Raw genomic sequence first — 63,032 nt, 5'->3', positions numbered from 1 at the left:
TTCAAAATCTGTGTTCAATGTTTTCCTGATAAATCTGTGGAGGATTTTCTCATGTTTTTACTTCTTCCTTCCTCAGGAAAAAGTTTTTTTTAATATAAATTTTTTATTTTTTCCTCTTAGATTTGAGTTTTCTTCTCATAATTTTCTCTCAGGAATTTAAATTTTACTTGTTAAAAAAAAGAAGTCATAGACTAAAACATATTGGATGAGAGAAATAATGTCAAACATTCCACTAGAATGTTCATTCATATTAAAAACCAAACACTGGGTGTTTAAAGGTCTGAGACTTGTTTCTCTCTTTTTACTCATCATTTTTGTGAGAGTTTGGATTTCAGTGTGTTGAACATGAGGGTGAAACATTTTTCCTTTCCGTATCCTGTATATTTGTATCTCAGTATCATTTGCCACAGCTACAAATTAATGTGCAGTTTCATTTGGCCTGTGTTAGTGAAGGTCACCGTGTCCCTTAAAGCTATCCCAGCATGCACTGACTGAAAGTCGGTCAGGCTGACAAGGAGCCAACATGACCATATTTTTTATCTGAGGGCATTTCTAAAGCACCACTTGACCTGAGTTGCATGTCATTTTGCTGTAAAGAAAAAAAAGACTAAACATCGAGGTGAGAGTGGACCGGCTTCATTCACAAAGGCCACGATTCAAACCTGTAAGAGAAGCGATTTCAAACGAAAAGCTAAGAGTTTAAGAAGCATCAGCATCTCTCTGCCTTCCAGTTGTGCATGAAAGGCTGAAAAATTACAATTTTCTCCTCTTTTCTAAGCATCGATCCCAGCCAAGCAACACAGTCTGCATTTTAATTCCTACTAACAGCCAGTTTGCTAATTAACTATTTTGTGCATCACATTTTAAAAGTAAGAGTAAACAAATGTCCTTCACAGCTTCTCACACACCTTTTAGAACAGAAAGTTCACTCAACTGAACGATAATTAGCAGTAAAAGCTGAAACTAGAGAATTAGAGCTTTGTAATTATTATTTAGAAAGGTCAGTAAAGTCATTTACTTTCAACTGAAATCTAATGACTGCATTTTACAACCTTAGAAAACGGTGCATGTTCTGCTATCAGCTCCAGCACAGCACACAGTGCAGAAAGCTACAAAGTAAAAGTTCGTTGGTCAGATAAGTGACAATGAGATAAAGTCTTCTTGTGCAGGGTGAGAGTGGGTAAGGTGGGCAGGGAGACGAGCTCAAAGCAGGTACTCTGAGTAAACACATGTAAGCATAAAACAGTACAAACAGGTCGGTAAACTCGAGCTCCTTTTTAACCAAACTTTAACCAAAGTAGTTTCTTTTTAAAATATGGTTCCTGTTTCCCACGACGACAAAAGCATTTATGCTGCTGCAAAGAAAATGTGTGTTCATGCAACTTTTAATGCAACACAAAAATATTAGAAACATAGCAGACACAAGAAAATGACAACAGTTTGAAAAGAGACAAAGTATCAAAGTTAGTATCAGTTTTTCCCTTGTTGATTATTGTACACACAGACATATGATAGATGAATTCAGTGAATTTTATTTTATGCACACAAAAAGCAAACAAAAAAATTGCAGGACATCAGGAGCTTAATTTTATTTATTTGATCATTTATTTTTGGATTTGATTGATCATATATTCAGATGCACTTTTAATGGCAGACGTTTCTTTATCATTTCAAGCTGCTGATCCAAATTCAGTGATTTCCGCACCAGGAGTTATCAAACACAGGCCCATTGAATCACACACTTTGGCTGGATTCATTTTTAAATATCTGACTCTTGCACTGAGTGTTAAAACCTAAAGGCGTGCTCTCAGTTCCCCTCCTGAAAAGATTAGAAAATTATTTCTCCCGTCTCTTTTTCATGGATTGTTGAACTTGAGCTGAGGAGACTCATTTCTTTTTTCCACTCGGGCTCTCCAAAGAAATTAAATCAGTTATCATGTAGCCCTAATTGTGTCGCTCATTCACACGGCTCTTTTTGAAGCCTTCCTGACCTGTCTGCCTTCTGTCTCTTTTACCCTTTAATTTACCTGCCCATCTAGGCCAACAGAGAAAAGAATTTGTTGCCATAGCAACGCCTTGGCAGTAAGAGGAAGGGTTACCCGAGCACACTGGTATTTAAACACACACACACAGAGCGAGAGCGCAGGTCAGTGGAGAAATCAGCTCTTCAGCTTCTGCAGCAGCAGAGGATCTGTGCACAGTAACCTTAAGGCAGCCTTTCATGTTGCTCCACCAAAGGGCTTCCAGATTTGTCTTTTAATGTTCATCTAGTTTGGAGGCTGTTAAAAGCTTCACAGTAATCTATTTTAAGTCAGAGCGGGCCCTTCGCTCGGAGCGTCTTCAGGAAAATGTTTCGTGACTTTTCTGCACTAAAGTCACCGGAAGTCTTTCCAGAAATAAAATGCAAAAGAAAATATTGAAGCTGTCAGCAAAACCATGCCACATAAAAATATGAATAAAATAAATCAAAAACACTATTTTTCTTCAAAGAAGAAAAAGAATTGAATCGTCTTATCAACAGGGTTTCCCATCATGCAGCAGGAGAGTCCCCGCAGAGGGACACCACAGGCAGACCCTCCTTTACTATGTACGTTTTAAGTCTTTACTTCAGGAGGAATAAACTTGCTGCTCTCTCTGCTTCAGTGTCAGACAGCAGAGGTGAAGGTTCAGATCTTTACTGATCCTCGTAACTTCCACCAGGCAGCTTTTTTACATTTACATTGTTTTACCAACTTGCTAAAACACTGGTTTGCTGTGGGACAGTTATCTATGACTAGTTAATCTGTTGTATGCACTTATTTTCCCTTAGAAAAAAGTTGTTAAAAGCTTTTCTGCTATTGAGATCCTCAGTCTGATCCTACAGTATCTGGATGGCAAGAATTCACGAAGGGAAGACGTCACAGAGGGGAAAGAACAGAAACTGACCACGAACCAAAGACAAGAGTATGAAAAAGAACCAGGGAGCAGGTAGAGCGGCGTCAGTCATGCAGACAAATTGCATGCGTCACGTTGGATCCAGATGGGCTGTCAAAACTGTCTGATGGCACAGGCAAAGGAAGTGATGACGTGTCAGCTAACATAGAGGTTATTTTGTTCAGACATGAGTACCTGTGTCTCACAGCATGTGTTTAACATTCAGAAACTAGAAGATGCTACCTTATAAAGTGGAGTTATTCAGCTTTGCCTTATTTTCTGTCACTTATCTTGAATATTTACATCAAACATGGACAAAACATAATGTAAATATATCATAAACTAGAGGAAATACTTCTGAATCTGAGTTCCTGCCAATACAGATACTGTACACCATATCAATCAATGCATAAACAAAGCCACATTAGGGTTAGTCAGTGTGGGCCTCTTTAATGACACAGCAGATAGTTCTGAGGGGTCTGTGAGCCCTTCCCCCCCCCCATGTACCACCAAGTTTCTGTATCGTTATATAATCTTTAAGCTCCATACTGGCCAGATGTCATTAAAATGAAGTACTTTTTAGTTTGTTTTTTACTGAAGTCTTTAATTAATCTTAAGCTGACTTTGTGACATCACCTAAACCTCAGCAATGCCTTTACAGGTCCCTCTGTGATTGAGAGAGATTGAGAGAGATAGAGAGAGAGAGAGAGAGAGAGAGAGAGAGAGAGATAGAGATTTTTTTTTTTTTTAACAAATTGTAAAAGTGTCTTGTAACATTAATTGCGACTTTTTTGCCCCTTTGATATGAATTTCCATTCATTTGGCAAACAATGGATAGCTGTGAATGTTTTTACCATCGCAAGCTTTGATTTTATTGTAATTTTCCATTTCGAATGACTACATTGTGATGTTTGCACTGAATCGTGGATAACAGACCCAGATTAATAGGATTTACTGCTGCAGAAGCCTCAAGGCAGACACTTAATACCTAGCATGAACGCACGAGATGATTCAGGTTAACCCCTTTTTGCATGAAATTGATTAAAAACTATAGTTGATGTTTTTCAATGTGTCATAAATATGGGAAACAGAACAAGAAACAAATGGAGCCTAAAAAAACAAACAAAAAAAACAAGGATACACCTCCCCGGACCGTCACTTACCCACTGCCAAACGGGTCATGCTGGATGATGGTCTCATCTACGGTCTCTGCAGACTCTTTCACATCTGTCACACATGCTCAGTGTGAATTTGCTGTCTGCGATGAGATCAGGGTGCCAATAACAGAGCTGCCAGTTCTGTGTGTTCTCAGGCTGACGCCAACTGAACAGCGGTGTGCTAGCACAGGTCTGACTGAAGGACATCAGGTCTGCGTGTCACCTCATGGTGTCTAACAGTTTGGCCAAAACATGCTGAAGGAGCCCACTGGAGGTCAGGTACCAGTCATGCTGCTGGGTTAAGGTCCTTCATCAGCTCTTTTCTCGTGTAACAGCCCATAAATGTGCCACCCTGGAGGAGCTGGACTATGTGCAACCTAAATGGACTGTAGGCATGATGCAAACCCACCAGCCACAAGGACAAAAAACAAAAGAGCTAGAGTCAGGAGGGACGAGGAGCGATCATCAAGCTGTGGTCACCTGTTAAACCATGACCTCCATGGAGGTAGTCTCATTTCCTCTCCAGCGCACCTGTAGTCACGTCCATTTGCACTAAAGGAGCTGAAACAGGCTCGCAGTGGTTTCTGCTCCAAACTGGACAGGCTGGCATCCCTTTGTTATGCTTTAACCGACTTTACTTAATCTGATCAAAGTTTGAGTAGTAAAAATAATCATTTTAAATTCAGAATCTTTAATATGAAAGTTTATTCAACATATAAAACATCTGAAAACATTTCATGTCAATAAAAGTCACAAATGCTGTTCAACATAATAAAATGAGTGGAAACTAAATTTGTCTTTGAATGAATAATGCCCATGTGGGTATACATGCAAACATTTCAGCAACAAATCTTCATGATAAAATCCAAAAATGAAGTGTAGTCAATCGCCCCCCCTCCCCCCTGCTGGATTTTTAATTTAAAAAAAAGCAAAAAAAAAAAAGCTGGTGCATATTTTCCAAATAAATTCTAAGCAGAAAAACATTTTGTAATTATTGCATTCTCTCTCCACCTCAACACCAGCTCTGCTTTTTGGTGTAAACTACACTTTCCCCAATTACACAGAAAACGGTCAGAAATCATCGACCTATAAAATAAAGGGTTACGACAGAGTTGATGTATAGCTTTGACCGCATCTCCTCTGCAGTTAGCTTTTTACTCTCGTAAAACCAAAACAAGACAGATTCCCCTTCACCATCATTGTGCAAATACAGCAGTGAAATAGCTTTTACTGTTACACGAATTAAAGCTGGTTCTGTTTAAGGCACAAATACAAGTACAAAAAAAAAAAACTGCAGTCAGGAGAGTGAGAATTTACATGCTACATGATTGCAACCAGGTGCATTGTATGGTTAAATGTTCTCAGTAATCCACACATGCTCTCTTCCTACGCTGAGCTGAGAAATCCATGAATTCCTCCTCTGAGCTTTGAGTCAGAGCGCCCTCTGCTGGCCACACTTCTACTGTGCAGGTGAGAATCACACACACACACACACCACCTCCTCCTCTCGCTGGTGCTGCTCGTCACAGTGAAAGTCTGACTGCTCATGGCAGCCGCAGCATGGATCCGAATCAAAGTGCACGTCATCAACATGGTCCCCAAAGCGCTAAAAAGTCTGTCTAACGCGGCTAATTAAACCGTCTCCGGTGGGGCCGCTGCTCGTTAATTAAAATTTAAAAAAAAACAAAAAAAAAAAACGCTACAGTCTGGAGCCGCACGATGTGGAGAATGTGTTTAAAACCAAAGGGAGGAGGAGCAGAGAGTATGCTTTTCGCCCGTCTTCCCTCGAGTCCTCGTCCCACAGCCTGATAAATTCATCACACTGCAGTGAGAGATTTTCTTTGACAACCTGAGTGGGGAGTTTGGGTGGTGGTGATGCAGCTGGGCAGAGGTGAGGTGAAGGAGCTGTGGGTTTATAGTGCTACGCAGACGCAGGGGTGTTTGAGGCACACTGGCAGGATGCCCTTGTTGATTTGATGAAACTCGACCAACTGCAGGAGGTCAATAAAGAGCGTGTCGCCGTCGTCCATGGTGTAGTACTTCCTGCCGCCGTTCTCAAACTGCAAACACGAAGATGATCAAAATTAGGGCGCGTCATACGCACAGAAGGCTTCTCCTTTTAAGCAGAGACTGAATGAAGGGAACTCACTGGGATCACCAGGTAGTGTTTGGTCTTCAGCTGATAGCACAGCGACAGGACGAAGCACTGAGCGTGCTGTTGGCTGTCACGAATCAGGAACATCCTGCAAAAAGCAGCTCGAGTTAAAACTGCGAGAGAAATGCACGACAGACAATCCTTCAGCCTGTGGGATCACTGGTAGAGCTACACAGAGGACATGCTTTATGTCAACTTGGCCAGTAAACCCAAATATATGATCTTCAGTACATCACTGAAACCTTCCTCTATTAAATCTGACAGGGTGGATGCTGTATGGAGTATTTTAGTACACTGCACAAAAGCACCATGAGAGGCGACCTCTACAGGTTAAAGATTGCAACTGCAAGAAGTAAACTTTGTTCATGTTTAAAAAAAAAAAAAAAAAAACCACCCACAAAGCTGTATTGAGCAAGTAAATCAGGTCGCCCAGCAAATATGGTGAAACATTCATGGGAGCTGAGCTGTAACAAAACATGGTAGCAGCATGCAAGCCTTCCAGTGAGCCATCGAGCACCAATGAGGCTTTGTGGACTACTTAGGAATTGTAAGTAAAGATGGTAACGCTTCGCACAGGAACCCTTTCAGCTCAGTGATGAGCAGAAAGTGTCAGTGGTTCCCTCTGAGAATAACAAAAGGGAGAAATAAGGGCATCACCATGTTCCCTCTGAGGTTGGGTTGTGGTGGCAGCAGGCTAAGTAGAGCAGTGGGCCTTTCCAGTTCCTTCTAGGTGACCTAACCCAGTCCGGATGAGACAGATAATCTGTCCCCATCTGTGTGTTTGGCTAACATTAATAGCAGTAGCACAACCTCAGTTTTACATTCGCATGCTAAATACTCTCCATACACAACTACTTGAATACAAACGATCAGTCCACAAGACACTCTTACAGATGTGATGCCTTTATCACTCACCCGTCCACCAGCCCCTGCTTCTCTATCAGTCTCTGTGCTTCTTTTCTGGAAACACCACCATGAAACCACAGCTGGGTCTTGTGGATGGCTAATAAGAAAATAAAAATAAATAAAATTAAAAAAAACCAAAAAAAAAAAACACAACCACCCCCGGACAACGACCCACATCTCCACTCATGTGAACTTACAGGAAGGGCTCACAGCAGAGTTCAGGTTAGGCAGACTGCACCTCAGGGCCTCTCGCCTCTGTGGCAGAGAAGGAAAAACAAGCAAGAGAAACCAGTTGAAACATCAGTCACCTCGCCTCCCAAAACAAAACACAGTAATCTCAGGCTGGGTGGTGAGTTAGCTGTAGTCTAGGTTTATCACATCAAGCTAAGAGCAAACGCCGATCAAACACAGGGAATCTAAATTTCTGTGGAAGAGAAAATCATGAAGAATTGAAGGTCTACATCTGTACCAGATATTTGTTGTGAAAAGAATTTATTCCCTTTTAGAGATCTGTATAAATATGCATGTTTTTATTAAATGTGGAAATAAAGCCTGCACCATCTCTGCTTGGATGCCTGACATCTCTCTCTCTCCGACAGCAGTGGCTGTCAGGCTTCAGTTGCTGATTTAGTGACTTTTTCCCCTCCAAAGAGCGCCTAGTGAAAAATCTATGGACGGTGCAGAGAAGGATTTGCTCTCCTGCCGCAGGCACACCTCACTCTGACTGCTGTTTACGGCGAGCAGCACCCACTCACTGTGGAACGGGGGAAAAAAAAAAAAAAAAAAAAAAAAAAAAAAAAAAAAAAAACAACGACATCTTGTGGTGTCTAAATTCCTCCGTCAGCAACCAATTTAGATTTTTCCATTAATTTTCCCATTGGTCCCATCTCACATGTACCAATTTGCATCGATGTACACAAAGTGAATATTTTTCACTTTTAAAAAAAATAAATATCGTGAAAAAGTCCACATTTGGATGCCGGAGGTTTGACGCTGCCATGGATCATTTCACCACTCATGTTTATTTATTAGCCCATTAGTTATTTTAATGGTGTTGTCATCTGTTAGGATTAGACAATAAAATCTACTGTTAGGTTTAAATAGTAAAACTTCTCAGCAAGGCAATAAAAACTTTTTATGATTCTAGTTTGAATATAACGGTCTGACATTTTTTTCCCTTGGTTGCCACAGCGACGGGTGAACGGTTAAGAGTGTCCACAACATGTAGTTTGTGCTGCAGACATTTCAAGCATTCTGGGCTGAATGTAAACAAAACAACAAGACAATTATTGATGTTATTTTGTGACCATTCACTGTTCGCCATGAGGTCGAGCTGAAACCACATTACATAAGCATCCTCACCAGGTTTCCTTTTAAAGCCTTTACAGCAAGTTTGATGGATGCTCAGATTAAAGACGTTTCACAAGTTTCACACAGGGATTATCTGGACATACTGAGTGAAACCCGAGCTGTGATTCAGAGGCCGCTCGAAGCACATCTCTGTAGGATGTCAGAGAGTAGATATTCCAAATATGTTCATTCCTCCCGGCTGCTGCTCAAACCTTGTGTTTGTAAAGGGGAAGTTTACAATTAAGAAAAATAAAGTATGCCAAGTTAATCAGCAGTCAGTTTGCTGTGCAGCAGTGGAAATGCTGACAACCATCACTGGAATATTTTAAAGCAAGCTCTGAAGCCTCAGAGGGGGAGGTGGGGGGGTTACTTTCATCTGAGAGCGCTAAAATAATTTTGTTTCTATATATAAAACCGTACAAGTGTCCTTTTAAAGTTTCTGCTTCAGTGATGTTATTAAAAGCTGTGCTTTACACGGGGTCATAACGTTGCATATAAAGCTAACAGGGATTTTATGACTCTTCCCATCAGCTCTGGAGTCTCGGCCAACTCGCCGTCAGTGTCACAGGCCGGAGCTGTTCTGGATCAGCCTCACTGCTCTCAGGTAGCACACGTCAGCTGCAAACCCGTGAGTACAATCACTGGACACTATCCAACCAGGACCAAACTGTACTAACGTGCTGGAAAGGTGCTCCATTAATAGTTTCTTTAAATTAAAAATGGGGGTCTGGTCCTGCATCAGCATCTCCCTCCATCCTTACCCTCCATGCAAGCCCCTCCTCCCGCTCAGCACTCTGGGCTTCCATCGGGTTCTGGATGACCCTCCCGCCAGCCTTCCCAGAGAAGTCCATGGCCACCAGGCTAGCCTCCGACTTTGACTGCCCACACAGATAAAAGAAGAGCATGAACATGAGAGGACGATCCAAAGAGGCTCAAACTCTGTGCATCGTGTGTGAGGAGCTCACTTTGCCATCTGCTAATTTGGATCCTTCCACTTTTTGTGGAGCTGCTTTGGACATCTCATAGTTACGCTGAAGCTGCTTCCCGTACTGACAGCACACAAGATGGTTGTAAGTACACATGGAAAATAAAATGATAAACAAGGCGTTTCTTGCATAAATATGGACAATACCTTGAACAATCTGAAGGCGGACGTCCAACAAGTTCGTGTCTGCTCGTTCTCAGCACACAGGATCTTCAGGTCCTGAACACGGATGGGATTTTTGGAAGGCTGTGCAAACACAAGTGAAAAGGTATATTTAATGGAGGTGCACAGAAACATGAAAGAAACTGCCAAAACTTAGAATAAAACAGAAATAAATGTCTCAATATGAGAGACTGGGCCACACACACACACACACACCTCCCCAATCTTTTATTTTCCATGGCAAACAAAAAGATCGCCATTCGATTCAGTGTAAATCTAACAAATCAAAACATGCAGTGCTACCAGCAGCCATAAGAAGCTGCTATTGGCTGACTGATGAGTTGAGCTGCTGTGAGACTCATTGCATGGTCGTCCACTGTGAGATGGAGGACTCCTCCAACCAGAACCTGCAGCAGGAGGAGAGCCAGTGCTCCATTTTCGCAAACCCTAGTCCAAGATGGTGGCGCCCGCGTACATCCAGCTCAATGACAAGAAAGCCAATATTTGCACCACAACTCCGTGTCAAACTATATTTAGTATCATTAATAAATTTAGACAATGTAGCTGCTCCACATGCACACCATGCTGCAGCTTGTAGCGATTTTTGGGTGTCATTTAATTTTCCTTTCAGGATATCAGGAACTGGACTCCTGACCATCTCAATCCAGCCTCCAGGCCAAATTTTCCCCATGTGTGTTTTCAATTCAGCGGCTAATCTGCAGTAAAGAAAACAGGAATGATGCCACATCTCAGCAAAGGAGTTCTGATTTTGTGCGTGCAGGTTCACCGTCATGGCTTCAGAGCCATCATTAATCCACCCGTTTCCTTCTTCGTGTGACAAGTGAAAGTGATCTTTATTGACTCAATGAGCCACAAAGACTACACAGGCAAGAGGAATGCTAAATTGAAGAGGTGACTGAACAAACATGAAAAGAAAAAAAAAAAAAGAAAAAAAGCTCACCTTAATGCAGAAGGTGAAGTCTGTCGGCGCTCCGTATAGTTTACGGCTGTTCACCACAGTGTAGACGTTCAGATCGCCCAGATCAGCCACATACTGCAGGTGACGAGGCTCCTGCTCGAAGACACACACAGAACCTCGATTTACTCAAACTAGAGGTCATGTAGTTACTGTGACTAAAGTCTGTGACTGTGCTGGACCTGCTGACCTTGGACGAGCCCTTGCTGGAGCTGTAGAGTCCCGAGCGGCGCAGGAAGAAATAGACCTTCTTCCAGGCCTTTCGACTTGGTTCTTTAACATGCAGGAAACCCTGGATCTCCGGACAGGTCCCAGACTTGAGCAGGTTCTGATGAGTAAACACGACTCATTACTACAGCATTACTGCAGGAACCTCAAATCACATACTTCCATACTTTGAAAGCACTTCAGCACTCAGAGACTCCAAGTACTCAGATGATTTAGGCACGAGTAAATGTGCATTTTGAAAGTATCTCTCTCATATTTTGTTTTAAATAGTTTTAAGAGCAGAGTCAAGGACAATGCTTTTCAGATTAAAAAATATATATATATATATATAAAATTCTAGTGTTTTCCTCACAGTGAGGATTACGGCTTTTTAATCCAGCACAGGTATCAAATCAGAACTTGGCTTTGACTCTCCGCCAGCACTACGGTACTGATACTTCATCATAACTGGAGAAAGCCAGATCAGTGCCGAGTGTAGAGCACAGCCAGCCAAGACTGGCAGAATTTTCAAAGCGTTGCAGGTCAGACGACACATTGCAATTTTTTCTAAAGTTCAAATGCAGAGCCCCAAATCTTTAAACTTTATACAGATTTTCTGTGAGTTAAATCTCTTAGAAACCCAGAGAGTCTGATTTGTTGGTTCTTTTGAGTTAATGAAAAAAGAAAAAAAAAAAAAAGTCTTGAAATGTGAATTTCAATGTGATTAAAACAATTTAACCAGTCATTTGGTTTTTCCATGCATCAGTAAGAGTTTTTTTTTTATTAAAACTTAATTAAAAACAAATACTGGCTTTTTACTTTTTAGTAATATTCATGCTGGACCCATTTCTTTTTTTGCTGTACCCTATCATTCTGATTGAACCTTTGTAAATACACGTTTCATTTTACATTGTCAATTATAATCTTAAGACGTTTTGGTTTCGCAGTGTAAACCACTGAGCAGCAACATTAAACATCATTAAGCTCTGAGCTGACAGATCTAGCAGTGCTTTCAGCGAGCCGTTGTGATTGAGCTTCTGATTTCAGGACGGTTTACCTTAATGAGCTCTGATGACGTCATACCCTTGTTGACATCAGCGCTGTCGGAGATCATGGACTCTGGGAAGAAGAGCTGTGAGAAGAAGCAGAGGACTGTCATTATACCCCTGAAACGATCAGACACTCATTTACATGACAAAGAAGCTTCTTCTCCTCCTGTGACTTCATCATCCAACCAATCAGTGAGCGGGGAACACGACAAACTACACAAAGATAAATATACACCACACCTTCCACCAATCATGATCCTTTGGTTCAAGACGTGGAGAGAAAAAAAAATTTAATAAAATGAGAGGTGATCAGAAAAAGCCCGAGGTAAATTTCCAGTCGTGTGCACAAAGAAATCAAACTGGTGCCAAACTGGCACTTTCAAAGTGCCCAGAGGGAGACGGCTGCTGTGGTTTTGTTAGCTTAAAACATGCAGGTTTCTGCACGTTCATCAACTTAAATTTAACACTAACGCAGACGGTTAATACCCAGTGTGCCCGGAGCGTGAAGATTTGATGGAAAACCAACGAGGAAACATTAAACTCTTATTATTGGCATTAAAATCTCGTTCATATAAAGGAATAACTGCACTCGCAGGACTTGCATAACTGCTATAAAAGATAATTATGCATAAACAAAATTAAAACCCACAAAAGAAATTTCATCATCAGATTTAAAAAAAAAAAAAAAAAAAAAAAACTGTTGAAACCATCCAACAGTCTGCAAAGTGAAGCATTTATGTTGTAATGTGACCGAGCAAAGATTAAATAAAGAACATTTACTCTGCAGCTTTTGTTTTCAGTGCTGTAGCCACAAATGTGGCTGGATGGGTAATTCCAGCACCAGAGGAAAGAAAATAACACCCATTGTCTGACAGGTGCTAACGTGCAGAAACGTTTTACACAATCCCAGAAAGGCAAAGTGTCTGCTGGAGTCACTGGACTGTGTTACCGACTGATTTCAGTGCAGCATTGAGCAAATGCAGCATTTACAACGTGGGAAAATCCCCACAAACAGTGTTCAGCTCAACACTTCACAGATCCAGAAAGATGGGCCAGATGTGCTGCAGAGGTGGACCAACATCTGACTTGGTCAACACCCGGTGTGCACCCTCTGCTCAAAAGCTCTTGCGATCAGACTCAAGACACCAACAGAGAGCTGCAGGAGCAAAACGCCAACCTACGTCAACTGATGGAAAATAACACGAGGCTAAGAGGACAAAGAGAAAAGCTAATAAAGTTTACATAAATTATTTTAAAATCTGATCTTAAAATATCCCCGAGTATATCCAGGGTTTGAACTTAAAATGCACTTCTGGATCTGTAAAATCTACCATGATGAGATGCAGATGTGACAGGACAGCAAAAAGAAAACTACCAAAACAAAGACAAAAGCAGAGATTGCAGATATTAAAATCTATGGCAAGAAGAGGAAAATGCATAACCTGCAATTACACTCACAACTACATGCTACGCATTTAAGGAGGAACTCCAGCCAACTGTACTATGAAATATGAATTTCAAGCCCTGTATATGTATAATAGGAGCAGTTACACCAATTATTTGACATGTACTGAAGAGGAGAGGACAGTTTCCCCAGTCTGCATCCCTGACAGCTCCCCCCTCTCTGTGAGAGGACAGTGTGGTCCAGCAGTGCTTTGGCTTTAAGAAATGTGCAGCTGCAAGTTAATCAGAGGAAACTGGCATTCATATTTAACCACATTCAGCTTGAGCGCATGGATGCTAGCGTTAGCCACACCATGCAAACTAATGTGACATAATTTAGCAACACTTCAGAGAACGCAGTATTTTCTTACTTTCACTAACATCATCTTTAACTGTGCTTCACAATTTCTGTTGCTTTATGCAACTGTGCAAGTTTAAGTCAGTGTGTCTGCACCAGCACGCAACCTGACAATCAAGCCACCATGACTTCAGGCCTTATTAACATCCACTGCACCGACTTGTTTAATAAAGACGCTGAAAATACCTCTGCTCAGAGTCTGCTGTTATGCAAGAAGGAAAAAGGGTTATTCATCTTAGAGTTCTCTCTTTAGATTTGCATTGTCACATGGTTTTAAACAAACGGCTAGCTGCATACCATTGGCTTCCTGAAGAACTCGTACTTGGCGTAGTTCTTGCAGAACATAAACCTCGTGTCACCCTTCAGAGACCAGGTCGCCTGAACCTCCAACACAACCTCGTGGTCCTCCAGACACCTCTCTGTGGAGACAGGATGAGGTATGAGAAATTTCGACATACCGCAGTTAAAAGGTTCGTTCACCGCGTCGTCTTACCCAGACCGAGGGTGGGATGGACTTCGAGGAGGGCCCAGTTTTCCTGGTCGCTGCAGTGAGCCGTCTGCACCAACATGTGGCACACCTCCCTGGCTGTGGCTCCTGGAGAAACCCACACCGACCTGCTGTGGCTGTCCTCTCCATACACCTTAATCGCCTGAACACACACACACACACACACACAATATTACCAAAAACATCATGTTTTATCCAATACTTCACACATAATGAAGTCAGCTGATGCTAATATTAATCTTTGTTAAAACAAAATTAGAAACAAAATCTAACTTCATATGATAATATGAAGTCAGATTTAGTTTATAATTTCCCAGCCTTGCATAACAGTATGTGGCACAAGGACGTAACAGTTTACGTCCTTGTGCCACATACAGACACTGCTATCATTTCCCCTGCACTTTAAAAAGAAAGAAAAAAAAAGACCTCATTGATAAGCACGTTCTTATTTAACAGCAGAACAGATGTGATTAAAGCCCATCAGCTCAGATTCCTGAGCATCCATCCTCGGATGTGTCTTGTAGTGGGATCCGTCTTCGCTCCCACCCTCTACATTCACGTTAAGCCACCTGAACTTAACCGCGATAGGTCACCGAGTTAAGGGAGGAGCAGAAGAACGCTCCGTTTTAAGAATTCAGTGTGAGACTCAGCTTTGAGGTTCATATTACCTCCAATTACACACTTGCCGTACCACCTAGTGACAATTATCACAACCACATCAGGCAATAAATAAACTATAATAACCAGATGAGGAAAATAGATCAGTGTTGGATTTGGAATGAGCCAATGAAAACTGCTTTTTAAAAGCAGCATTTAGGATCCTGGAGAGAGTCTGCAGATGCTCTGCTCGTATCACCACTGAGGTGCTAGACGCTACGTGCACAGTATGATATCAAGCTCACTGCTGGCACCACTGGCTATACCTGTGGAACAACTGTAGTGCGAGGTAAAAACAGCACTGAGACGCAAACAAGTGCGCTACACGGGTCTTGCAGCTGGTTTTGGCACCGTTTCAACATCAGCGCATTCGAGACAAGCAGCCAAGATCCTGCCAACTGTTGTGCAACGTCAGACAGCCACAATGTATTTAATAAGCCTTGACACTTAAATTGAAGGACTTTTAAATTCTTCCTAATTTTAGTGTGATATGAGCGAGGCTTGTTTTATTCTTCATCTTGTTTGCATCTTAACTTTGAGCATCTACACCGCAGGCTTCAGACCCAATCCTCTCCCATCTTCATCTTCTTCTGCACACGCTGAAGTAAACAGACCGATGAAGCAGTCGTGTCCATGCACTCCCGATGCTGCTGAGGTGAACTGAGTGCAGGTTATTCACCGGTCAGGATGAGACAGAGCGCTGCTGTCTGACACTGTCTGGATCTCGCAGCACGCTTTCAAGCAAAAGACAACGAACCTGCCCGACCAGAAACCCCTGAAACCTGCGCCTGTCAATCAATTAAGTCCAGACTGGTTGGGCGAGTGACTGCGTCAGACATAATAAATAATAGGTACCCATTGACCAAGTGGGATTATGGGGGAGGAAAATTCTTTTAGCTGAAATCCCCACAGGTCAGCATCCAGTCAGTCCACGGACTATTCACTCGGCTCATTTGAAAAAGATAAATACATACGTTTCCGTATTTAAGACACAAAGCTCATGATTTTATCTTTTAATCCAAAAGGAACTGGTTTCACTGGTTTACTACAGACACCTTTACACTCATGCACATGTGCGCTAATGGAAAGCAAAGAGTGAAGACTATCCTCTATGCTAGTCATTCATAACCTCCAGATCGCCACAGCCCATTTGGAAAGCTGAAAATCTTCTGCAGCCCACACGCAGCTGACTCACGACTCTGTTCACAAGCTTTTGTGTTTCCAGATTCATTTCAATCTCATCCCTCGTTTGTTTCTTTTCAGGTTAATGCTCCATTAACGACTTTGCATCCTGCGCTGGTTTAGTTTTTCCTGCTACTGATGGGATCAAAAACAGGTCAGGATGCATTATTTTTAATCAAGATTACTAAATTAAAACTTTTTAAATTAATTGTTTGATGGCTCAATGTTACCTGTGCATTTGAGTTGATCATTTCATTTTCAGAATTTTTGGAAACCAAAATGGTAAATTAAATTAAAACCCAATTAATCAGCTTGTGCAAAGATCCTCTGCTTTTTGTGCCAGCACCAGATGTTTAACCAGCTGCAGGGAGTCAGAAATTTACCAAGGTCCAACATGGATACATCCCGGCTCAGAGACGGTGTGTTGGAGGAACAGAGTTCAGGTTTCTTTGCAGGACAGTCAAGTTCTTCCACAGCAAAGTGGAAAAAGGATTTATTATTTATGGAAGTGCTTTTGGCCATTCCTTGTGTCTGCATGACTAAACTCCTGTGCACAAATTGTGGCCTCAAAGCTGGACTCACACTCTCTCGCTCAGCTTCTTGATCTGGATGAACCCACCATTCTGTGATTTTACAGATGGCAGCAAAGATCAGCTTTAGTTTCAGTATTTTATCGCTGTGTGTGGAGCTGCTGGTGATGGATGGGAGCAGCTGAAAAGATTGTTTTCTTCCCCTTTAAGCTTGCTGAGCAGGTGGTGTGACAAAAAGACTTTCACTGGGTTTTTGATTGTGATACGCTAATGAAGCGCGTCTGCTGTCGAACCTGAAAATAAATTTTTCACTCCACCTGGGTTCACCGTCCCAGTCATGGCGCCTCTGTGCTGCTGGCCATGTGTAAAAGAAGGCAGGCTGCAGCTTCATCTTAAAGCCCACGCAGAGTCACACTCAGTTTCACTAACCTCAAACGATTCATTTAAAGAGAAGGAAGTCTACTGACTATTGGGACACTGATTTTGTTGAACCCTGGAAAGACCTGAAGACTGCCTCAGGGGAACAAAAAGTTAAGTCACGCCGAGTGCATTTCAGCTCACGCAGACGTCACTCAAATCGAGGGTGACAAAAGGTAAGAGCATCGATATTTTCTGGTGGAATATTCAGAAAAAAAGTGAAGTAATAAATCCAGTCCACAGCTGGCTCGCGCATCACGCTGACATGCTGATGTAACTGCAGACATGTTTACTCTGGCAGTGTTTGTGATTCAAAATAAGTCCATGCAGGCATGGCAACATAGCTCTGCTGTCAGTCACAATCAGACAGGTAAAGGCTCCGTGTTCTGATAGCACCTGTCAGCCAAGCAGGTGTGATGGAATTCACTCAGTAGAAGCTCTGATTAGCCCAAACAAACACTTTCTAAAAGTACAATAAATCCCATGAAAATAAAAGACCTAAACCAACAGAGTGTTTCTCCATGTCGTACTTTCTAACTCCTCTAGCCTGACTCTGGCACTCAGCCGCAAGTGAAACTGAAATTACAACCTAATGTAGAAAAAACAAACAAAAAAACAGGAGGATCCACTGGGGACAGCTTTCAAAGGTGGATTAATGATAATTTGCCTGCAGAATTGTAAAACGTATTCTTTTAAAAGGCATGACTGAAAGTCTGAAATGAGGTTTGAATTCAGGGAAACTGAAAATGGGGAATGAAAGGATTAAACATGCAGTGGTCACTTTAACAAAATAGTCAAAATAAAGAGACTTTAGAGCTATTAAAAACACAAAAAGAATACTTACTACTGGAAACATTTAAAGGGTTACCTTGGATCTCTGAATTAGCTGATTAGGAAGGACACTTACATGTTTGTCACTCGACTGTGGTGGAAATGAACTGATGAGCACCGGAGATTTGGAAAGCTCAGGGAACGGGTTTGGTATGGACGGGACAGAGGAAGAGAACGACTCCACGCCCTTCGCCCTGAAACATTCAGACAGAAAGAACACAACGACATCAAAATGAGGCAAACTCAGAAAAACTGACAAATAAGCTCATTGTGCAGTTAAATGATAAGCCTAGTAATGTTCTATATTTATCTTGATGATAAAAAAATAATCTACTGTAACAAGCATGATGCAGACACAATGAAGCCGATTATATTCATATCTATTGGTGCTGAGAATTGAGACAAATGAATCCCAACAACAAGTCTCACGTGTTTGAGACAGAAGTTGACGTAGCTAACTGCAGCGTGCACATAAACTCAACAACATGACAGGTCGCCCCTGCAGGCCTGCACTCATATTGCACGTTGATCAGACATTGAGAGGTCAGGTAAGGTACCAAGACAACATTCATTAGCAGCCAGTCATCGGTATCTGGTGATGAGGGGGGGGACTGCAGCAGTGGGAGAGCCTATATTCTTTCTCCCACTGCTGGAAAGAGGAACCGGTCTCCTCTTCCTGATCTTGCCTAACGTGGAACACCTATTCATTTTACTGCGCTGACACCGAGGTGATGACATCTCTGCATCATGAGAACGTCGCTCTCTTTGTCTTAGCTCATCCATCAAGCCGTGATAAAGAACCCCAGCAAAGAAAAGAAGTCAAACAGCACCTGTGTGACATCTACCCACTGACAGCTCGCAGTATTTATTACATCTTTAAGCCTGGGAGGAACAGAAACTCACTTCTTTAAACATCAGATGACTCTTGAGTCACTGACTTGAGTCAACATCCACCTCCTTCTTCATGAGTTTAATGATTCATGTCCATGGTGTGTGTATTGAGCAGTCACCGTGACTAATGTGTGTGCTGGTCGTACCTGTTTGAGGTAATCAGGATGGGTTGGGAGCGGCGGATGGATGGCGAGTCTGATACCAGAGGAGCCAGAGTGAGAGTAGAGCTGCCCAACAGCGTCTCGGACGATTCCTCCTTCGTCTCTGAGCCCTCAAACACTTCTGACCATGAACCTGCCACCTCCATCATGTTACCTGAGGGCAAAGGTGAAGGTCAGCCCTTAGTCACAGGCTGCTCGAGAGCTCAGGTTTATTATTATAGCCGATGTCGTCCTTGTTGCAATGACCTTGCTGGTGAAATCCACATGCAAAATACTGCTGACCTTTACTCAGACAGAGGGAGTGTTCCAAGTGCTAAATGTATACTTAAAGCTTAATCAGCCAGCTGTACGTCACAAATGTGAGATTAAGCATAACAACATTTGTGCTGCATTATTGGAGCGATATTAATAGAAACAGTAAACACTTCCTGCTGATTCCAGATTTTCCATCCATTTATTTTTGACTACCCAAATCAGGGTCATGGTTGGGCTGGAGCCAGCTGTCATACGGCATTCGCACCTACAGCCAGTTTAGGATTAAACCATCATGGATGTTTTTGGACAAACTTTACATTATTTTGTATATATCCAGTATTTTTCATTAGCTATTGTTTCAGGATTATGTTCTATATTGATGGTTTAGTCAAAACATATTGACTAGATACAATTTCAAGCCCATTTTCTGTGTTACTTATGTTGGCCTTTTCTAAAAGTTTAAGCCTGTAGGGTAACAATCTCTTGTATCTGCCTCATTTTCATTCATTTCACCAAAACTACTTTCATAAGTTTTTCAAAATAGACAGATATTATGCCACTGCCATTCAGAGGTACTACCTACCTACTTTATTAGGAACACCTGTTCATCGCCTCACTAACACAGACAACAGCGGAAGTTCAAACCGAGCATCAGAATGGGGAAGGAATGGGGGGAGAGGAGGGAGAGACGCAATTTAAGGGAAGTGAGTTTGAATGTCGGAGATGATCTGAGATTTTTCCCCACATAGCCTTTATAATTTACAGATTATGATCTGAAAGGGAGAAAATGTTCAATAAGCAACGGTTCTCTTGGTTACATGATCAGTGCTCAGGTAGGCTGTGGGCTTTAGACAGCGACAGGACTACGAAGTGTTCAGAGCACCGCGAGTCACCACATGTCAGTGAACACGTCACAGACGAGCAGCTGGTCCAAAAATTATCTCCACACTTCAGTTAAATATAATTTCTTTGTTTTGAATTAAAATCTTCAATATAACATGAAGATAATAAGTGCAGAAAAATACTGCTTCACTTCCTAATAACAAGTACTGAAATGTGTATGCCTGCACTGAGATATCACCAAATAAATTTTTTTTTTTTTTAAAAACCACACAACCTCACACGTTATCATTTATAATCTCAGGGAATACTTAAGCTTCTCTCTTCTCTTTAATTCATGACAGTAATATTAGAAAGGAGGTTTAGTTTTTAACCATATGTTGACAAACTACTGCACATAGAGGTTTGTTTTTCAGATCTGCTGCTGATCTCCGGAAGCTCTTTTTGTCACCATGTTTGTGCAAATTGGCGATAAACAAAATACCTCTCATAACATGACAACAATTACACGCATTAGCATACAATACTACTAGAACAACAGCTCGGTTGAGTCATGTTTGTCTTTCTGAAAATAAACCTGTGTGGCAGACAGCCCGAGATAAATGTGAACCTGATTTTCCACAAACACCTACTGCTGCGGCGCACCGTCTGAATATGAAAACAGATTTCCTTATAGGTCGCTGAACATTTCCGTAAACACCCACACCGTGCTGCAACAGAGAGCACTGATTTGGTTTGTATCAAATAAAAGAAAGCATGAAGTTTTAGTGTCGTTTTGTTTGTTTTTTTAAATCATTTGCATTTTCAGGACGGGGTCTGTCTGTGTGGAGTTCACATGTTCTCCCTGTGTCTGCGTGAATTCTCTCCGGCTTCCTCACACAGTCCAGAGACATGCAGTTACTGGGGATAGGTTAATTGGTAACTAAATTGCCCATAGATGTGAATGGTTGTCTGTGTGCGTGTGTTAGCCCTGCAACAGCCTGGCGACCTGTCCAGGGTGTACCCTGCCTGTCGCTCTAAGACAGCTGGGATAGGCTCCAGGCTCCAGCCCCCCCGCACCCATGAAAAGGATCAGCAGAAGAGGATTGATGGCATTTGCATTTTTTCCTGGAGCTGAACCATTTTAAACAAAAACAGTTTAACATTCTCTCAAAGATCTCTTCTCAAACTAGTACTGATTGCCACTAATAATTGAAGTACCCGCTCGGATACTTTAGGATTTTATCAAATACAAACCTCTTAAAAATCATTTTTAATCATTTATAAGCAAATTCTAGAAAAAAAATACAAGTCAAGCTTATATAAAAACAGAGTTACAGGTTCATAAAAGCTGGAAAAGCAGGGTTAATACAGTTTTACTATCATTGTATTTACTTTGAGTTCACCGCTAACAAGGGTTTCTTTCTTTTTTTTAAGTTTCATATTTAGCTGGTGGAGAGGCGCTAGCCATGTGATAGACATCTTACACAGACATGTCTATCTTCTAAGACATTTGTTTATTCTGAAACGCTAAAAACATTTCCTCCATACTTCTTCCAAGATTTATGTTGAACCATCAGATACAACTTTCTGTTGCTCCGTCTAATCTAGTTTATTTTTATTTTAGTGAACCGATCTTTTCTCCTTAAATGATAATCTGCCAGAGCACATTCAGTCACATCAGGAAACATCTCACTTTAATAATTCTGCATCAGTTTGCCAACGGGTCCAAAAAGTGTTGTGCAAAAAGCCGTCTGCAGCAAACCGACCAGACAAATATACCTGTGACGCTTCTCCTAAACACTTTTCCTTGATCATGATGAAAAAAAAGTCATGAGATCAAGGAAAGGTGAGAAGGATAACTCCTAAAGACGTGAGGAAACAAAAACAAAAAAGAAAAGAATCTTTCTGCGCTTGCATGTTGCTGACGTCAAACTAAAATCCAGGAGGTGAATCTTCGATACTTTACCCACTGAGTTTTTACTGGCTTTCCTGAGCCACTGGTGAAAAATACCACTTCACTGCCAGAGCTGTAATTTCAAATAAATAGAAATGATGATCGAGAGCAGCTCCTGCCTTCATTTAAGCTTTCTGTGCCTGAAGTTCAATTAATTCATGCAACACTTAAATTCAGGTTAAAACTAATACTAATTTTTAAGGTTGAAACCATATCAGTGGGTCACAGCATGAAAGGGAAGCGAAACCAAACAAAACTGCAAATTAACATTTGCATGATCTGTGTCACTGATCACTGTAAGAAAGCAAACATATGTACTATTGGATGGCATCAGCTCTTTTCCTTGCATTAAGGAGGATCCAGTATATCCTCTGCTAAAGGACGCAACAAAGGAAGCATTGCAGTACCTTACAATTTTATCCCAAAATAAGATTTCACTATTACTTCCACCATCACAGCTCTCATACACACCGTCTCTAGTTTGAAGCAGCCTAGAAGTCTCCCCTGCTCTCACTGCGAGGTTCACTGTGGTTCAGAGTTTTGCTTCATGACATTTCAAGCAAACCACCATCAATTGTACCATCGGCAGTAAACCTGCTCCACCACCTCGCTGCTGTCAGTTTTACACCTCAGATTTGATCTGAATTTTATCACGCTCCTGTCATTTATCAGATTTCTCATTTTAAAATTATGCCAAGCTGCCAATTAAAGGCCTTCGAAACAAGGTTTGTTTCCAATTTGAAAACTTGACTCGTCACTTTTGACACGCATTTTTTATGATTCATATTCGAACAATTAGACATTGTCCTCTCTCAGAAAAGCCCTGAATGTCTACGCTGTACAGACACAATGAACCCAGAGCACACTGACTGGGTTTATTGTCTCCTTGTTATTGCCATGCAGATCGCGTAGCAGGTGACGAGCTGTGCTGCCAGTCTGCAGGTTTTTTAAAAAACACCATCCTTACATCAGAGCCGGGGTATCCGAACATTGCCTTTATTCTCAAAACAGCAGATCAATAACACTGCCCTGTTCAAACACAGACACCCAGTGTGCAGCGGTTAGTGGTGCAAAATCTCCCCAGTTTGAAAGAGCCATGTGTGAACAGGTGTACACGCGTTTAAAGAAGAAAAGCACCGGTGGACCTCAAAGCAGCTGAATGAAATCTGCAACTTCAAGTCAAGGGCTGCCAACACTATTCATCTGCTTGAAATGGCGTGTGTGCACGCGAAAAATCCCCATCACTACAAATAAAGTACCACAAACCCGAGTTACACATTAAAATATCAAAGTATTCATTTCAGACTGCAAAAGAAACAAACCCTCACCGAGTCACGTCTGATTGACTTCACTGTTAAGAAAGGGCCTTCTCACAATACAGCAGAGCAGTTTAACTGTATCAGCTGCAGACTGATTACTACTAAAATAACAGTTTAAATCTGGCTAATTTTCATAATTCATTCGGCAACAATTTTCTGGGGTCTTTAAAATATCTAACAGATAAAAGTCTCAAACCTCTGAAGCTCATTAGTTTAATATATCTGATTTTGTATCATTCCTTATTAATAAGGGGCAAATCATCCCATTTTATTAGCGAAGTAGTGACCCTGTTTCTCCATAATCAAATTTCCCTCGAATAAATGCTTCACCAGTGGCAAAATTATTCATTTCACAGTTTAAGACTTGACTTTTAAGGGTTTTTTTTTTTGCCACATTTAGGTCTACCTCAGATGTGATTGATCATTTATCATTGACACACATTGCAATATACTCGTTCTATGAAATCTCTCACTTGTAATGATTTAACTTGTGAAAATGACATTTTATTGATTGATTTATTAGGATAAATAAGTCCAACTTCCTTTACAACTACTAAAAGTCGGAATGAATTATAATCCAACAGTACAGTTTACAGTAGGCCAATGATAAGGCTCCTCTTGTAGATGCAGTACCTGAAACATGCCGACACATGGAGGGAAAACACTTATCACTGATTGGCAGTGTAGGCGTTTATCCGCCAACTAAGAAACACTGTTTCATAATTTCCCATTAAAGCTTCGACCTTATGTTAAGAAATGTGACACATTTATCTGTAGGCGTCAGTGAAACTGCCAGCAAACGTAACACCTGTGAGGTACAGATGTAGCGCTAGAACTTAATACTAAAATTAAGAAAAGTGTCTTAAACGTGTTTATTTTGTCCAATTCATTCAGTTATTTAGTTGAAACCAGGCCAATGATAAAGTCGGCCACGTTCGGCTAAACCCATCCCTAGATGTAATCTTTTATTGGCGAAATCACAGTGCGCTCAAGGGAAGGAATTCATTTCACAAGTCACACTCAAACCCTTAAAGCTTATCCCGGGGAATGTTTGGGTCAGCTCACAGCCTCTTATCACATCTGTAAATGAAAAGAGAGCCAGCTGTACAAACTGACAGCAGCAATTAAGTCCCAAATCACAGCTAACACAGGTGAGGCGTAAGCGCCGTCACAGAACTCCATAGTCAAACTGTGGGATAATCGCCCACGTGCTTTCCTATAACATCAGTCCAATTGAACACAGCTGTATTTCATTAAGACAAAAACAGTGATCAATTCGGTCAAGTTCGGTTGACTATACGAGTCATTTTAACATTATTTGGGAAATATTTGTTTGTTAGGTAAATAAACTGATTTCTCAAGTCCACCTTAAAGCCTTCAAGCATGGACTCAGGAATCTTTGAGTTCTCTCGACACATCGCGCTTCTTACCGCATCTGCAAACAATAAATAACGAGCTGTGCACCCTGGAAGCCCCAATAAGGCCCGAACTCAAGCCGACACAGGTGAGTTCTAGGCACGGCGCCAGAACTCTTTAATGAAACCACGAAAAAAAAAAATGGTACAAGTGTCTTTACAAAGTGTCCGTCTAATTAAACACATACGTAATTAGTTTAAATTGAGCCAATTCGGCCGAGTTCGGCTGACACCTTGACTTAAGATAAAGCTTCATACGTGCTACAAAACCAGCCTGCACCTGTTCTGACAACCAGCTACCATCTTTGAAGACTTACCTGTAAACTCCGTCTGTTAGGTTGGCGGGTTTCAGCTGTCAACCATACTGTTAATATCCTACTCTGATGCTGAGCTTCGCGTTTTTCTAACCCACGGCAGCCAAACAGAAAGCCGATAACTGCGTATGTGTGCTAAAGAGGTGAGAGGGGGAGGAGCCAGTGCGTCAGGTGTGCACGGTGGCCCCTCCCCCTCCCTCGCCGAGGCCCTTGCTGCCGTTTACGGATTAAAAAAAAACAGTTTAAACATGTCTGTACCTTCCGGGTTCATGAACTCTTGTGCCATTTTTATTTCTCCTGGAAAATACCAAGACACTTACATAAAGCAGAGAGTACAGAATCAAACCTGAACACAGAATATTCTGAGCCAGTAAAGCAGGGTGGACTCAGGTAAAAGGAAAGAATTTGAGGAGAAATCTCTTTTGATGGGTAGTTTTACCCATGATTCATAGATCAAATGGTCATTTTGCATCCAGAGCCTCTTGTTTTACTATAGTTTTACTTATTTCACACGTCCCTTGGGAGTGTCTCTGCAGTTTTTCCACGTCTAGTTTTACTTCCTTTATGCATCTTTCCCGTACCCTGTCACTTTGTGGTTATTTGTGCCTCTGTGCATCCCAGTTGTGAGGTCTCATTTTTTTATTTTAAGTATTTTGTATCTGTTTTGAGAATTTTCCATCTCTATGGAGATGTTTTGTATCATCTCTGCATTTTTATATCGTTTTAAATCACTTTGCATCAGTTTTGTTATTATTTTCTCTCTTTCTGTCTCATTGTGATATTTTTATCCTCGTGTCACTTTGTGATCATTTGGGCCTTTTTGTCTGCTCTGCCTTACTTTGTGTCTGCTTTTTGCATCTCTCTGCTCATTTTGCATGCAGTTGTGTAACCCAGGTTTTGTTGCTTTGCATTACTTTAGTTATTCTGCACCTTTTTTGGCTCGTTTATAGCTCTATGCAGTTTTTTGTGTCTCTAAGTAGCTCTTTGTAGCACTATAGTTAGCTTGGATAATTTTGTGGTCACTTTTGAGTGTCGTTGTGTTTGCATTGCATCTGTTTATCTGTAGCTATTTTGCATCTTTTTGCATTAATTGTATGCCAGAAAAGTCTCTTTAATCTTCTTAGAGCAGAGGCCCAACTAGAAGAGCAAGAAAACGTGGCCTTCTTTGTCCACGCGGGAACCAGAAATCTTTGCTGGTTTAATATTAAAAGTCACTGATTGGCTGCCTTTACTGTTTAAAGCAGGGGTCCCCAATCCCAGTCCACGAGGGCCAGTGTCCCTGCAGGTTTTAGATCTCACACCTGAATCACATGATTAGTTCATTACCAGGCCTCTGGAGAACTTCAAGACATGTTGAGAAGGCAATTTATCAATTTAAATCAGCTGTGATGGATCAAGGACACATCTAAAATCTGCAGGGACACCGGCCCTCATGGACTGGGATTGGGGACCCCTGGTTTAAAGGTTCCATCCAACTTCATCCAGCAGTTTCAGGATTGATTTATTTTCATTTACTGCATATACAAGGCTTTTATATTTTAAAGTAGTATTTTTGCTTCATTTATCAAAGTTGAACTTTTTAAAAAAATATATATGAATAAATTATCTCACAATTTAGTCAAGAAAATAACTGGCTAGAAAAAAAAACAGATTTGGGCACTTTAGTTTTTATTATTTTGATATTTTAACATCTGAAATTTAATAGCGAATAAAAATGAACAATCTGGGCCTTTTTTGTGTTTCATATAAACTAATAAAAACTTTGTTTTTTGCTTGTTTGTTTTTACCAGACACCAAAATGCTTTTTCTGCCTTACTTATGACCAATAGCTTCTATTTTATAGTTTCATTCTCACTCAGACTGGAACTCTAGTCTGCAGTAGGCCTGCATGTACGTGACTGTGTATGTTTGTCTCCACCTAGAGGTTAAATCTGGAGGCTGGAGTTTTCTGTTCAAAGTTTAACCAGCAGTTTAGTCCTGGTTACATTTTTACAGACTGCTGTCAGAGCAAGAAACAGTTTAAAGAAGACATTCAACAATCAAAGTTAAAATTTCATAAACAAATTCATGTTTAAACTTAAAGGAAACACTTCTGCCTCTGCAAGGTAATTATGCAAACCTGTGCCTTCACAGTAATTTCACATCATGAATGCAGCAACTTCATTTATTAAATCTTTTTCTCTTCTCTTTTAGAAAGGTTTGCTGTTATTTCCTGATAGATTAAGAATTCCCACAGTTCAGTCAAACGCAGACTTTGTGCTGGCGAAAGAAAATTTTAAGAAGTGCGTCTGAGTAAACCCAACAGGAACAGAAACGCTGTCCTGAAGAGAAAACAACCTAGTATATCTTTCTTTTCCTGGTTAGTGTTTCTGCAGCCAGCAGCCACTTCAGCAGACAGACGTTTTTACTATATGGAGAGCCAGGAGAGCCAAACTGAATGAATTAATATTAAGACGCGTTTCCTTTATTTTGCATCAATGACAGGAACCCTCCTCTGTACAGTCATCAACACATTTTGACAGCATAACATCACCTTCAGTTTGCAGAGTCATATGTTTTAGATAAAATATATCAATCACTCCTACTTTACATAAATATTTAAATTAGGTGAAATTTAACTTTGGAGAATAGATTGCCTGCATTGCAACTCATCCTTACCTCCATAGACCCCATATTAAAACGTTTAATTTGACAGCAAAAACAAACTCGTTTGCAAAAAGGTTTTGGCCTCTATGGATATTTCCTCGCTTTATGACAACTGAAAAGGTTAGCCATCGAGCATAGTGTGGTTTATCCTCCTAACTGTAATAATCAGCATAACTCAAAAAATGAGCTTTGTTTTTACTTAGTATGACTTGAAATGAATAATTGTGCCCATAAAACCACCAGAAAAATGTTGAGCAAGTCATCTGAGTAGCTCCACATTTAAAAAACAAAACAAAAAACCCACCAAACACCCTTCCTGGAGAAAAAAATTCCAAGGGATTTGCATCCCTTCTCTGGATCTCCTGCTTGTTAAACACTAGTAGTGTGCACCACCACACTGTGAACCATGTGGACAAAAAAAACAAAGCTGACCAGATTTGGGCGCCATCTAAGGCCTGAACTTTCACAGGGATTGCATCATTATTACAACCTTGTTTAATGCAAAGATCCACTACTGTAACACATGAGAAAATAAAAAGCCTCTCCAACAGCTGTTGGATCAAATCATGTTTATTAATGTGTTCAGGAAATCCCCACAGAAACAGTTTATAGGGGAACTTACAGATTTACAATCATTCTTGACAGAAGTGCCAGCTCTAACCCCCATGGTTCAACACTGAGGACGACCAGCTAACTGCACACCCATTCCCCTCAACAGGTCTACCACCAAGTCCTTCCAGCTCGCCGACGAGCCTCCGACAGAGTACTTACTGTGTTGGTCTTTCTGCCTGTAAACACCCAGACGTCTGGACCGTTCACAGTTATAGAGAGCCTTCATTATTTTATTTTTTATCATGGTTTGTTTTTTTTTTGGTGCCAATCCTTCATCCCGACCAGGAAGGAGAGAAAAAAAAAAAAAAAAAAAAAAAAAAAAATCACACACAGCTGGATGCTTTCAGACTTTCAAAATAAATGTGCCAACCGTTGGTGAGAAGAAAAAAACTCGTCTGAGGCCCTCGAGGATGCACTTTCTACTTCCATATACAGGATTTGTCATACTGCTCAAATGCATTTGGTTCAGCAGTCAAAGTACAAATAGAAATGCTAAAACTAGTTACAGAAAAAAAAATGTAACATCTCTTTAAAGGAATAACATGTGACGCCTGTGAATGTATTAGGACACCTGCCTCAGTCTGAAGTGTGCGAAATGTCCAACACCTTGTATCTGGCATGGAAACACTGAAGGTCATCTCCAAAAAAAAAAAAAAAAAGAAAAAGGAAAAAGGAAAATCCTAATTTAATCCCAGGATTTAAACGCCAGCAACCCAAAGTCAAGAATTGCATATTCTCGTAGAGTTTAATTTTTTAATTTTCTCTTCTTTTGTGCTTCACGCTCTCACTTAGTGGTGGGAGGGGAGAAAGGTAGTGTTCACTGGAGAACCATTGCTAAGAATAATCTTTTATATTCCAATATAATAATAATATTAATAAAACAAACAGCATGATTTTCAGATGACACCAGAATGATCAAGGATGGGATTTTCTCTTTTCTTACTTTTTTTTTTTTTAAATTTTCCATTTTTTGTTTTTTTTTTTCCATTTGCTTCGACCTGATACAGGTTAAGATGCAATTTACTGAATCTCTTGGTGGGTTTGAGGTCTCAAAAATCAGATTAAAATGAACACCTAAGCACTGAAGGTGGGAGGGAGGGGGGCATTTCTAGTCAACATAGATATATTCTACAGGGAGGAGTGGGGGGTTGCACCCTTGCTCTTTCTTTGCCGTATGAAAACCGTGCTTCCTCTGAAGAGTAAGGGCGGGGCAGAACAGGGTCATGGTGGATGGAGACAGATTAGGTGAGGAGGGGGGTAGGCCGAGCAGGGCAGAGACTGAGTTTGGTGGATGGAGAGAGAGAGAGAGAGAGAGAGAGAGAGAGAGAGAGAGAGAGAGAGAGAGAGGGGGGGGGGGGGGGGCTTGAAAACCAGACTGCTGATTCCACAGGAGGTGTGTAAAAGGCACGCCAGGGTTACTCCCGATCCCAGCCAGCATACACAGAGATGCCTTCACACCCACACAGGCATACACACCCACAGCCACACGCACACACACAAGCAGCACAGGCTAGAGCCCCAAGAGTACGGACGAGGAGGAAGAGAAAGCAGGAGGAAGGCGTTGAAAGAAAGAGCCAGGGCAGAGGAGTTAGAGGGGCGCAGAGGGGGGCCTGAATCCGGTGCTGCCGCTGTGTCGAAACAGAAAAAAAATAAACAACAAACAAACAAACGAAAAAATAATAATTCAAAACTGCTGGAATGGATCATTTCTGGTTCTTCAGCTGGTTGGAGAGCCAGTCGAGGCCCTCATACAAGCCGTCTCCGCTGGTGGCACAGGTGGCCTGGATGTACCAGCTGCGCTGGCGGAGGGCATGCAGGCCCAGCTTGTCTGTGATCTCTGCAGCGTTCATGGCGTTGGGGAGATCCTAGAGGGAGAGGAAAGAGCCAGTTATGATGCAGTTCTAACCATTTTTAACCATCTGAACCAAAAATCCCACAAGCTTCCATCAACAGTAGAAAAGCTTCTGAACAATTCAGCCAATGTGAAAGTGCCTTAATCATGCACTCTCTTTAATGGCCACTAGGGGGCTACAGCAGTGGCTGAGGGGAGGACAAAAAAAAACTTCCAGTCCAATACAAGTGTTTGGGGATCGGCTCTCAGTAAAACTTTCCTGCTGAGTTTGAGTATAAGTCATTTGTTTCAGGTGATATTAAATAATCTTATTTTTATCATTCTCAGAGTCAGAGAGGAGGGTTATCCAGAATAGATGATAAACATCTAGTGATGTCATAATGCGGTGACAGATCATGGGAGTTGTTTTCACAACAGCCTGAACACTGAATGTGCTAAGGCTCATTTATTATTCATTTACTGAATGATCCTTAGTAGTAGTCGTAATACTGATTTAAGTTTCATATTTCTATTAATATTTACATTTGGATTTTATTATTTTACTATAGGGATCTATTAATACACTACTTTATATTAATACAAGTTTTATTATGCTGCCGTTATTAATAGTATTATTATAGTAGTATAATTAATAGTAATGAATTCCATTTTTGAGGCCTTGAACATGCTCAAACCCTCATGAAAGTGTGCACACCTGCCAGAAGCAATGGAAAGTTTTGTATTTAATCAATTGTTGGTTCCCTCACATCCTGTACTTATACTGTGCTAAAATCTGCACACAGACCAGAAAGTCTGCAAAGACGGACCAACAACAGCCTCTCTGCAAGATTTTGAACAGAACCCCCTGCTAACTGAACACAGCCAAGCTTCAAAGGTGTGAACTTGACACAGAGCATGCAGACACAAAACACCAGATGAACATTGGAATCTACATGAACTGAGGAACCTGCCGAAACAAACGTATGACCTGTTCTGATAGGTAGATGAGACGATATCCTGTTGGTTTTTCTCCGCTGTCACTGATGTCTGTGGTTAGGTCTATTGGTTAGCACATTTAAGATTTCAACAGATCAGTAACAAAGTGGTTTGTAGCGGTTTTAGTCACGGTTCATTTAGGGAGGGAAAAAAAAGGTGTTACTTCTATTAAATCTGTCTGAGATTTATCATCATTTGCATTTTTCTTGACTGACAGAGTTCTGACAAAGAAAATGAATGAGCAGCTGTTACACAGTGAGGGGCGGTGAGGGAAACATCAGACTTCACTCTATTTTAATTAAAGTAATTGTTTTATTATCTCTTGCCAACATCATGCACATGCAGACAGCAACTTCTCAAAATGGCTCCCAATCCATTTCCTGCTCCCTTTAAATACTCTCAAGTAGAGCTGGGCGATATGAGATTTTTTCATATCACGATATGTTTTTTTCATTTCAGGCGATAACGATATCTATCACGATATAAGCCAAATAACTATATTTGTAAGATTTAAATGTGCCGTTGCTCACAAGTAAAATGTGAAATAATCAGCAGCTTGTTTTTATTTAAATATTTATTTCCCATAAGTTCAACAGGGTAGATGTACTTAAGGAACATGAGACTTTTTCAGATAAATAAAGGCAAATATTGCAAACTACACAAAAGGCAGCCGCTAAAGCGTTTAAGTTTCAAAATAGAACAAACGAAACAGACTAAATTGTCAATTCCACTTAGAAACAAAGTATTAATTCTAAAAATAAATCTTAGTTTGTTTTACAGAAGAACAGACAAAACTGACTAACTTTTGTCAATATCAAATAAACTGAGAACTAAAAGGAAATTCTCAATCTCTCCTTGTTGTATAGCTTAGTTTTTCAAACAGTTTTAACAGTTACTTTAGTCTGACAAAAGCCGAATGACAAATTAGCGCTTCCAGTCAGAGACTGAGGCTACGTCCACACGTACACGGGTATTTTTGAAAACGGAGATTTTCCGTTTTCGTTTTAAAAAATAATCCCGTCCACACATAAAGGCAGAAATGAAGGAAAACGCTGCTATGAACATGCCAAAGCAGCAGGTGGCGCTAGATTCCTAACCGTGCAGAAATGTTGGCCAATCAGAAGTCTAGAAGCCTCGGTGGGAAAAAGTAAACAAAGCTGCGGCATAGAAGCAGAACCGAGTCGTATGTGTGGACGGACAGTAACTGTGTGTATATATGTAAGCATTTAAACACTGCAGAGAGTAGAATTAACAGTAACAGTATTGTAGAAATTCATTTCACCGAAACAATAACGTGGCGCACAGTGTGACGCATGCACCAGTTTATTGTATTTCCAGACTTGCTTTCGGCACAATTTACAGTGCACGCTACTCTGTTTTTTGTCAGACTTGAAATAGCCGAAATACCTTCACACTACGGAACTTCTATGGCTCTTCCGTTCGACAATCTCTCCGGCGTTGGAACCATCATCTGTTTTCTCTTCGGTCACGCTCGGTTGATTTTTCTAGTCGGCACACTCATTTCCTCCATTACCCGCTGGCTGCTTCCCAAACAAACACACGTGCGGCTTGGCACTTGTGCTGTACGTAACAAGTCACGCGACGTGACGCTGCGGCTGTGATTGGTTCAGCTCTGCGCTACTGAATTTGGATCGGCTGACCTTTTTTTTTTTTTTTTTTTTTTTTTTTTTTTTAAAGAGGACAAGAGCGGCGAGGTCTATCGCGATAGCTTAATTTCTCTATCGAGTAAAAGTTATATCGCGATACATATCGTTATCGTTCTATCGCCCAGCTCTACTCTCAAGACACACCTTCTTAATACAGACTGGCCTATAAAAGAGCTGCAATTGAGGCAGGCTTCCTCTTTACTGGGAAAACAAGATGGCCACCACAAAGGTAACCTGCAACACTTTGTTACTTAAATGCTTCCCAACAGCAGCCTAACATTTAACAAAGCTCCTTATCTAATCAATGCTTTCTTTTTCTTCTCAATACATGTGACCTACCGCAGGGCAGGTTTCAGAATAGAGAATCAATGTGCAGATGTTGATCCTGCAGTGACAGCTGTTCTTCATTGTAAAAAAATAAAAATGAAATAGCTTCTACATATGGACTGCATTCGTTTTTTAAATATTAGTTTTGTCAGGTTATTGTTTTTGGCTTATTTTTGCCAGGAGTCAAGTACAGGGCCTCAAACCAGCAACCTTCAGGTTAGTAGCAGGATGCACCAATTTATGGATTTTGTCTCCCACAATATGGCCGCCTGATATTTCTGCCTGCCCACATTAACACGGCTAGCTACACGCTCCCCAGTCCTATCTCAAAGTATATAAATCCCCGACAGGGAAACATTTAAGGTGGAAGTTCACACCATTTTGATACTTGTATTTCTGCCTCTGAACCAGCAGAGGCTTCTTTTTTTTTTTTAATTAAAGAAAGGTCCTGTACAAATAAAGTCTTGATCTTTATATCTGAAAGCTTTTTCATCCAAACCAATTGAGAAGTAAATTTGAGGCTCATTTCCTTTCTTGGCTCTACGTGTGTCTGAAACGCAAACTCACCTGTTTATTTGCAAAAACAAGCAGCACGGCGTCTCTGAGTTCGTCCTCAGCAAGCATTCTGGACAGTTCCTCCCTCGCCTCGTTCACCCTCTCCCTGTCGTTGCTGTCCACCACGAAGATGAGCCCTGCATACAAAAAAATAAAAAAATAAAAAATACACAGCATATATAAAAAAAAAAAATAAAAAAAATGCAGAAACATGTCTTCATTTATATTCTGGTTACAATACGTGCTCTATTGTCCCAGATAAAAAGCTCTGACTCTGTTCCAGTAATAATTCAGTCTGGACCAGCTCTCCTGGCCATTTATTAATCCCCAAAACAGTAAAGTACAGTGGGCATTAAAAAAAAAAAAAAAGTATGAGTAATAATTTGTGATTTGGCAGCTGCAGGTCTGCTGACTGTGAGAATATATTAAATCCAGAAGCTGTTAAACACATCAGTCATTTGTTAAGTTCAGTACAGATTAATTTATGACTTAAAGCTGCCAAATCATTTTCAGTTGTCATAGATCATGTGAAAGCTGTATTTTGAGACAACCGACAGTTTAATGACCGTATAAAAAAAAAGCTTCATGACACGAATGGATGGATGAAAGTACAACAGTGTTGAATGATGTTTTCCTGCTTCAAATTTAACACAAAAAATAAAGACAAAGCCAAGAAAACTGAGGTCATTTTGTTAGATGTCCTATGGCTGAAGCACACTTCCTGATCTGTATGCCAGCTTGTTTGAGGAAATGTTTCATCATACCCACAGCTCACCGAATGTACAAACAGGATGTTTTTATATTCATGTAACAGGGGACGACGTGATCACATGCTCAGCTCCGGTCTATAACTGAGATACTATTTGTTTGTGAAGCTAGAATCTGTATGCAGCCTCACTGACCTGTTACATTACAGACTCTGTGAAGGGCACAAAAATGAAAGGAATATCTACAAGACACAGTGATGCTGTTAATTTGGTCAGTTTGCCTGAAATTTAGGATTCTTGAGACTCAGCTGGTGTTCAGCTGAGGGATCATGATCAAGAACAGGAATGCTGGTTTTTCTTGGCTTTGAGGGTTGATTCTTTATTACCTTAAGCGATAGATAATTACGCATTTTTTTAGGTTAACGCCAATCTGATATTTTGGTTAGATATTGGGTTAATTCTATCTACAGAACCTGGATCAGATATCAGAGACAAAAATCCGCTATATGGTCTGAACTATTCAGTTCTCTGTTTCTCATAGTGCAGAGGAAGCTAACAGCGAAGCGGTAACTTGGGAACATTTCACACAACACCAACCAGCAACTTTCTACTCATGTTTACTAATTATTACAAAGTTGTACAAACTCATTTTAACTCACGATGTTCGGACAGAAAGACGTCATAAATGTGGAGGCCTGACTGAGATTTATCACTGTTTGGACTTTCTCTTCATGTCGGGATAAAGATATCAAGCTATAATTCAGAATGGCCATTTTCATTATGTTTTTGACAGAACTGATAGAGACAATTTCAATTTTTAGATATTCTAAGCATTTCAGTTGTAATACAATAACTTTGTCTGAGCATTAAGGGCATCACAGCACCATGACACATTTGACAGAGAAAATTACGTCTCTACAGGGTAAAAACAGTCAGTGTTAAAAACCTAAAACAGTGATGGGCAGCTCCCCCCCCCACGCCCCCAGAAGACAATACTGACTTAGATAATGTAAGAACAGGGCCATACTTTAAACAGAATTTTCTGTTAGATTGTCAAAAAAGCCACTTGCATGCTAAGAACTTTACCATTAGAGTGAAGATATAACAGGTCATCATAAAAAAAATGAAGTATCATGTGTTTTTACTTTTTTTTGTTTGTTTGTTTTTAACATTTCTTGGGGAGAGGCTAGACCATTAAGGACAGACTAGATTGAGATGGTCCACAGGCCTAATTTTGCATAGAGCCTTAATCTTTTTGCCTGGAAAAATGATGGAAAGAAAGATTTTCTGTCACCTTAATCACGAAATCATTAACCAATACTCGGCACTCTAACCCAAACACAACTTTCCTTGTTTGCTGTAGAAGAAAATTCTGTAGTCAGACATACTGTTTGTTAAATGATGCTGCGTCTTAGATCATCACTGAAATGATTGACACATTTAGTTTCACACTTGGGTGCTCAGTATGTGGAAGGTGATGTTCATCTAATGCATGCAGGGAAACCACAGGAGCACTGATGGCAGTGCAGCAAATAAGGTGGCTTCAATCACAATAAATTTCTGCAGATTAAAGATACCACAAAATGTTCAACTTAAGTTTGCTTACTAGCCGGATCATGACTGGCAAACACAAGACAGCATAGGCTATACATTCTGATGAGTTACACATCAGGAAACAGTAGAGGAGTCACACAATACGCCCTTTGAGAATGGAACAATGGCATGTGAGTCATTGGTCTCTTTAATATCCTCTACAACGAGGCCACCTACGGGCAGTAATGCTCACTGACACAACTGCCAGCTAAGATAATGCCACTGCACACCCCCTTTCACCTCACCTTGAGTGTTCTGGAAGTAGTGGCGCCACAGCGGCCTGATTTTGTCCTGACCGCCCACATCCCAAACTGTGAAGCTGATGTTCTTGTATTCTACAGTTTCAACATTAAAACCTGGAAAAAGGAAAAAAAAAAGAAAAAGAAGGAGAGGAAACATAGATGAGTCACTAAAAGGCTTTGGACCACTCGATAGCAAACACTACACGCAGGTAAAGATTTCTACATATTTTTTTTTCTCCACTGTTTGTTCCTAATATGACTTTTTTATTTTTAAAGTCAACATTTCCTGACTGCATTTTAATCAAAAAAAGGTCTTCAGTTACTCTCATTTTATCACTTATTCTTTGTTAAACCATTGTTAAAATGAAATGTCCCAAAAATCGGACATAAGGAAACATCTGGCTGCTGTAGACCAAAACACAGTAAACTTGGACCCTCGCAAAAAACCCCCAAAAAAAACCAAAAAAAAAACCCACACTAATCAAAAATTACCATAACTGCTTAAAGCTACAAAATGATTGGTCACCCTGTTGACTGGTAATGGCATTCACCTGCCTTTGTGGCCAATATTTATTACATCACTCCTGGTTAAAGACTTTAAAATAGATCAGTTAATTTTAATTATGATTTAATTACTTCCCCTGAAACAAAGTAAGAAGTAAATTGCAATAAAAAAAATAAAAATAAACACAAAAAGTAGATATATTATTCATAGCCCTAAGTTCCGTAACAGTGTATCCCTAGTAATTAAAACAAATTAACAGTCAAATGTTTAAAAGACCTGAAGATCTGCTGAACAGGATTTTTTTTGTCCTCTCAAATAACAATGGGAAATAACTAACAACTTACAATCTTCTCATAGCAGTCTAAAAATACAGCTTCTTTACAATGACACTGGAGTGATAGATGTAAATGTTCATACCAATGGTGGGAATGGTGGTGACTATCTCTCCGAGTTTGAGTTTATATAGGATAGTTGTTTTTCCAGCCGCATCCAGCCCCACCATTAGAATCCTCATCTCTTTTTTGCCAAACAGGCCTTTGAATAAGCTTGCAAATACATTCCCCATGGTGATGAAGCTGTCAAAGCAGAGACAGAGACAGGGTTAAGACAGTGTAAGGTCTGCTGTTAATCGGTTTCAGTGCAGTATGGTGAGAGGAAGTGAACACAGGGAAAATGTATCATAGAGAAAACAGCTGACATCTGGACTGATTTACCGTCGTTTTATCGTTAGTCAGTTCGTAGAGGCACACCACATTAGAGCAGTTCGATGACAGCTGTATATTTAGTCGAAAAAAAGAGGTACATTGTGTGACACACGGAGGAGAACAAGTTAAATGTTTACACAAACGAATGATTGAGGCTTTCGTCTACGACTCTAAGTTAAGAGCTAACTCTGGCCGTCCATATCAGCCATTAACTTCTACACTACAGAAGTGTTAAAACTGCCTATGTGTCAATTATTTAACAGCAGAAAAATCGCATATCCTGAGGCTAAGCTGTACAACCATGGATAAAGCGAATAGCTAACTGATGAAAAGATAAGAGAGGCCTGTTCCAGCTAGAAAACTCTGCAATAGCAGGTTAGGATAATGTTCCTGTACGAGTGAGCCGTCACAAGACGCTAGCTTTCAACTATAAGGTCAAGCTAAGTTAATGTTAAAGTTCATATCAGTACGTGTCAATAAAGGCTGAAACGTTCTGCTATGTGAACGCGCAGATTTTCTGTGAAAAGTCTGAAGTTTTCTGGTCTCTTTACCTGGTTACCAGCACTCGAAACAGGATACAGTTCGCTTCACTAAGGGCGGATGCTTCAGCTAGATAGCTAGTTTTCCTAGCATATGCTAACTTGCGACGAACAGGCGACACCGTTCGTCAACGGTCTAAAGACCACTGCCGGTTACAGCATATATTATTAATACATATAACGACGACCTGCTACGAAATCCACCTGGAAAACTGAGGCCTGGTTTCTGTGGCGTGAACATTAAAAGAGCTGATACACGGTAGCTCGCTAAGCTAACAGCCGTTAGCTAAATGCCGCGTCACAGTTGAGAAAGAACCTCGTGACGTCATGCTCAGGCGAAACTAAATCGAATCGCTGGTACCGCGCGACAATCGCCGTACAATAAATGGCGTTACAGGCAAAACACAAGCGAGTTTATGTGGGTTATTACCTTTAAAACGACAGCTTCTCGATCTTTCCGTTATCTCTCACTGTCACCCCAAAATGGCGTCTTGCGCAACCAGGGAGACACCGGCGTACGGCCACTTCCCACTCTCATACCGCGTCCAATCGTAGCACGCATGGTGTAACGGATAACCCGCCCAGATGACGCCGCGGTCCAATCAGCGTGTCGGCAGAGCCCTGTGCGCACAGTGTACAAAATGTCGAGGAAGTGAGCCGTAGACAAGTTTATTCAAGTTTCAGACACTGAGAACCGGGCCCTCATAGTTTTTCTGTTTTTTCCCCTTTTTTAATCGACGAGAAATGACTACAGGGAAACAGAAATTGGCCACAAAAGAGACAAATAATGATAATAACGATTAAATGACATGAATAACCACAAAGACATGCAAAAAAGCATACAAGTCAAGCGGAAACGATCCATGAGATCCCCAACAAGTACATGGGGCCATGAATAAACATAAATAACCCTAAAAAGACACCAATAAATAAAAAAATCCACACATAAACACAAGGACTATAGGGAGTCAAAAAAACAAAACACAGAAACACAACATTAGAAAAATCTGTTTCTAGTTTATTGTTTTTCCTCTATGTTTGCTTGTGGTCATTTTGATTTACTTTTTGATCGTTTTTCATCTTTATGGATGTTTAATTTGCTTTTACTTTTAAGCACATTTTCTGAGTAAAACCTAGTGATCACTGGGGTCACCGAAGGCCTCTCCAGCACTCTTTCCAATTGTGTGAGAGAGGTGGAGAGTTCTAACATTTATTTGTTTAGAGGCCCGTTTTTCCATGCCGGGACTCAAGATCCTGGCTGATCCCAACTTTTAGGCCTTACTGTCCATCTCGTTCTTCATAATCTGATTAATTGCATTTTTTTTGAAGACTTGAACCAGTGAAATCCTTCCTGTGGACTCTATTGAAGAGACATCCTGACATTTCTTTTTAGATCCTGACTTATTTTAATTGTGTTAATTCAAATTGCTGACACAGAAATGCTAGCATTTATCTATTATATGATTAGTCCAAGGCTGCAGGCTATCATGAATAAATTCATTGTCTGCAAGTCTCACAACCACTGTCTTTAATCATTTATGGTTTAACTTTTAGAATGGTAATTAATCACACTTGTCAGCAGTTAACAGCACCTGATGTCTGCAATTATTATTGGCTGTGTTTGCTATTGGAGGAATGTTTAAAGAAAACTCAGAAGCTTCACATTCCTCAAGCACCAAGCTGGAAATGTGAGGCCTTATTGTAGACTGTATATAAAAGATGGGTGTAGTCATCGTAATCACCCATTGGCTAGTGAAGCGCTGGTGACTCAAGATGAGTGTTTTGTTTTTACTGTTGCCATCTTGGTATTTTGAAAAAAGTGGACACCACAGGCCAACGATTGCCATCTTATGATTAACAAGTCATGAGCCAAAGAGGAAACTTCATGTTGTTTTTCAGTATGACTTAAAATTAGCTGATTGTGCTCATAAGCACATAGCACAACCAGCTAAGACTTTACTGAGGGCACAGATCAAGGAAGGAAAAACTTCAGGAAGTGTGTTTGCATTCAAAGGAGTCGCCCCCTGCTGGTCATTAGAAAGAATGCATATTTAAGGCACTTCCACGTCAACTACACTTTCTGAAGCATATATCTTTTTACACTTTGTGGGCCTTACAGTAGCAATACATTAAAAAAAAGTCTAATAATAAATTATTGAGCATCTTTTATTCGTAGTTTAAAGGGTTTGTAACATAACTAAAAAATGGGACTTTGTAGTGACCTTTACATCAGTGAGTCAGTTTGAATTTTCCACAAAAAGTTTAAAGATGGCTGTGCTTGTTCATGTGAACCTTGTCTGAATACCACTCTTCTGTTCACAGCATTAACAGTGAGATCATCAGCTAACCTTAGGGTAGAAAGTCTGTTAATTAGCAATGTCAACAAACAGTTAACACCACACAAGGACAAAAAGCAAGCACTGGTCTGGGTTTATGGCACTTTTGCCATTGATGTCAATGAGAAGCAAGCCAAGGTTAGCCAGCTAGTTGCTATAGTCATAAAGAGTGTCGCATGTACAGTTACTTTCATTTAATAACATGAATCTCTCTTCAGTGGGAACCTCTAGCTGAACTATTTCAAATACAAATAATACAAAATTGTATATTTCATGCCCAGACAGAAACATTTTTATATTTGATATTTATCAAATACAGTTTATACTGTACAAAAACAATTTGTATAAGATCAATACCTATATTACAATTAATGAATGAACAGGATCAGGCTGAGGCGACCGTTTTCATACACCTTCCTGGTCATATGTAAGAGCCTCACGTGTTTAACAGCATCTGTTTTTATAGGGCTGGGCCTCGTTATCAGTGCTGTAAATGTTTACAGTGTGCAGCAGGTCTAATCCTGGTCTTTCTCAAATGACACCAAGTCAGAAACCACTGGGAAAGGCAATAGCTGGAAATGAGCAGAAGACGGCAACTTTTGTGCCTCTGAGTCATTTTTTATTAGAATATAAAATGTAAGACACATTCAAGTACCAAGAGATTCCAGCCTTGTTGTATACTGTGGAAAACACACATCATTTTAAGGAGCTTCATGCCATTTAAACTCTAAATGAAACAGATGACATGACAAACTCTTTCTTCCACATCAGAAAGTAAACAGAGATACAGAGAACGGATTTTTTTTTGTTCCTAGTGATCCATAAAAGGGAAAAAAAAAGCAGGAGAACGGAAAGAGGGAAACAATCTTAACACACAAAATAAAAAAATACAGATGTCACAACCTATTACAGCCCTACCAACACCATTTCTTATTCAAGCACGTTTATAACCTTGGAGTGTAAACTACTTGTATCCTTACTTAAAACACATAGAAACAGTTTAACCTGAAAATCAAAATTTTTTTATTTGTACACTCAAGTAGCACTTTATTAGGAACACCTGCTTGTGATAGTGGTTATTCAGTTAGCCAATCACGTGGCACCAGTGCAGCAGAAACTCTGAAGCTTCATTTACAGTGCTGTGCTGAATGGTTGACCATAATGGGACCATAATGTTTGCTTTTATTCTCGTTCCTCTGCTTTGCTCTGCTAACACCAGTGACAACAGAGATGATCCTGTCAGAGCTCAACGTTTAGATGTCAACAACACTTTGCTGAAATGAAGGAAAGAGGTGAGCATGACAAAACTAACAGTTATTAAAACGAGGTAAACAACATATCTCCACATATTAGCTGTTGTATTTGCATAATGAGCAAGCTAGGTACATGTAAATCCCTCTTACATTTTATTTTGCAGAAATATTACTCCTGTGCTCATCAATATATTGTGTTCACACTACAGACCTAACACAGGGGCTGAGGTCTGGATTCCTACAATGTGTTGTTGGATTTCTGGTAGGGAGCGGCTCAGGCTGGGTGTAGGTTATGACATTGGTTTAACACAGCAGTATAAGCTAAGTACTGGGGTTCGGTAAGGTAACGGACATGTAAGTAGTTATTAAGTACAAATTACAGTTTATTTTTGCAGTTGATTCGGTTTGTTTGTGCATCTTTACCAGCTGTGGGACTTTGCACAACCTCAAAGTGGTCATCATTTCAGGTCTGGATCTGGGAGATTTTGAAGGGATCCTTTACCATTGTTTGAAGGATTGGATATTTTGTGTTACAGCTACAAAAATACATAAAAAATATCACACTAAAAGAACAAAAATGAGAAATTGTGTTGGGATTCCTTGAGGAAAAAAACAAAACAAAAAACGGATCCTGTGCATACTCAGTTCATGTGTGGCATGGAGGGAATTTTCAGCCTTGGTGGATCTGCAGGAATATGGAGTCTCAGACGGCTCCTGTTAATAATGTGATTCACTGGATTTAAAAACATGTAATCTAACCTAAACACAGGATGGTGAGATTATCACATACAGTCCAGATAGCAGAAATGCAGCAAGGATCTATCGCCATGTAAAAGGTAGGTCAAAATCAGCATGAGCCAACCTGCCCAGGCTGCTGGTGTCAGTGGGATAACATGGGGAATGTTTTCTTGGTCTCTTTCTGCCAGCATATTACCAACAATCACCAGTCACACTGGAAGGAGTCATCTTCTAATGGTTCCTTCATCTTAAATGTGGTTTTATGAATATGAGACTGAATTCAGACGACCTACGTCGACGTCGTCCTAACCAGCAAGTCTGAATCCAGAAGAACAACTCTGGCAACACAGGAAGTAAACTGAGGCTGTTGGGTAGCAAAGAGAGGGCCTACCTGAACCCAGTGTGGTGTTCCTAATAAAGTGCTTGATTGGTATCTTTGTTTTTCCCGTGTTTAAGCTTTTTTGCCCATTTTTCTGTCAAAATGGATTATATATGTTGAGCTATGTGTAAATGCACTGAGAAAAGTTTTAAAGTGCTTAAAAGCTTTTCCCAATGGAAAAAACAAATTAAATTAGTGCAAAAGACCAAAACAACAACAGAGAACAGAAAATATCCGTCTCATTCTCGAAGTTCGAGCTTGCCGTCTCTGACTCTCCACCTCCAGTGCTGGCATCTGTCAGGAGCAGGAACACAGCGAAGCCACAGACCAGACTCTCTGATCTCTCGTTCAAAGGACACCGTCTTCCTGTCCAGAGTCTCCAAAGTGAAGGCTTTCCCTGAGATCTGAGCGACAGGTGTAATTATTCATATGGATTCTGGCTGACTGGGTGTCAGATGTATTTGCAAAGTGGTAATGATAATTTAGTATATTTGTTCTTTCATTAGATAGTTACAGATTTAAATCTAAACTTCCCCAATTTTGTTCTTTAACTGTACTTCGGGACATTTCACTTTCTGTTCCGGAAATAAGAAAAGAGAAAAAAAGCAAACCAAAATACACTTTGAGGAAACAAAACAGAAACCTCGGTCTGATGGCTAAAAGGTTTCTGGACATCTTAAAACTCTCTCATACCTGATCACTAATGCCTATGGCAACATGGCCCACTTTGATCCGCCTACGTTCGCGTATCCTCAAACACTTGCCCTCGGGGTCCTCTATCCAGATATCGATACCTGCAAATGTCAGAGCATTAGAAAAATTCTGCCAACAGCCCTCGATCAGCACAGAGGTGCGTCCCTGCCATCTTACCCTCAAAGCACTGTGAGGACGGCCGATTGGCTAAAGCTAACCACTCCAAGCACGCATCAGTCTGACTGTTGCAGGAGGAAAAGATGCCAGAGCTGAGGTCATCAGACGAGTGATCAGAGTCCTAAAAATAAGAAAGAAGATTTTCTTTTGTGGAGGATTTTATTTTGTACATAAATGTACACACGAAGCATGCATGCTCATGTTTGTTATGTAAAAGATGGACGTAGCGTAACAGTCTCAAAATTCAAGCCAGTGAAGAAGCGCCTTAAGCAAAGCTTGTCATGTCATGTCTGGTTTCTAAACGCTAAAATGGCGAAGACTTTGCAAACCAGTAAGTGACGTCAAGGTTGGCTACATCCCTCGTGCACGGGTACTCACCTTCTCTGAGGCATCTATCTGCGATGTGTCAGAGCAGCTGAAGCAGGATGGTGGTTCATCTCGAGGTTCAGGGGACGGGGTCTTGATTCTGGTACCTTTAGTCACATCTAGTAAAGGACAACATGTGAAAAGTTTCTGTTATTAGCGGACACTGATGAGGCTTTGACAACCTTGTCTGAAACAAGCCAAGTTAGCTCCAGTCCCTTTAAACCGACTTTGTTTGATTAGCTGTGCCCATAAACAAAACATTTGAAGATCATGTGGATGTGTGCCTGAAATGACCATATTAGGGATATCTTGTCTCTGTGACATCATGCAGAACCAAGAGTTTAAAAATGCATGAAAACGAGTGTTTATTGCAGTCTGAAGCTGGAATTTTTGGATTAGGTTTACATAAACAGACTACGAGCGTCCATCATTGTAACTGCAAATAAATGACAGAATAACAGAAAGAGGATAATATGTCCCATTTAAAAGTGTATCTTTGAATATGACATGAAGAACAAAGAGCTCTGTAACCTCATCTGAGCCACATTTATAATAATAATATGATTCGGGGCTTTAGTAATGAGTTGTTTTATGACTCACCATCTCTGAGGTATTCCAGCTCTGCTTCTGATCCCCATGAATTCTCTTCTATCTGGTGACTTTTTTGCAGTAAAGGGAAAAGGCCTCGGAGAGCACGAAGATACTCCGTGGACTCGGTAGAATCCCACTCTTCCTCCTCCTCTTCATCTCCTTCCTCTTCCCAATCCCCCTCATAGTCCTTGTCAGTTTTCAGCCACTTCTCCTGAATATATTCGTCCTCCGCCATGTATATATCTACCTCTGAATCAGACCCAGTCTTCCAGTCTTTGTCATTTGTGATGTAATCATCCTGCAGTGGTTTTGGCTCAGAGTCCCACTCCCCAGTTAAGCAAAATGTCTCCAACTCAGATTCTTTGTCTGAGTTTCCTTCTGACCAGTCGTTGCTGTCCTCGTCTACTGCTGCAGTTCTCCAGGGGCTCACCCAGTACATAGCAGGTGCTGAGCCAGTATGTGATGGTTTATTCTGAATCTGATGGGACAAAGAGCAGCGAGCGTCTTCATTCTGGTTCTGGACATGATACAGTTTTTCACAGGCGCTTTTCATGGACCAAGAACTCAGACCTCCAACTGTGGAGAAAATAATTTGCAGTGTCACAATATGCTTAAAATACTTGGCATCTATAGACAGCTGAGTCCCTTCTTTGGCAAAAAGTGGATTTGGATACAGGTCCTATTTTATTTTCCTCAGGAGATACTCCCTCTTGGAGATATTATATAATCTGTTTTATTTGTTTTACCAAATCATCTTTATTTATAAAGCACTTTAACATAAAACCAGAGTTCACAAAGTGCTGTACATGCAAATAGCATAAGCAAAGTAAAAATAAAATAAAAATAAGATAAAATAAGATAAAATAAATAACTAAATAACGCAAATAAAATAAAACATGTTGAGTCAAAAATTGAGTCAACCCCCTTAAACAGTGCCAAAGGCTTCAGCGAATAAATATGTTTTAAGGAGACTTTTAAACTCAGAAAGAGAAGAGGCCTGTGTAACGTGCAAGAGCAGATCATTCCACAACTTTGGAGCAGCTACAGCAAAAGGTCACCTTTAAATTTATACTTAGTTTTCGGTACCTTAAGGAGCTGCTGATTGGCGGACCTAAGGGAACGGGCAGGTGTATATGGTTGTAGTAGCTCTGAGAGGTGGGGGGCCAGGCCACTAAGAGATTTAAAAACTAATAAGAGAATTTTAAAAACAATCCTAAAATGTACAGGTAGCCAGTGGAGTGAAATTAAAATGGGGGTAATGTGCTCAGACTTTTTTGTTCCAGTTAAAAGACGTGCTGCAGCATTTGGCACAACCTGCAGACGCCTAATGGATGCATCACTAACCCCACAATAAAGTGCGTTACAATAATCCAGCCTACATGTAACAAAGGCATGGATTACTGGATTACTGTCTCAAAAAGCTGTTTTGATAAGATGGGCTTTATTTTGGCTAATTTTATGTGTTTGGTGATTACATGCAGCTTTTCTCTAAAGGCTTTGAATGCTTGTATCGTGATTTAAACTCATTTTAGTTTGTGGGCCATGATTTCACTGCTCTCACAACTCTAATGTAATATAAACTGTACACACTTAAATGATTAGAAGATCATAAGGTACATGGACCTGCTCTGAGGGCCTTGGTGGTTTTCTTCCTGAGCTCAGTTGCTGACGCTCTTCTTTCGGGGTCCTTCTGGAATCCGGCCCTGAACACTTTAGCTGTGAAGTTGTTACACTTGGATGGCACCTCCCACAGAGGCGGAGGCTCAATGACAATCTAAAACAGATGAATACACAAGTGTGGTTTTGTCCCATTCAGCCTGTAACTGTCTGATTTTCCACAAACAGCAAATAAGAGATTTTTACCTGGAGACACAGTGGATGGGAATAGTAACGTATCCATGGCTGGCATCCATTGAGCATGTGCAGTAGCATACAACAGCTGCTCCACACATCCGCCTTGGCACAGAGTTGATCCCCTCGTGCCACCTCAGGGGCCATGTGGGTCTCTGTGCCGGGGAATGCAGCTCCTACATTCACAAACGTTAAATGAATTAAAAGTCTTTAAACTCAAAAAGCCACTCACAACAATGTAGAGGTCAAAATATGTCCAGCGTTGTGGTTAATAATCAAATACTGAGAAGACTGTTGCAAATCTTTGAATGCTAACATGGTAGGCTAAGAATATTGCATGCTATCTTTTAAAGTTATGAATGTTTAAAGGTTGAAAGATGATGGTGAAAGGCAGATTTATTCATTGCAAACTCCTTTTTGTGTATTTATGGGAACCTAAGCAGTAGATCATTTCACAAGTAGATTTTAAAAAGACTGACAGTTTGCTGTGATATATATGTGTGTGTGTTTTAATTAGATCAATAAAAATCATGGTGTTTGAACCAAAAGGTTAGTCATCTGTAAACTGCACCATAGTTTATTTCAGACTTTTGAGGATCAACTTACCCCTGAAATTCTTGGTGCTCCATCCACTGTCATCTAAAGTCTCTGAGAGACCAAAGTCACAGAGGAATGTGTCTCTGCAGTCTGCAGACAGCAGCACATTGTCAACTGGAATAAGATCAACACGCAGGATTCAGTGGGACAGCTTGTTTTCATTGGGTGCTCATTATGAAACAGTTGACTGAGAAGCAGGAGGCTGTCAGAGGCTGTAAGAGTGATGGGTGCATGGGGGGGCTAAAGCGTGAACGGCCATCTCGAGGTAGAATGAGGTACCATCTACAAAAAAAGCACAGGAACTTTGTGCTATCTGATATGATGAGAGTGGGTAATTTGACAGATGTATGATGAGCGAAGCTTTTAGACATGAGCTCAGAGCACAATAGAGGGGCCTAATGTGAGCAAACCCCTCCTGCTCAATCGTATGAGCAGGGATTACCGAGGGTTTAGGGGTGAGGTGTCCCTTTAGGATTAGGTACCATCACAGGAGATGTTAGCTGACAGCACAACCACCAGCTTGAGGCTTCGCTGAGCTCTTTTCTCTGTATGTTCTACTGGTTATATAAAATCTCTGCAAAGGTACTTTGGGGTCTCACAAAAAACTCGGGGTAGAGTTTAGCACGTCTTATCTCAGTAGAAAGATACTCCAAAACAAGTAAAAGTCTCCATTGCAAGTTAAAGTCAAAATGAGCCTAAATAATGTGTATAATGAACTAAAGATAAAAGTACTACCTATATATTTGTGTCCTTTATTTTTTAGCAACTTCTATAAATTAAGAAAAATTTTGCTATAAAATGCACTGCCTAAAAATAAAGCATGACATCATTATTGTTTTTATCTACTCAGTGAATAATGCAAAGAGGCCAGACGCTTATAGCTCCTGCTTCTCAGTGTTTTCTTTTAATGATTATTTTTAAGAGTATTTGCTGATATTTTTTTACTTCCTCAAGTAAAATGCCTGAATACATCCGCATACACCTGCACATTTGATTTATCCTATATATAAAATGATTAGGACCACACTGGTCACTCTAAAATGTCCAGAGGGTTTGAATTCTCTTAATTTCTACATATTATCATTCAGATCTAAGTCATTATACAAAAACAGAACACATACCTTTGACATCCAAATGAACCACCCTTCTCTGGTGTAGGTGTTCTAGCGCCCCCAGTGTTTGATGAAGGTAATGCAGGGCCAGATCTTCAGGTAGGCAGTTCATCTCCTTTAGAAGCTGGGCTAAACAAGCTGATGGGGTTTGGGAGAGTATGATTACTCTCTCAGACTGCTCAGACGGTTTTTATGCAGTTTGTAGCGTGTAGTTAGGTTACCTGGCTTCAGGTCCATGAGGAGAACGACGTTAAGCCCCTCCCTCACAGCTCCAAAGAGCTCCACGACTCGAGGAGAGTTCTGAGCACTCCATGTGCTCACCTCCTCGCTGCTGAAATGACTCAGTGGAATCTGAGAAGAACGGCCAACAATGAGCTAAATAACAGAAATCAGTTTAAATAAAATCAGCATGTCAGCTCTCGGGAGTTTAAACCTCCCGGGTGGAGCACATCTGGATTGTAATGACTGACTCAGCGGATCTTGGCTTACCCTCTTGGCAGCACATTTGAAGCCAGTGCTTCTGTCACGAACGCAGAACACATCACCATATGATCCATTCTGGATGTGATGAAGGACAAAGTATTCCTCTCCCTCTCTGTACTGAAAACTGCTGGGCTGGAGATGCTTGATGAAACAAAGAGAGAAAAAGGGAAACGAGTTACATCACAAATCCCCCATAAAAAAAAACCTTTTACAGCCAGTCTTCCTCATTTAAGCGCTGAAATCCCAGATGAGCCTTCCCTTCAGGCCACTTCACCTACCTCACCACCAGTATTCAAATCTAGACCAAGTTACTGTTAACAGTTCTTCATCCTGGCGTTGTTCCCTCTGGTGCAGAGGCCGCTCTTCAGCAAAGGTTTCTCCATTTGGAGAACTGCTAACAGTAAGTTACCTTATTTATTTTTATTTTTTTATTGATTTCTTTTGGCTCATAACTTTTATTGTATTTTAAATGTGTCTTTAGCTTCTAAACATTCACATCTTGTACACGAAGTAAAAGTTTCCACCTTTAAGTGGTGAAACGTCTGCATTCAGAGTTTAGATGTCACAGATTTTTACACTTCATTCATTTTTTACTAAATTATGAATTAAAAACATTGTTATTCATTATTGTTGGTTAAAGAGAAATTTTTACTTAAATCCGAGTCTTTGTGAAACACTACGAGGTAACCTGATGTGCATCTCCTTAGAAGCTGAACCAAATGCTGCACTGATGCAGCCTGCAGCGACTGAATACTACTGCTTCTGCTGTCTACTGTCCATAAACAAAAACAGTGTGGATAGACTGGATGTGAATGTCTTACGTCATGAAATATGAGTCCTTCGTTTGCAGGTTTTGATGTTTTCCAGCTGTTTAGGATCTGTTTGATGAAATCTCTGCAGAAAGCTGAAACAAGCAGCTTTGGTATGTGTGCCACTTTGCCCCTCAGCTCATCTAAAACTGTGTCACTCATGTCATCAAACCCAAAGGAACACTGGGATGTATTCTCAGTGCTGAGGCTGTGGGAATACTCTGAATTTCCCAGTGAGTTTTGCACACTTCCTCTAGAGTCAGAATTCCATCCTGCATTGGAGGAAGGGGTAAATCCAGACACATACATGAGGTCAAAGGTCGACATGATGCCTTGTGTGCCAACATCAACGTCATAAGACGAGTCTGAGTCGCTTTCATGAGTGCGAACGGAGTCGGTATCAGAGCCCGAGCCTCCTCTGTGGTCGGTGCTGGATGTGTCTTCTGTATCTACGGATCTGCATTGGTCCTCTGACGGCGACGCCTCCTCTGATCTCCTCACACAGTCACAAACGTCTGCACAGCTGCAGCTGTCACACATGCACGAGTCTCTGCAGGGGTCTGAGGCCGAGTCAGTAAACTGAGGAGGAGGAGGTATGATTTCAGCTGATGAAGTCGTCTCTCTGTCTGCTGATTTCAGCCAATCAATCTCCTGCACCCACAGACCCTGGATGATAGGAGGCTCCTCCCCTTCCTCCAGGCTCTGTGTGGTTCTGGTTTTCCGGCGCTGTTTTCTCTGGAGGTGGTAGCGCGGGAATTTGGTGGCTGTTTCAAAGTTCTCATCATCTGAGTCGCTCACAGTCGCTTCCTTACCGAGAGTCCTGCAAATGAGAAGAAGTATGAAAATTTGGTTTCTCACACAGAAAGCGTAATGCTTTCTTTAAAATCCAGCTGATCACAATGTTGTTTGGAGCACATGAGTTATTTAAAGTGCAGGAAGAGGTCATTGTCTCATGCACACAGAAAAAGCACAGCTAAAACCTTGTTATTGTCTATGAATACAAATATGTAGCTGGTCATGAGCACAAAAGCTTCCTTCATACCCAGGCACATAAAGAACCCTGAACCCTCACGTACAAGCTAAATGGAAGCCATATAATACCTGTATCCTATATTTTTGGCCATGGAGGGCATTTAAGCCTGTGCACAGGTAATGTGTGTTGTGTTCTTTACCTGTGCTTTTGGAGGAGGCGAGACTGAGAGTAGGGGCACTGAGTGTTGGTCGGGCTGAACTCCTGGAAGTCTTCTCCTGGGACAGAGAAACAGTAGGAGTTAGAGTTAGAGAAGTCTCGTTGTGGATTAAAGTTCATAAACGTGATTTGAAAATGTGTAAATGGAGAAAAAGCCTGGACCTTTTAACTGGTCCATGTGCTACAACTGCATGCTTCCATTCAGAGGTGTAACAGTAAAAATGTTGTCTTCGGTTTCTCTGCATTCCTCTCTGGAAGCTTTTAGCTGCTATTATGTCATTTTGCACAACAGGAGCTAATGCACCACTTCTTTAATACACCTACTTGGTAGTGAACATTAGTGATCTTCGGTTGCATAAGCAGCTGTTCTGCAAACCTGAAAAGTGCTGATGTACAACTCCAAACAATTATAGGTAATTGAAAACCTTTAAGCCTGTTTTAGTCATTACTCTTTAAAAGCAAGATCAAAGCCCTTTGATTAAAGAAGTACTCATCTTGTGCTGACATGAAGTCTTTTGGCCCCTCAGGGCTTGCATTAAGTCTTGTGCAGCCCCATGATAGACTGGAGACCTGTGCTGGATGTACTCTACATGTGCTTTCATTGTGTGTTTTTTTAAACCAAAGTAATAGAAGGATGCAAGTAGCTAAGACAAAAAGGAAAACAATGTAAAACAGTCCTGACTCAGATCTGATCTCAGTCTTACTTACGCTCAGCCTGCGCGACTATAGAAACACACGGATTCTCCTCGGAAACTTCACGCCCCTGTGTGACAACATGCTTGGCTGTGCCGCGCTGCATCACTCGACTCAGGTGGGGGCCGATGGCTTGGACCAGCGAGTCCTTCTCCTCCTCGCATCCCTGATTATCGTCCACTTTGGTGAGAAACGAGATCTCAGATCCGCCGGCCACGATGATGAAGGGTGTGCTGGAGTTAAACAACCGAGGTATGGCCATGTCTCTGTCGCTGTCGGTCGGCATCTAGAACTGGAGGAGAGAAGGAGATGGAAAAATGTTTAAAAGAAGAGAAACCAAAACAGTAAGTTTCATATGGAGTATTTTGAAGTAAGTCAGATCCTACTAAAAACCCTGGTGTGGATAACTTGGCCACACAGAATGGACCCTGTTCTTTTAGTACTTTAAAGGTGTGTGTTTGCACTATGTAGAATAATGTTAAGAGACCGTGTGCGCGGATAAAAGATGGATACATTTGTTGTTTCTTGGCGATAAAATGTCTGAGAATAACCAAAGTTAGCAGGTTTCATCCTGAATATTTTAATATAATTTGGTCCCCAACCCTTGTAGTGAATGGGGAGATATTTGTCTTGCTTGGCTGCTAATAAGTTAGAGTATAAGGAAGCTAAATGCTTTAAAAAGACTTCTAACAAGGTTAGAAGCATTTTATGATCAGTAGGCCTGTCTAAGAAAACTAATATGTGAGCTTTTTGAGCGGCAGCAGATGCAAATGCTTATCCCTAAATCTGCTTTAATTTTATACAAGAACAAAATAATAGACTGAGTTTGCTTTTTCGTTATAATCGACTGTTTAGGGACAACACCTGCACAGGTAAGGAGTTTAACCACTTGGGGTCACTATAGATCAGATTTTTTAGGTGCTGCTCAGCTCATTTCTTTCCCTGATGTGCAGATGGATCCATCCGTTTTTTTGTAAAACAAATGAATCATCATCTAAAGCCAGGAGTTGTCCTATAATAAAATGATCAGGAATATACTGTATACTGTACGGAAATGTGTGATGTTGGATATCTTTTCTGTTTTTATTTCAACAGTTGGAACCACTGAGAAATATGTATGAATATGTGAATATGTTTTATTTTTTCATTAATTATTTAAATATCTATCCTACATTTTTATGTTAAGCAGGAAAACTATTTCATTCTTATATCCTTAATTATACAACCCTAGTTTTGTCATATTTACACAAGATATGGCAGATATGATATGACAAATACCGGGTTATCAGGCAGTAATTGAGTCTAAAATAATCCTTTATGCCTTACTTTTAGGTTCCTGCAACACAAGAACCCTGATTAATTCAGCCGTAGTAGAAACCACTGATTTGTAGCTGACAAGCACTTTAATGTGGTGGCATTTGCCGTGGCGCGGTGTGAATGAAGGGACACCGGTTGTAAGCCCGGCAAGGTGAATATAAATAGCGCACAGAGGGGCGGTTGCATGCCTTCCACTGAGGCTGTCCAGCTGTCAAAGTCTCTCTTCCTCAGGGCTCGCCATGTTGACAGCGAATACAGGGGGATCAAAACAGACACTCTTCCCACTCACAGAGGCCACACTTGTCCTGGAAGTGCTCGCACAGAGCCTGCGTGAATGGATACCTGAAGAGCTTTACTTTGATAATATGGAATTAACCAGGCTTTATCTACAGATGAGCTTCATCTAAGAGCCAGTCAGACTTTCAGGACATGCAAGATCAACATGTTAGACTCTGGAAATGCTGCAACTATCACTAAACTTTCCATCAGCCTCAAACGTCCTTCTTACTCTGTGACCTGACAGTGAGGACACCTCCAGCTCAGCAAAGTCTGACTCAAACATCCAGTCACAGCAGAGCACATTACCTTAGGAGCTCAGTCAGCTGGTCTCGGGTTCAGCCGAAATCCTGCAGAAGAGATCGAGGTTTCCTCTCGTGACTCCTTCTGTCTTCTGCTGTCTGTCCGTTCTGTGTTATTATGTGTTTGTTAGTTTCCAAGTGTAACTTACCGGCTTTCTGCCCCCACAGGCCCTGCTGATTGGCTGACCATGTGTGTGAGTTACGAGCTCTTGCACCTCTGTCACCCGGGCCCACCCACTCGCCCACACCAGCCTCAAACACGCTTCATGGATTCCGTAGCTGTCCTCGATGACACTTGGGTCTTAAACCCACTCCAAGTGTCACAGTTTAAAGCCAAATTCCCACTGTTCAGCTCTAAGCCTCAGTATGACGGCTCTTATTTTCAATAAAAAAGATGTAGAGCAAGAGAAGCATTGTTTTCCAGCAATAGAAACGTGTCCCCTGTGCTTAAGAAGTTGTGAGGGCTCAAAAATGCTGGAAAAAATCAAAATAGAACGCCAAATTTCAGCCCACCCATATGTGGGGCCTATAACTGGTTTCATTAAGGGGTGGATCGGGAGATCTCAGGCGACCTCATTGATATGCTGCTGTGGGTTTCCCATGATGCACTGAGACCACATAGAAATCTGCCCCTCCCCTTGCCTGATTCTGCTGAAAGGTTCTTCCTCTCCACCGTGCTCGCAGGGGTTCGTCTGTTTGTTGGACATTTCACTCATATATCTCAGGGTCGTTACCCTGCAATACAAAGCACCCCGAGGTGTCTGTTGTGGTGAATTGGAGCTGCACAAATACAATAAAATTAAACTGAATGAAATCTTTAAAATCTTTTGTGTATTGTGGTGAAGAAAACCATGCAGCTTAATCAGCAGTTTCATAATAAAGGTACTGATGATGATTTAATAATTAAATAGAGATGTTGTGTAAACAATGCACATATTAAGATGCTGTGAAGAATTGTGTAATTATTGTTTTGTACAGTTATGCATACGAACTCTCTTCCCACTTGTATACACAACCTTGGAGTTAATTTGCTGAAAAGGTGAAAAAGAAATCTTAGTAGAAATCATACTTTGTATAAACGTAAGAATCAAATTGAGGCTCATGTTGTTATTTGGTGACAGACTGTTCAGAACCAAAAAAGAAGACAAAATCAAATTGTTGATAAATTGAACCCTATTGTTGATATGATGTCCTTACATATACACACACACTGATATCTGTTTGTGTATAGAGTTAAATAATGATTGCATAACATATTTGAAGTTACACTTGTAAAAAAAAAGCTCCGTTTCTTCTGTCCCTTGACAACTGGACGGTGCATTCCTGTGTGAATTAGTAAAATACCATAGGAGGGAGTGCGCTATGTGTGTGATTTGGGTGGAGGGTCCCTCTCCCTGGCAACACGTGAATGGAATCAGAGGTCGACCAATTGTGAGGCTGTGCAGAAAGTTTCCTCGCACGTCACTGGGTTACTGTCACTCCAGTCCTCGCTGCTGTTGGTGGGTCGAATCAGCTATACATAGAAGTGAAAAGCCTCGTTGAGGCTGTTTCAGCGTCTTCATTTCTCATTCACTGATGGAAATAATAAATCAGTGCCAATGAGGGCAAACCATAAAACCTGTTTTTATGTAATCAGGATCTATTAAAAATAATTTTTTACCACTTTCTGGGGCAAAACTGGAGAGGCCTGAGCGCAGTCATAAACAGAAACTCTGCACAGGTGCCGTGGGAAACCTGAGTTAAGTGGTACTTGTGGAGAGTTTGTACTTACTGGTAAATGCAGGCCAGTAGTTAAACTTTAACCTGATTCATTTTCAGTTTTCTTCTTTTTTGGGTAAAAAACAATCCTTGAAATGGTATTAAAAGAGTATTCTCACCAAAGTTGAATTAAACAAGTTTTATTTTGATGGAAATTAAATGTTCAGACTTTTACTAAATTTTATTTGATTAATTAAAGTATTTTATTACATTTGACTAATCAAATTAGGCCAATTTTGATGGAGCTCCTGACCCAGCCCAAGCTCTCTATGAAGACGAGGAAAAACTCCCCGGGGGGCCAGATCGATGGGAAGAAACCTGGGGAAAGCCCATTCAAAGAGAGATCCCCTTTCCTGGGATGGCTGGGGGGGTTACAGGAACTCCAGGATAACAAAATTTAGAATAGGCCAAAAAAACTAAAAACACACTTTTCCTGTAAAAAAGTTAATAAAAAGAAAGTTAGGTAATGTATCACACTTATATGATAAGATATGAAGTGTGTGTCTGTGTGTGAAAGAGACGGGCTTATCTGAGCCAGGGGTGAAGCTGGAGGTCCCCCAGCGTTGGGTGCTTCTCCGGGACGTTGGTTAAACATGCGTCCAAGAAGTTCCGGCAGTCTGGAGAGAAAGAAAGGAGAAAACAGATGAAGATGATAGTTCCAGTGATCCAAGCCATCAGTGAATGTTGAAGCGTGACGTTTTCTTACGTGGCGACAGATCCTTGTTGAATTTCAGTTCCTTTTGGAGGAACGTCATGGTATTAAAGTCCCCCACATGAAGCGCTTCATACAGCACCACTCCCATTTGCCACACCGTGGTGGGTCCAGCCCTGTTTTTTTGCGTCCGTAACATTCGGGAGGGGTGTGAATAGCTGTACCTAATAAACAGACACAATGACAATTTCTTGTAAAACAAAAGGCACAAATTGCTACATGTGTGAAGAGCAGGAGCTGAATATGTTACCATAGAAGAGGCGGCACACCGATCGCTCCTTAGCAAAGCAGCTCAGTCCAAAGTCGATGATACGAACACGAGGCACATCTGAGCCGGTCTCAATCAGAATGTTCTCACTCTTGATGTCCCGGTGAAAGATGTGTTTATCCTCCAGGTGCTTTGCTGCATCAACCAGCTGCTTCAGAATGACCTGGAAAAGATGAAAAAGACAGTAATGAGTCAACAGGTTGATGCTTCTCTGATATTCTGTGTTTTGATTGAATGCTGTACAGTCTAAGGCTCTTCCAGTCAACTTACCTTGGCCTTTTCCTCTGGTAAACATCCTCCATTTGCTGTGATGTAATCATGCAGGTCCACAGCGGGGACGGGTCTCTCCAGCACCAGGATCAGCTCTGTGCCGAGGTCAAACCAGTCCAGCAGAGACACGGGTGCTGACGCTCCCACTGGTCCATCCGCTTCAGCTGCAAGCTTCAGCATAATGGCCACTTCCACCGAGACCCGCTTCGCGTTTTCACCCTGATATATTCCAACAAAGTGGATGATGAGGAAGAGACGTTCCACAGGTGAACGCTGCACTCAGTCCAGGAATGTAAAAACAGTTCAAGTGTTGCACACTTACCGTCACTTTGATGGGGATTCTGTCCTTTGGAATGTGTTTGATGGCTACCTAAAAGACACAGAGCATTGGTGAGCATTTCCTCCGTATGGCATCACTAAAGGTGTGAAACAGCACACGTCTCAGCTTACGATATTAACCCTTATCTGCGTTACTGCCTGTCTTACTCCCACCATCTGAACACTTACTGGGCAACGATCCGTTATCCGGTAGCCAGCAAACACTGCTCTACAGCCGCCTCCTCCAAGATGGTGCTCCTCCACGTATCTGGCCTGGAATTCACCTGAAAAGACAAACACACATGTTGTTTTACTACAGCTGTGACACAAATGACTCTCTGCTGTAGCCTAAATGTTCATTTTGCTCTTCACCTGAGTATAAAAGCCAAGCTGCTTGCTACTTACCTAAACAACAACAACACAGTAGTGAAAAAGAGTGCTCGACATCAGGACTGGAAGGATTTTGATGGCATTTTAATGAGGATTGGTTAAATTCTAATAACAAGTTCATCCTTTTGATAAAAACAGAGCAACACCAGTCCATACTAGGTCTACTAAGTGTTAGAGCTTCATGACACTTGTTGGTCTGTTTTTACTGCTGAGTCCAAGAATAAACTTGTCCCATTATTTTACCAAAGACAAAGTGCCCCAGTAACCTTTCTTTGATTAGACATGTTGTATTTCTGCTATTTTCACTCAAACACAGGATTCAAATGATTCATTTTTACACAGAGTGTCAACATTTTTAGAAATGTAGATTCTGTTATTTGGGGGATTTTACACAGATTTGATGTATTTGTTTACTTACTTTGATCTCCTGGACCTTTCTTATCTGCTGGACTTGTATTTTTTCTCGTTTCCTTGTTCATCTTAATTTTTAAAATCTTTCAAACAGGAAAACGTAGTGAATATTTCTTCAAATGCATGTGCTTGTCTTTTCTAAGCTGTTTAAGCGAGTTCTGTAAGTGAGCTTTCAAAATAAACTCAGACTATGGCAACAGAATCTTGCCTTGCAGTGACATCACTGCCTGCCAGTAAAAGTGTCCCCAAGTAGTTTAAAGAGAAACGCTGTGGCACACTTAGCCATAATATTTCATATAATTCAATAATTTCATATTAATTCAACTGTTTCTTTCATTATATATATATTTTTTATATTTTAATATTGTTTGTATAAAGACTTGATGTGTGGCTGCCAATTTGAACAGTTCTGGTTGACCTAATACTTATAAACACAGTGTCAGCTACGTTGTCATCTGATTTAATGTATTTATTTACATTAAACTTTCTTATTATATCAAACGATTAACCAATAACAGAGTGTGTTACTATCAAATGTGAAATAAAATATAACAGTTTTTTTATAAAGGCATTGGTAACTGGTTTTCTTTTTTTTTTTTTCCTGTTAGGATCATTCAGTAATACAATGTGCACGTAGGTCCGACCATCAATTTCTATCACTTGGTCAAAGGCTGAGAGTTGGGTGTCATCCCGAGACTGCTCCAGTGGTTAATCTCTCACGGGGTGGCGGGCCCTTGTAGTGACGCCCTAGTGAGTCTCCTCCCCCCGCGTCACCCTGAGCCCAGACACTACACGCTACTAAAAGTTGTGATCACATCCCCACATACTGCCCCAAAAGGTTATTAAACCCCAGCCAATTTGTTTCCAAAATTAGGGGATGTGACAGGCACAAACTAACTGCAGCCTTTATCCTATGTGTGGTGTGACGCAGAACACCTAAGGTATCCGTCTGTGCCGCCCTTGGTGCTTTGGGTGCAGTGCCTGTTGCTTCTTGGGCCCAGGGAGGCAGAGGGGGAATACGAAAAGTCTAAAGACACCATTTGACCTTAGAACTGAAGAAGCTTCTGGGATGAGAGGTGAAACGTCTTCAAGCAACTTAAAGAAGTCCAGACGCTTTTCTTTCCAAGCTCCTTAGACTCTAAAGACAAGAGTTTGCACTTTAAGGAATGTCAACAAAAGGGAAGACTGATATATATATATATATATATATATATAAACTCTTGTCTTTAGAGTCTAAGGAGCTTGGTATATGTGGTACTCGAAAATCTGTCAAATGTTTTAGTGTGACTTTGCTAAGCTACGAAGCGGCGCTTGATGGATTGTCGGAGCATTACGGCTATCGTAAGCCGGAGCCTCGCGGAGTGATACGTACTGTGCTTCAACATAATATTGTGTGTGTATAACCTCTTTTTAAGTTTTGTGGATATTATACATGGTAATGCTGAGGATATGTCAGCTGGAAATGCCTTTTGGTTAAACTGTCAGCAAGGAATTTGCATTTGCACTGTTAGATTTTTATATAACTTTAATGCACATAAAAAACAGCTGCTTGTTTAAGTGAAAATACATTGATGGGATTTTTTGCACTAATAAAGTTGTGGAGTTGTAAAGTAGTTTGTCTAGTGTCAATTCTATCGTCAGTTATATCGTTATCGCAAATTTTCAAATGTATATAGAGTGATAAATATTTTTGGTCATATCGCCCTGCTCTACTTTCTACCACTAGAGGTGGCCTGGCATCTCTGACCTTCCAAGTTCAAAGTAAAGTAGGACAGGCACACATAGACCACCCCCACCATCACAGCTGTGTCTCTGCTCTGCTCTTCTGTTTACTCAGGTCGTCATAACAACTTTTGATGACGAGAAGGAGCTGGGTGGAGAGGGTGGGGTTAGATGATACAGGGAGAAAAGGTCACAGGAAGTGTGTGGGCTTGTTTTGCTTTTTGTGTACAGATGACCTCACCAAATTTAATTATCACATCATCAGACGAAGAAGCTAATTTCAGCCTCGAGTGTTTGCCTGCCTATTAAAAGGTCAAATTAAGACTGCAGGGGGAGGAAAAAACATCCTCCGGAAGGAACATTTCTTGCAAGATGAGCCAAATCCTAAATGAAGAGACAGATTACAAGCCATTAAAGTTCTTGAGATGACCAGAGGTGGCAAAAGTACAGGCATTCTGTACTTAAGTAGAAGTACAGATACTAGTGTTACAAAGTACTCCAGTAAAAGCTGAAGTACTGATTCAACTTCTTTACGCAAGTAAAAGTGAAAAAGGACAGACTTTAAAATGTACTCCCAGTAAGAAAGGAAAAAGTAACCCCTTGGAGGACATTTTTATTCTATTCAATTATTTATATAGTGCCAAATCACAACAACCAATGCCTCAATGCGCCAGCTATTTTTGTACAAAGCTAACTGAACCATGTGCTACATTAATGTAATGATGAAACAATATTAGTAGTATGAATTTTAATTCTGCTAAAAGTAATTAGCTTAAATTGGTTAAGTTGAACATGAGCAGAGAAAAAGAAGAAAAATGTAAAAAAAAATCTACTTTCTGTTGCCTTCACTGTAGAGGGTGACTTTGCCTCTAAACAGGAAAATGAGTATGGGAAGTTAAAACGGGATTCAGCAGGTGCAGGAACCCTGCAGAGGATTTTCATGCAACCTTTAAAACACAGTTAGTCTACTTCAGTTTGATGTTTCACAATATGAAAAACATGTCACATGTACAGACCCAGTATCTGATTTAAGTGTGAGGACTTACATGTCAGCTTTAACATCCAGTTTATCAAACACCACTGAGCAGTCCTTATCTTTAAATCTATCATCTCTTCTTCCTGTCCTGTTCTGTCTTTCTTATCTGTCTCCGTCTCTCAGTGAAGTTAGCTCTCTTTCCTTTCTCTCTGTGAAATAAGCAGCTGGACCTTTAGCTAGCACACAAGCAGTTCGTGTGATGATGTTGTTGAGCTGATAGAAATGCTGTAAAACATCATGTCATGTAGTTACTCCCTTTATGCTCCTCTTCTGTAGCTAGATGCTGACTACAACTCACTGACACCTGCACTCCTTCCGAGTAAATCAAGGGTGTCAAACTCAGACATTCACCCAAACAGTCCGCTTTAACCTGAAACTCCCCTTTCTGTCAGTGTAAAGAAGTTACATATTTAACTGTTTTTCTATGTGTTGGGGGAAAACTCTGTAAAAAACCCAGGAGAAATAAAGACACAATGAGACAAAGTTACTTTCTTTATCAAACGTGTACACGGGTGAGCTGCTAAGAACAACTCACACCATGCACAGTGGCTTGGTAATTTTTATAGGCACAGAGCACAGAGACAGTGAGAACAGGATAACAAATAATAAACAGATAAAATAAAACAACTCCATATATGGTGCTAGTCTCGTCAGCAGAGAGCTAGGGAAGATAAAACAATCTAAAACAATATGTCCCAGAAACAAGATGTGTTTGCTGGGAAAGTCTAAAAAGATAATTCTAAACTAATCTAACCATAGGCAGAGGGCAGACAAAAGGCATCATAGAACATTTAAAAGAAGGTAAAGAAACATAGAATCATTTTTCCTGTAACATTCCCTCCTGTTTTAACTTATTTTAAATGTATACAACAATTGTCTGTGAAGGTTATTTATTAAGTATCTTAAGCAATTTTTTAATTTTCAAAATCTCAGCATAGCAGAAATGGAAGTCATTTGGTCTAAAGAATAAAACAAAAGAAAATAATAAAAAGAAAAACATAGTAAATGAAAATCATAGTAAATGAAATAACAAGTGGAATAAACAAGAAAAAATAATAAAACTAAAACTACAAAAAATAAAGGATAAAAACCTTATATTTTAAAACGAAAACTACAAAAAATAAAAGGATGAAAACTAAAATGAAAACTTTGTATTTAAAAATGATGAAAACCTAATATGTAAAATGAAAACTTCAAAAAATACAAGGATGAAAACTTCAAAAAATAAAAGGATGAAAACCTGCATAACCTACTAATGTTTTAATCAGTGCGTGATCACTTGACAAGTCATTTTTAATCACCACGTCATTCATTAGCAGTTATTACAAGTTCTCCTCTAACAGAATTGCAACGGGATGCTGTTCTTCTTGAGGCATGGCAACATAAGCAGTCATTGTAGTTGTTATCATCTTTGAAATCATTACTCTTAGACATGGCGGTGTAGCTGCTCCAGATGTGTGGTCAGTGACATATTTCTGCAGAATGGTCAAATTCTGCAAAGCTTCATAAATGTCTCCGCTTACAAACTCCTCCTTGTGATGCTGTTAGCAGGTCTAGAGTCAGTCTGTTCTGCAGCACCATCGTTCTGATGGCCTGCTGTTCTCCTGCTAAGGCGGTTCCCAGGGTCTTAGTCAAGTTGATGTGTCGTAGCAGAGCATATCGGTTGATTTCCACGTGATCCCGCACCTCGGCAACTCCAATGCCGGGGATCAAGCTCTGTAAGAATTTCACTCCTCCTCAGATGCGAAACTCTGGTTCCTTTACTGCTTGGTGCCGTCCGTGCACATCCTGTCTGGTAATGAGTCTTTGTTTGTAGTATCATTCGGTAGCTGTAGTTGGAGCGACAGTTGAGGCTCATCAGTGTCGCGTTACTGGCACAGGTTTCGTTGAGTGAACAGTCCATACACTTCCTCTCGTTCCTTGGTGGGCAGAAAGTGTATATGTATTTGCATAGCAGTCAGTTTTATTATTCAAGTAAGCTGTAGTGTTCATAAACTGCCACCAGAAATTAGTGGCATAGCCATGGGGAAACTTGGTGTACTTTCCTTTGTCATACAGTGTCTGCCTTTTCTCCATGTAGCGTGACTTATTGTCCCTCACGGAAGCAAAGATGAGGAGCCCGGCCATGGTCAGGGCCACTGCAGTTATTAAGAGCCACCACCTCATGACGACGGGACACACCCTCCTGTCGCGAGTAGACCCCCCGGCCAGGAAAGCTGACCCCTCCACCGGGCGAGATCACAACAAGTGGGCAAGCCTGCCGTCAGCTGTGTTTAGATGGCTTCACTGACTCGCCTGCAGTGACTCTGATGGATCCAGGATGGTCGTTCCGCAATTTTGCAAGCTCCAGTTTTTCCTTTGGAGCACTTTGATCAGAACCCAGTCACCGGGCTGTGATCTGCAAGACACTTGATAGACATCATTACATTCTTCGTCATTTACAATCATCTCTTTATTTTCCTACAACTTAGACATACATTTTGCTACTGAAATTGTATCTGCCTTTTTCACTGGGTAGATTTCTGGCCACTTTGAGAATACATCTATAACCACTAGGGTGTATTTTTACCCTTGGCATTCATTTAGCTCAATAAAGTCCATATGGATTGTGTGGTCTCAGGTTTCCCTGTGCATTATATTTTTGACACGTCATGCACGTTCTGACAAATTGTTTTGCTGAGGTTTCAAAATGGTTCTAGCAGGCGTTGTCTCTATGTTATCTGCTGTTGCTGCGTGGCTGTCTGCAGCCTTGGTGTTTGTGACTTTGCTCGCCTCTCTGTTCCTGATAGCCACCTGCGAATTAGTGTTTTAGTCTGTTGTCAACACGTCAGCCTTATTTCTAAGTTACAGAATGCTTCTTCTCCTTTTTTTTTTTTTTTTTTTTTTTGGTTTGGGAGAATAGATGCAACTCTACATTTTCACTTAAGGCATTTTTAGATAATTTCTAGTTCTTCAAACAAGTCATGGATCTCACACATTTCAAACTTTCAAGTTAGGGTTGTTTCCCATTTATACAAATATATATATATTTAACTTTGCATTGCTCACAGCTCATAGCTCACAGCTCTAAACCTAGGCATTTTTCAATCATATGCCTAATCACTATGTGTCACTGTGATTCTCAAGTATGGTCACAAGTTCGTT

General features: G+C 40.8%; 3 protein-coding genes and 1 pseudogene across 5 annotated transcripts; all 4 read right to left on the bottom strand.

The window, feature by feature from the left end:
* Positions 1-4,825: 4,825 nt before the first annotated feature.
* Positions 4,826-25,058, bottom strand: grb7 (growth factor receptor bound protein 7). The gene is made up of 15 exons (XM_085415379.1): positions 24,921-25,058; positions 18,824-18,992; positions 17,863-17,980; positions 14,155-14,311; positions 13,959-14,080; positions 11,869-11,943; positions 10,795-10,932; positions 10,590-10,700; positions 9,614-9,712; positions 9,447-9,530; positions 9,243-9,359; positions 7,329-7,386; positions 7,141-7,228; positions 6,220-6,313; positions 4,826-6,130 (listed from the first exon to the last, which is right to left on the bottom strand). The coding sequence occupies exons 2-15, from the start codon at positions 18,985-18,987 to the stop codon at positions 5,984-5,986; spliced, it is 1,572 nt and encodes a 523-aa protein (XP_085271505.1). The 5' UTR covers positions 18,988-18,992; positions 24,921-25,058; the 3' UTR covers positions 4,826-5,983.
* Positions 25,059-28,117: 3,059 nt separating this feature from the next.
* On the bottom strand, positions 28,118-38,408 carry arf2b (ARF GTPase 2b). Of its 2 annotated transcripts, XM_085417080.1 has the most exons (6): positions 38,272-38,355; positions 37,312-37,371; positions 37,016-37,173; positions 36,097-36,207; positions 33,564-33,688; positions 28,118-30,040 (listed from the first exon to the last, which is right to left on the bottom strand). In XM_085417080.1, exons 3-6 carry the CDS (start codon positions 37,161-37,163, stop codon positions 29,879-29,881), a joined length of 546 nt encoding a protein of 181 aa, XP_085273206.1. In that variant the 5' UTR covers positions 37,164-37,173; positions 37,312-37,371; positions 38,272-38,355; the 3' UTR covers positions 28,118-29,878. The 2 variants fall into 2 exon arrangements, with proteins under 2 accessions (XP_085273206.1, XP_085273205.1); XM_085417079.1 differs by lacking the exon at positions 37,312-37,371 and having other exon boundaries at positions 38,272-38,408.
* A 2,378-nt stretch (positions 38,409-40,786) lies between these two features.
* map3k14b (mitogen-activated protein kinase kinase kinase 14b) lies at positions 40,787-53,283 on the bottom strand. 2 transcript variants are annotated; one of them, XM_085417077.1, is made up of 15 exons: positions 53,011-53,283; positions 51,124-51,400; positions 50,399-50,474; positions 49,239-50,046; positions 48,424-48,558; positions 48,156-48,309; positions 47,944-48,072; positions 46,832-46,936; positions 46,238-46,401; positions 45,998-46,148; positions 44,384-44,950; positions 43,796-43,902; positions 43,418-43,538; positions 43,241-43,341; positions 40,787-42,951 (listed from the first exon to the last, which is right to left on the bottom strand). In XM_085417077.1, the coding sequence occupies exons 2-15, from the start codon at positions 51,392-51,394 to the stop codon at positions 42,787-42,789; spliced, it is 3,054 nt and encodes a 1,017-aa protein (XP_085273203.1). In that variant the 5' UTR covers positions 51,395-51,400; positions 53,011-53,283; the 3' UTR covers positions 40,787-42,786. The 2 variants fall into 2 exon arrangements, with proteins under 2 accessions (XP_085273203.1, XP_085273204.1); XM_085417078.1 differs by having other exon boundaries at positions 48,156-48,285.
* Positions 53,284-55,286: 2,003 nt separating this feature from the next.
* On the bottom strand, positions 55,287-57,198 carry LOC146664063 (serine/threonine-protein kinase pim-1-like; annotated as a pseudogene).
* Between the last annotated feature and the right edge of the window lie 5,834 nt (positions 57,199-63,032).

The sequence above is a fragment of the Rhamphochromis longiceps genome, linkage group LG8 (assembly GCF_057381845.1).
Source record: "Rhamphochromis longiceps isolate RC_006_pf linkage group LG8, R_longiceps_female_GT1.1, whole genome shotgun sequence".
Classification (NCBI taxonomy): domain Eukaryota; kingdom Metazoa; phylum Chordata; class Actinopteri; order Cichliformes; family Cichlidae; genus Rhamphochromis; species Rhamphochromis longiceps.
This window is presented reverse-complemented; position numbering and strand designations above follow the sequence as displayed.

What these genes read in the sequence shown, in the direction of transcription:
- grb7 (XM_085415379.1), bottom strand. Translation starts at nt 18,987, where the DNA reads ATGATGGAGGTGGCAGGTTCATGGTCAGAAGTGTTTGAGGGCTCAGAG. An exon ending in CCAGCAAGGGCTCGTCCAAG is followed by an intron (nt 10,701 to 10,794) that starts GTCAGCAGGTCC and finishes GTCTTCGAGCAG; the next exon opens with GAGCCTCGTCACCTGCAGTA. An exon ending in CCAAATTAGCAGATGGCAAA is followed by an intron (nt 9,360 to 9,446) that starts GTGAGCTCCTCA and finishes CTGTGTGGGCAG; the next exon opens with TCAAAGTCGGAGGCTAGCCT.
- arf2b (XM_085417079.1), bottom strand. Translation starts at nt 37,163, where the DNA reads ATGGGGAATGTATTTGCAAGCTTATTCAAAGGCCTGTTTGGCAAAAAA. An exon ending in CACCACCATTCCCACCATTG is followed by an intron (nt 36,208 to 37,015) that starts GTATGAACATTT and finishes TCCTTTTTCCAG; the next exon opens with GTTTTAATGTTGAAACTGTA. An exon ending in CTACTTCCAGAACACTCAAG is followed by an intron (nt 33,689 to 36,096) that starts GTGAGGTGAAAG and finishes TTTTGTATGCAG; the next exon opens with GGCTCATCTTCGTGGTGGAC.
- map3k14b (XM_085417077.1), bottom strand. Translation starts at nt 51,394, where the DNA reads ATGCCGACCGACAGCGACAGAGACATGGCCATACCTCGGTTGTTTAAC. An exon ending in TATAGTCGCGCAGGCTGAGC is followed by an intron (nt 50,475 to 51,123) that starts GTAAGTAAGACT and finishes TCTCTGTCCCAG; the next exon opens with GAGAAGACTTCCAGGAGTTC. An exon ending in CGCCTCCTCCAAAAGCACAG is followed by an intron (nt 50,047 to 50,398) that starts GTAAAGAACACA and finishes TCTCATTTGCAG; the next exon opens with GACTCTCGGTAAGGAAGCGA.